Source organism: Panulirus ornatus, chromosome 71, assembly GCF_036320965.1.
Source record: "Panulirus ornatus isolate Po-2019 chromosome 71, ASM3632096v1, whole genome shotgun sequence".
Lineage (NCBI taxonomy): Eukaryota > Metazoa > Arthropoda > Malacostraca > Decapoda > Palinuridae > Panulirus > Panulirus ornatus.
In genome coordinates, this window is record NC_092294.1 from 185,031 (window position 1) to 257,119 (window position 72,089).

Genomic DNA, 72,089 nt, shown 5'->3' on the forward strand with positions numbered 1-72,089 from the left:
TCCACTCCCAGATATCTAAAACACTTTACTTCCTCCAGTTTTTCTCCATTCAAACTTACCTCTCAATTGACTTGACCCTCAACCCTACTGTACCTAATAACCTTGCTCTTATTCACATTTACTCTTAACTTTCTTCTTTCACACACTTTACCAAACTCAGTCACCAGCTTCTGCAGTTTCTCACATGAATCAGCCACCAGCGCTGTATCATCAGCGAACAACAACTGACTCACTTCCCAAGCTCTCTCATCCACAACAGACTTCATACTTGCCCCTCTTTCCAAAACTCTTGCATTCACCTCCTTAACAACCCCATCCATAAACAAATTAAACAACCATGGAGACATTACACACCCCTGCCGCAAACCTACATTCACTGAGAACCAATCACTTTCCTCTCTTCCTACACGTACACATGCCTTCCATCCTCGATAAAAACTTTTCACTGCTTCTAACAACTTGCCTCCCACACCATATATTCTTAATACCTTCCACAGAGCATCTCCATCAACTCTATCATATGCCTTCTCCAGATCCATAAATGCTACATACAAATCCATTGGCTTTTCTTAGTATTTCTCACATACATTCTTCAAAGCAAACACCTGATCCACACATCCTCTACCACTTCTGAAACCACACTGCTCTTCCCCAATCTGATGCTCTGTACATGCCTTCACCCTTTCAATCAATACCCTCGCATATGATATATATATATATATACATATATATATATATATATATATATATATATATATATATATATATACATATATATATATATATATATATATATATATATATATATATATATATATATATATATATATATATATATATATATATATATATATATATATATATATATATATATATATATATATATATATATATATATATATAGGGTGAGGTGAAAAAGAGGGCAAATGAGAGTTGGGGTGAGAGAGTATCATTAAATTTTAGGTAGAATAAAATGATGTTATGGAAGGAGGCAAATGATGTGCGTAAGACAAGGGAGCAAATGGGAACTTCAGTGAAGGGCGCAAATGGGGAGGTGATAACAAGTAGTGGTGATGTGAGGAGATGGAGTGAGTATTTTGAAGGTTTGTCGAATGTGTTTGATGATAGAGTGGCAGATATAGGGTGTTTTGGTCGAGGTGGTGTGCAAAGTGAGAGGGTTAGGGAAAATGATTTGGTAAACTGAGAAGAGGTAGTAAAAGCTTTGCGGAAGATGAAAGCCGGCAAGGCAGCCGGTTTGGATGGTATTGCAGTGGAATTTATTTAAAAAGGGTGTGACTGTATTGTTGACTGGTTGGTAAGGTTATTTAATGTATGTATGACTCATGGTGAGGTGCCTGAGGATTGGCGGAATGCGTGCATAGTGCCATTGTATAAAGGCAAAGGGGATAAGAGTGAGTGCTCAAATTACAGAGGAATAAGTTTGTTGAGTATTCCTGGTAAATTGTATGGGAGGGTATTGATTGAGAGGGTGAAGGCATGTACAGAGCATCAGATTGGGGAAGAGCAGTGTGGTTTCAGAAGTGGTAGAGGATGTGTGGATCAGGTGTTTGCTTTGAAGAATGTATGTGAGAAATACTTAGAAAAGTAAATGGATTTGTATGTAGCATTTATGGATCTGGAGAAGGCATATGACAGAGCTGATAGAGATGCTCTGTGGAAGGCATTAAGAATATATGGTGTGGGAGGCAAGTTGTTAGAAGCGGTGAAAAGTTTTTATCGAGGATGTAAGGCATGTGTACGTGTAGGAAGAGAGGAAAGTGATTGGTTCTCAGTGAATGTAGGTTTGCGGCAGGGGTGTGTGATGTCTCCATGGTTGTTTAATTTGTTTATGGATGGGGTTGTCAGGGAGGTGAATTCAAGAGTTTTGGAAAGAGGGGCAACTATGAAGTCTGTTGTGGATGAGAGAACTTGGGAAGTGAGTCAGTTGTTGTTCGCTGATGACACAGCGCTGGTGGCTGATTCATGTGAGAAACTGCAGAAGCTGGTGACTGAGTTTGGTAAAGTGTGTGAAAGAAGAAAGTTAAGAGTAAATGTGAATAAGAGCAAGGTTATTAGGTACAGTAGGGTTGAGGGTCAAGTCAATTGGGAGGTAAGTTTGAAGAGAGAAAAACTGGAGGAAGTAAAGTGTTTTAGATATCTGGGAGTGGATCTGGCAGCGGATGGAACCATGGAAGCGGAAGTGAATCATAGGGTGGGGGAGGTGGCGAAAATCCTGGGAGCCTTGAAGAATGTGTGGAAGTCGAGAACATTATCTCGGAAAGCAAAAATGGGTATGTTTGAAGGAATAGTAGTTCCAACAATGTTGTATGGTTGCGAGGCGTGGGCTATGGATAGAGTTGTGCGCAGAAGCGTGGATGTGCTGGAAATGAGATGTTTGAGGACAATATGTGGTGTGAGGTGGTTTGATCGAGTAAGTAATGTAAGGGTAAGAGAGATGTGTGGAAATAAAAAGAACATGGTTGAGAGAGCAGAAGAGGGTGTTTTGAAATGGTTTGGGCACATGGAGAGAATGAGTGAGGAAAGATTGACCAAGAGGATATATGTGTCGGAGGTGGAGGTATGAGTCCACGGGGAAAATGAAACACGATAAGTTCTCAAGTGCACTTTAGTGTAATAATCACATCATCATGGGAGACACAAGAGAGAAATATAAGTCAGTTGATATACATCGAAGAGACGAAGCTTGGACGCCTTTTGGTAAACATATGATTGTCCAAAACATTGAACGAGCGTTCATAATCTTATAATTTTTCAAATTTTATCAACAATAAAGTTATCTAATTTTTAAAGACCATCACTAATATTAAGATTATAATTATTTGTGTACTTAATACTGGAAGATTCAAAGATATCTCTCTTGGTAATAGATTTAGAGTTAATAACTGAGATGGCATTACACCAGTCAATACAATGATCATAGTTTTTAACGTGATTAAACAAGGCATTTGATTCTTGTTCCGTTCTTTTACTATATTTATATTGCTTAAGTCTAACAGAAAGATCCTTTACAGTCTGACCAACATAGAATTTATCACAATTTCCACAAGGCACTTTATAGATGCATCCAAGTTTTCTGGTGAATTCCTGATTAAGATATTCTTTATAGTATTATTGTTGTTAAAGGCAACATTTACATTAAAGGAATTAAGCAACATGGGAAGTAAAGTAAAATTATTATTGAAAGAGAGAACTAAAAGATTCTTGGCGTCAATGGGAGGTTTGGGCTCAAAACTATAAAATGATTTCTTTGCTAACATAAGGGATTTATCAATGAAAGATCTAGGATACTTTAACTTAGATCCAATAGAAGTCGTCTTTTCAAACTCATCATCAATAAGCTCTGGAATGCAAATACGTAATGCCCTAAGGAACATAGATTGAAATGATGATAATTAAATTCTGTTATGTTGAGATGAGTAATAATGGATATATGAGCATACATTGGTGGGTTTTCTGAATATGCTAAACTTAAACTTGTTTCCTTGCATATGGATCATGCAATCTAAAAATGGTAATACACCATTATTTTCATTTTCTACAGTAAATTTGATGGAAGGTACTAAATTGTTAAGTAAGGGGAGAAAAATTTGTAGTTTTTCATTTGTTGGCCAAACACAAAGAACATCATCTGCATACCTAAACCAAATTGCATTAGAAGGTAAGATATCCTCTAGTATTTTTGTTTCAAAAAATTCCATATAACGATTACTTAATACAGGTGAAAGAGGGTTACCCATTGCCATACCAAATTTTCGAGCATAATAATCTCCATCAAAGCTAACTAGTTTGAAATCAAAATCAACATTGATATTGTTTAGCATGTTGACTAAATCTACATTGTTCATGACATTAGAATTTGATACCTTACCCACAAAAGGACTTAATAAAGAAACTAATCATTTTGACAATTTGTATGTGATGGAGCCTACTGAACTCACTATAGGTCTTATCATCATTTCAATCTATGTTCCTTCGGGCATTACGTATTTGCAGTCCAGAGTTTATTGATGATGAGTTTGAAAAGATATATTCTATTGGATCTAAGTTAAAGTACCCTAGATCTTTCATTGATAAATCCCTTAAGTTAGCAAAGAAATCATTTTATTTAGCTAATCCGAAACCTAGCATTGACACCAAGAATCTTTTAGTTCTCCCGTTTAATAATGATTTTACTTTACTTCCCATGTTGCTTAAATCCTTTAACGTAAAGTTTCCTTTAGCAACAATAATACTATAAAGAATATCTTAATCAGGAATTCATCAGAAAATTCTCTTGGATGCATCTATAAAGTACCTTGTGGAAATTGTGATAAATTTTATGTTGGTCAGACTGGTGAAGATCTTTCAGTTAGACTTAAGCAACATGAATATAGTATAAGAACGGGACAAGAATCAAATGCCTTGTTTAATCACGTTAAAAACTATGATCATTGTATTGACTGGAGTAATGCCATCTCAGTTATTGACTCTAACTCTATTACCATGAGAAATATCATTGAATCATCTATGTTCAAATACACAAAGAATTATTTTCTTAATATTAGTGATGGTTTATACAAATTAGATAACTTTATTGTTGATAAGATTTGTAAAATGATAAGTTTATGAACGCTCGTTGTATGTTTTGGATAATCACATGTTTACCAAATGGCGTCCTAGCTTCGTCTCTTCGATGTATATCAACTGACATATTTCTCTCTTGTGTCTCCCCTGATGATGTGAATATTACACGAAAGTGCACTTGGGAACTTATTGTTTTTCATTTTCCCCGTGGACTCATAGGAATATCTTGATCACGCACAAAATTGTGATCCTTTCCAACATGGACTCCACACGGCTCTTCTATTGCTTCTCTACAAGCTGTCCTGGACTTTCTCCTTTCGTTACTGCTTTCTCCAAATCGCTAATCAGGGCCCACCAACTGAAGTTACGATTTGGATTCCTTAGATAATGCCTTGATGAGCAAGTGATGCCCAGATCTGTCCTACCTCAACGATTGTTGCACCTGTCTGTTCGAGCATTTGACCAATTCCAAAATATTATTCTAAAGAAAAAGATTGAGTTAAAGAAAATTGAAATGGAGGAGGCTTTTCGCATTTCAAGAGAGAAGAAACGTGCCTTTCAAACGGCAATACCGACGCACTGGAAGAACCGGATGTTGGACTATTGCTATGATAGATTAAGGAAAGAACGAAATATGCTACAAATGTCACTAAATTGTGAGTTGGACCATCTTATTAAAAACAGCGACTGGACCAAGAACACAAGCCCATCTTTTGTGGTAAACCTGTCTAGTAAACAACTAGATAAGGATTTCTTGTGCGCATTAGGCTATGGTTTAAGTTTTGTGTGCTCTAACAGGGAAGCCATCTGTGTTGATGTCACAAAGTCTTTTTGTAATTTAGAAAAATACAATAATGTAAGTAATGATGAAATTAATATCTGTAAGGGTTTTGTGTATGCCAGTTTGTCAAAACCAGTGGAACTTAATTGCCCTAAAAGATTTATAAGAGCTATTACCACCTTAAAAAAGACAAGGATATACATATTACTAAAGTAGATAAGGCTAACACTGTTGTGATTTTAGACAAAAGTAACTATTCATCTAAAATGAATGGTCTTCTAAATGATGACACAACATATTCGAAACTTAGTAAAAATCCCTTAGAAGCAGTTAATTCTCATTTCAATAAAGAAATGAAGTTGTTGTTGAGAGGTAATAGTTCTCTTATCAAAAGTTTGTCATCTTTGTCCCCTTCATTGCCAAATATGTATGGACTTATCAACACACATAAACGGAATTTTCTAGTAGGCTCAATCACATGTAAGTTGTCAAAATGGATAGTTTCTCCATTAAGCCCTTTAGTGGGTAAGGTATCAAATTCTAATATCATGAACACTGTAGATTTAGTCAACAAGCTAAACAATATCAATGTTAATTTTGATTTCAAATTGGTTAGCTTTGATGTTTCCTCACTTTTCACTAAACTTACAGTTGATGTCCTTTTAGAATAATTATTCAATGTCTTGGATGATATTCGTTTACCTGTTTCAAAGTCTGTTTTCACTGAACTGGTAAAATTGTGTATAAAAGACTGTATTTCAATTCAATGGAGATTATGCTTAAAAATATGTTATGGTAGTGAGTAACACTCTTTCACCTGTACTAAGTAATCTTTATATGGAATTTTTTGAAACAAAACCACTAAAGGATATCTTACCTTCTAATGCAATTTGGTTTAGGTCTGTAGATAATATTCGTTGTTTTTGGCCAACAAATGGAAATCTACAAATATTTCTCCCCTTAACAATTAAGTACCTTCCATCAAATTTACTGAAGAAAGTGAAAATAATGGTATGTTAGCATTTCTAGATTGCATGATCCATAGGCAAGGAAACAAGTTTAAGTTTAGCATATACAGAAAACCCACCAATGTATGCTCATATATCCATTATTACTCATCTCAACATAACAGAGTTAAATTATCATCATTTCAATCTATGTTCCTTAGGGCATTACGTATTTACAGTCCAGAGTTTATTGATGATGAGTTTGAAAACATATATTCTATTGGATCTAAGTTAAAGTACCCTTGGTCTTTCAATGATAAATCCCTTAAGTTAGAAAAGAAATCATTTTATAGAGTTGAGCCCGAACTTCCCATTGACACCAAGAATCTTTTAGTTCTCACATTTGATAATAATTTCACTTTACTTCCCAGGTTGCGGAAATCCTTTAACATTAATGTTGCCTTTAACAACAATAATACCATAAAGAATATGTTAATCAGGAATTCACCAGAAAATTCTCTTGGATGCATCTATAAAGTGCCTTGTGGAAATTGTGATAAATTTTATGTTGGTCAGACCAATAAAGATCTTTGTTAGACTTAAGCAACATAAATATAGTATAAGAACGGGACAAGAATCAAATGCCTTGTTTAATCACGTTAAAAACTATGATCATTGTATTGACTGGAGTAATGCAATCTCAGTTATTAACTCTAACTCTATTACCAAGAGAAATATCATTGAATCATCTATTATCAAATACACAAAGAATTATAATCTTAATATTAGTGATGGTCAATACGAATTAGATAACTTTATTCTTGATAAAAATTGTAGAATGATAAGTTTATGAACCCTCGTTGTATGTTTTGGACAATCACATGTTTACCGAATGGCGTCTTAGCTTCGTCTCTTCGATGTATATCAACTGACTTATATTTCTCTCTTGTGTCTCCCCTGATGATGTAATTATTACACGAAAGTGCATTTTGGAACTTATCGTGTTTCATTTTTCCCGTGGACTCATTGGAATATCTTGATCACTCGCAAAATTGTAATCCTCTCTAATATATATATATATATATATATATATATATATATATATATATATATATATATATATATATATATATATATATATATATATATATATATATATATATATATATATAAATTTGTCTACAACAGACCAAAATGTTGAACATACATACGAAAATGAAATTTTTCATATCTTTTCCACTCGCTATAAGGGTCATGTTTTATAAAATATATTTATGCTCACATCTTTCAACTGATGGCAGTGGGTCAGTCAACACTGGGAAACACATTCATTACTATCAATGACTTTGTATTGCAACAAATTCATAATGAAAATGAATCCTGCTTTTGATTATCTAACGCATCTTTAGGTCCCTCATATTGGCTGAACATACATGGACAAAACTGAAATGATGGTCCATGATGTAATTCGGGAGGAGCATCATAATTATATCCTCCTTGGCGCTTGATATTCCCCGTTACCTGTGGTATTATAGAAGAGGTTACCCTCACTCATTAGGAGTGGTGGATCAGACATGAAAGTACTATTAAGTGTGTACCACTGGTGTAGGTAGTGTTGGTGGTAGCAAGGTGTGGTGCTGGAGATGGAAGTTGTGATAAACTACTGTCGGTGGTGATTCATATGTCTGAGTGTGGAGCAGTGTGTGTAGTTACCTTGTATTTACACCATATGCAGGAGGATTATTATGGCCGTAAATTATAACAGGTGATTTATAAACCACAATTTACGATATCATTTCTTTCTCTTTCTTGCATGTGTGGTCAAGTGTGAAACCGATGATCTTGATGTTCATGCCCATGTCATTAAAGTATTGGCAAATGATTTTAGGTTTTTGTGTCATGATTTGGTTTAGACAATTGTTAATAGCTTTAATGTCTGTTTCTTTTGTTTTAGATGATTTTTGTTAGTTTAAGTGTTTTTATCATAAAATGTTGACCAACGCTTAAAGAAATTCTTGTGCCAGTCAAAAACAATGAACATGTCCAGGTTCTTCTTTGTGAAAATTATGAACTGTAAAACTGTGGTGGCAGTTCTTGTGTGTGTGTGTTGTGAGAAGAGGATCAGTGATGGTGGTAGTTCTTGTGTGTGTGGTGTGAGAAGATCAGTGATGGTGGTACTTCTTGTGTGTGTGGTGTGATGAGAGGGTTAGTGGTGGAGGTAGTTCTTGTGTGTGTGGTGTGAGAATAGGACCAGTGATGGTGGTAGGTCTTGTGTGTGTGGTGTGAGAAGACGACCAATGATGGTGGTAGCTCTTGTGTGCGTGGTGTGATGAGAGGACCAGTGGTGGTGGTACTTATTGTGTGTGTGGTGTGATGAGAGGGTTAGTGGTGGTGGTAGCTCTTGTGTGTGTGGTGTCAGAAGAGGATCAGTGATGGTGGTAGTTCTTGTGTGTGTGTGTGGTATGAGAAGAGGACCATTGGTGTTGGTAGTTCTTGTGTGTGTGGTGTCAGAAGAGGATCAGTGATGGTGGTAGTTCTTGTGTGCGTGGTGTAACGAGAGGACCAGTGGTGTTGGTAGTTCTTGTGTGTGTGGTGTCAGAAGAGGATCAGTGATGGTGGTAGTTCTTGTGTGCGTGGTGTAACGAGAGGACCAGTGGTGGTGGTAGGTCTTGTGTGTGTGGTGTGAGAAGACGACCAGTGATGGTGGTAGGTCTTGTGTGTGTGGTGTGAGAAGAGGACCAGTGGTGGTGGTAAGTCTTGTGTGTGTGTGTGCTGTGAGAAGAGGACCAGTGGTGGTGGTAGGTCTTGTGTGTTTGGTGTGATGAGAGGACCAGTGGTGATGGTAGTTCTTGTGTGTGTGGTGTGGGGAGAGGACCAGTGATGGCGGTAGGTCTTTTGTTTGTGGTGTGGGGAGAGGACCAGTGATGGTGGTAGGTATTGTGTGTGTGGTGTTGGAAGAAGACTAGTGATGGTGGTAGGTCTTGTGTGTGTGTTGTGGGGAGAGGACCAGTGGTGGTGGTAGGTCTTGTGTGTGTGGTTTGAGGAGAGGACCAGTGGTGGTGGCAGTTCTTGTGTGTGTGGTGTGAGGAGAGGACCAATGGTGGTGGTAGGTCCTGTGTGTGTGGTGTGGAGAGAGGACCAGTGGTGGTGTTAGGTCTTGTGTCTGTGGTGTGAGGGTGGAATCACTGATGATGGTAGTTCCTGAGTGTGTACTATGAGGAAAGTACTAGTGATTGTGATAGTTTTTCTGTTTGTGGTATGAGAAGGTCGCTCATGATAGCAGTTCATGTGTGTGGTATGAGAAACGTAAGAGTGGTGGTGGTAGTTCTAGTGTGTGTTATGAGAAAGGACGAGCGGTGGTGGTAGCTCCTGAGTATGTGTTTTGAGAATAGTATCAGTGGTAGTAGTGGTATTTGCCCCTCTGTCATAAAGTATGGTAATGCGGCGAGGGGACTTTTATATTTATCAAGTTCTTATCAGTGAGGATCACATCTGTCTATCTTATGGAATATGTAAACGCTGGAAATGTTTTTCGTGCCTACGTCATAAGCGAACCACTAATGGTTGGTGTCTTTATGTCTTAAGTGCCAAAATGTGAATAAAAGATGATTATTCTTTATTTCTATATCACTGAATTTTGTAAAACTGATTGTGATGGATATGTCTGAGGCAAAAGAGTATCATTAGATTTTAGGGAGAATAAAGATGTTATGGAAGGAAATAAAAAAGTGCGTAAGAGAAGAGAACAAATGGGAACATCGGTGAAGGGGGCTAATGGGGAAGTAAAAACAAGTATTGGTGATGTGAGAAGGAGATGGAGTGAGTATTTTGAGGGTTCGTTGAATGTGTTAGATGATAGAGTGGCAGATATAGGGTGTTTTGTTCGAGGTGGTGTGCAAAGTGAAAGGGTCAGGGAGAATGGTTTGGTAAACATAAGAGGTAGTGAAGGTTTTTCGGAAGATGAAAGCCGGCAAGGCGGCGGGTTTGGATGGTTTACCAGTGGAATTTATTAAAAAAGGGGTGACTGTGTTGTTGACTGGTTGGGGAGGATATTCAATGTATCTATGGCTCATGGTGAAGTGCCTGGGGATTGGCGGTATGCATGCATAGTGTCATTGTACAAAGGCAAAGGAGATAAAGGTGAGTGTTCAAATGACAGAGGCTTTAGTTTGTTGAGTATTCCTGGGAATTTATATGGGAGGTTATTGATCGAGAGGGTCAAGGCATGTACAGAGCATCAGATTGGAAAAGAGAAGTTGGTTTCAGAAGTGGTAGAGGATATGTGGATCAGGTGTTTGACGAATGTACGTAAGAAATACTTAGATAAACAAATGGATTTGTATGTAGCATTTACGGACCTGAAAAAGGCATATGATAGAGTTGATAGAGATGCTGTGTGGAAGGTATTAAGAACAGATGGTGTGGGAGGCAAGCTGCTAGAAGCAGTGAAAATTTTTTTCAAGGAAGGAATGTATGTGTACCAGTAGGAGGAGAAGAAAGTGATTAGTTCTCAGTGAATGTCAGTTTGCGGCAGGGGTGCGTGATGTCTCCACGGTTGTTTTATTTGTTTATGGATGGGGTTGTTAGGGAGGTGAATAAAAGAGTTTTGGAGAGAGGGGCAAGTATGCAGGTTGTTATGGATGAGAGAGCTAGGGAAGTGAGTCAGTTGTAGTTCGCTGATGATACACTGCTGGTGCCTGAATCGGGTGAGAAAATGCAGAAGCTGGTTACTAAGTTTGGTAAAGTGTGTGAAAGAAGAAAGCTGAGAGTAAATGTGAATAAGAGCAAGGTTATCAGGCAGAGTAGGGCTGAGGGACAAGTCAATTGGGAGGTAAGTTTGAATGGAGAAAAACTGGAGGAAGTGAAGTGTTTTAGATATCTCGGAGTGGATTTGGCAGCGGATGGAACCATGGAGGCGGAATTGAGCTACAGGGTGAAGGCGAAAGTTCTGGGAGCTTTGAAGAATGTCTGGAAGGCGAGAACATCTTCTCGGAAAGCAAAAATGGGTATGTTTGAAGGAATGGCGGTTCCAACAATGTTATATGGTTGCGAGGCGAGGGCTATAGATAGGTTTGTGCGGAGGAGGGTGGATGTGTTGGATATGAGATGTTTGAGGACAATATATGGTGTGAGGTGGTTTGATCGAGTAAGTAATAAAAGGGGTAAGAGAGATGCGTGGTAATAAAACGAATGTGCTTGAGAGAGCAGAAGAGGGTGTATTGAAATTGGTTTGGTCACATGGAGAGAATGAGTGAGGAAAGATTAAAAGATTGGATATATGTATCTGAGGTGGAGGGAACGGAGAATTGGGAGACCAAATTGGAGGTGGAAGGATGGATTGAAAAAGATTTTGAGTGATCGGGGCCTGAACATGCAGGAGGGTGAAAGGCGTGCAATGAATAGATAGATAGAAAGATATTTAGATAGAGAGATGTTTACATAGATGGATAGATAGATAGATAGATAGATAGATAAGTTTCATCAACATTGTATCTTACGCCAACTCCTACGGCTGGACATATCCTCTACCAGCATTGGGAAAACCTCCAGCAGACCTTGATGTAAAGCACTGATAGAGATATATTTTCTTTGAACGAAAACTTCGTTTTTGCCAAGTACTGTAGAAACTAAATGACATGAACTAAAGAGTAGATTTAAGGTTATTCCCAACTTCGCCTGTGCACTCAGTGGTGTGTGGTATCTGGTTGGGACTCCGCAATGACTTGCAAATCTCTGACTAGGGAAAGCAGACGGGGGCGGTGCTGTGGGTCACTGTCAAGGGTGCGCTGGGAAAGCTGCCACAGGCGGTCTCGGACCACCTGGTCCTGAATACAAGACTCACCCAATATTGCAATGAGTTGCAAGAAGGAGTACACGTCGGTAGCAGGAGAAATTGGCTTCCTCTGCATGATTTCGGGGGCCATCCAGTAATGTATGCGTGGGTCTGCTTATACAGTTACCACCTGGCCAGCGTAATCGCTCAGACCGTAGTCGATGATGTGGAAGACTGGGCCATCGTCGGTCTGGGTGACCGTCACGTTATTGCACTTCAGGTCAACATGAATGACCCCCTTATCATGAATTTCTTTCAGTCTGTAGCCAATGGATATGAGAGACTGGAGAACCTCCAGGTCGCTGCAATCTTGCAGATAGTCCTCGTAGGCTTGCCCAGCGTAGGACATGAGGAGTCTTAGGGGATGGAAAGCGAGCCCCTTGAGCAATGGGGCCCCTCCAGCGCCGGCCAGGGTGATGTGAATGGCAGCTTCGTGCAGGAGAGTGTCCTTTTGGCCCTCATATATTATTGTTTTAAGAACCATATCCTGTGCATTGTATCGCACGAGCTGAACTGATCCATTGCCGCCCTCTCCAATACCCCGAAGTATTTCAATGTTACGCAGCTGGTCCTCACTGAGGATGTAGTCCGCGAGGTCTGCTTCCAGGTTGAGACCGGCCACGACTGGAGGGGAGGATGCAGTTGGTGGGTGGGTTTATTTGCCATCTGGTTAGGACTCCGCGATGACCTGCAAGTCTCGGACTAGGGAGAGCAGACGGGGGCGGTGCTGTGGGTCATTGTCAAGGGCGCGTTGGGCAAGCTGCCACAGGCGGTGTCGGATCCCCTCGTCCTGAAGAAAATACTCAACCAATATTGCAATGAGTCGCCCGAAGGAGTAGACGTCGGTAGCAGGAGAAATTGGCTTCTTCTGCATGATTTCGGGGGCAATCCAGTTATTTATGCGTGGGTCAGCTTATACAGTTACCACCTGGCCAGCGTAAGCGCTCAGACCGTAGTCGATGATGTGGAAGTCTGGGCCATCGCCGGTCTGGGTGACCGTCACGTTATTCCCATTGAAATCAACATGAATGACCCCCTTATCATGAATTTCTATCAATCTGTAGCCAATGGAGATGAGAGACTGGAGAACCTCCTGGACGCTGCGATCTTGCAGATAGTTCTCGTAGGCTTGCCCAGCGTAGGACATGAGGAGTCTTGGTGGATGGAAAGCCAACCCCTTGAGCAATGGGGCCCCTCCAGCGCCGGCCAGGGTGATGTGAATGGCAGCTTCGTGCAGGAGAGGGTCCTTCTTGCCCTCGTCTATCAATGTTTTAAGGACCATATCTTGTGCGTTGTATCGCACGAGCTGAACTGATCCATCGGCGCCCTCTCCAATATCCCGAAATACTTCAATGTTACGCAGCTGGACCTCACTGAGGATGTATTCCGCGAGGTATGCTTCCAAGTTGAGACCGGCCACGACTGGAGGGAGGGATGCAGTTGGTGGGTGGGTTTGTTCGGCCACGACTGGTGGGGGTGATGCATTTGGTGGGTAGGTTTGTTGAGCCACGACTGGCTGGGGGGGTGCAGTTGGCGGGTGGGTTTGTTGGGCCACGACTGCCGTTGATAAGGGGGTGGGTTGTGGAACGATGGTGGGGGAGTCTACTACTTCCCCACAGGTGACTAATATGTGTATCCCGCGAGCTCCAAGTCTCTCCCGCAGAGCGGCAGCATTGCGGGCAGCAACAATGCGGTTCACTCTCGCCTGCCGCTCGTCCACCGCAGGCTCCTGTCGAGGGCGACGACGTTCCCGACGAACGGTGTGCTGGCGACGCCACGCAATAGCCTGTTGACGCTCCCATTGACTCGCCCTTCTCCGGGTTTCGACGATTCGAGTAACTCTGTCCATACGGAAGGTATTTTGTTATTGTCCTTTTGATGAGATTTGTGTAGGCACACGAACTTTCATAGCCGTTTTGAGACAAAAATATGAAGGTATGTTTAGTAAAGATAGAAACGATTAACTTACATAGTGGTGTTATGTAGATAAATAGATACATAGTTAACATACAGTGGTTTAGAAACGTGAGGACATAATGAACAAAATGGTGTAGTAAACATATAATGAATTTGAGATGAACTTTAGTGTAGTGAACTTTCATAGCCGTGTTGAGACAAAAATATGAAGGTATGTTTAGTAGAGATAGAAACGATTAACTTACATAGTGGTGTTATGTAGATAAGATAGATACATAGTTAACATACAGTGGTTGAGAAACGTGAGGACATAATGAACAAAATGGTGTAGTAAACATATAATGAATTTGAGATGAACTTTAGTGTAGTGAACTTTCATAGCCGTGTTGACCCAAAAATATGGAGGTGTATTTAGTAAAGATAGAAACGATTAAATTACATAGTTGTGTTATATAGATAAGATAGATATATAATTAACATACAATACTTTAGAAACGTAAGGACATAATGAACACAAGGGTGAACACAAAGGTGTAGTGAACATATGATGAATTTGAGATGAACTTTAGTGTAGTGAACTTTCATAGCATTTTTGAGCCAAAAATATTGAGGTGTATTTAGTAAAGATTTCATCTAAATGTTTTACATATAATCAACCAGAGGCCATTCCTCCCTCCCTGCCTGCAGGGTTCAAGGTTTTCTAGAAGGTTCTCGAAGATTCTGGTGAGGAACTGCCATTGAGAGGACGTTGTTATACCTCATTATCATTGATTTTGTTGACTTTCCGATATAGAAAGGTAGATAGATAGATCGATAGATTGGTAAAAGTATAAATATTTAGATAGATCGATAGGTACGTAAGGCTGTATATGTTAACTTTCACAGAAATCATTGATATCTGCGTTATTCTGTAAGAAATACATGTACTTGGATGTAGTGATAATATGAGTTAGGTATAAGACCAGTCGTGTTGAGGTTGTAGTGATTGTGACCATTGACTTCAACCGCAAGGGTGTAGTGATGATAAAGTTGTAGTGAAGATAAATCTTGAAGGTCATAATGTTCTTGTGAGTACAAGGATCCATCGTATATGAGTACTTCCTACCTGAAAGTCAACAATTACAAAATGGATATAACAACGTCCTCGGACAACCAACTACAAACACCAACCATAGAGTGAACCTGACTGTCACCTAACGACGACCTCTCAAAGGTAATGATCTTACCAGAATCTTCGAGAACCTTCTAGAAAACCTTGAACCCTGCAGGCAGGGAGGGAGGAATGGCCTCTGGTTGATTATATGTAAAACATTTAGATGAAATCACATCTTTTCTTATCAGGTCCCATGATGTAAGGGTTAGCACTCTGGACTCTAAATCCAGCAATCCGAGTTCGAATCTCGTTGGGACCTCACCTTTTCAGTTTTCTTAGAAACTGATGATGGAACTGAGCCATATAGTTGACCTTCGATGGACATATATTTCTTACGGCCCACCATTTTATTTAAGTATGAAGATCTCACGGCAGAGAGGAAACGTGTGATATTCAAAATCAAAAGCCGCAATTGCCCTCATGGTAATGGTCGACATGTTTGCAGACAGATGACACAGACATGTGAGAAGTTAGACAAATATGGACGTTCCTGGTTGCTGTATAGCCTAGGTTTATTATCACTTGTAATGAAGGAGAAATGTTGCACATTATTCCACACCTTTTTATTTAGGCTAGGTTAGGCTAGGATGACTAGGGTCCATAACGTAACAGAGCTGGGAAATGCATCATATCGGATCTGTATTTGTGCAAAATGGCGCAAGTTTGTGGAAGTGATTTACGCAATGCCGGAGAGAATCCACCTTCACCAGAAATAATGTCTCAGACCATACAATATCTGCTGTTGGACGAGCCAGGGGACATTAGACCAATATATTCCTGTAGTTTACTGCTCTTCCCAAACACGCAGCAAGACATTCGTAAAAGCGTTAAACTGAACTTTTCCATCGGTTTTCATATCTTTAATTACTTACACCAGTTCCAACAGATGGAAAAAATCATTTGAAAAATCAGAAATTATTTGCCTATAAAAAGCATTTTGATCGATCGTACCAAATATTCAATTATTTCTGTACCCGACAAAATATTCAGTCACTCCTATATCCGACATTTTTCCTGCTGGCTGGTGCCGTTAAAGTCATATGGTAATTTACCGCAATTAGATTATAGATATATTCATCTATATGGAATGGCTCAGCGTGAAGAAACATATATATTTTCACTAAATCCTCCTCTTCACTACACTCCCATCTTCACTACATAGCTCTAACACAACATCTTGACTACACCATAATATGACCACATTATCATATCATTGTGTTCTTATCTTCACCACAGCCTCGGCAAAATTGATGTTTTCTTTACACATCAGGGTAGATGGCCATCTTTATGATGACAGAGAACACACATAACATATTAAACCACTTATCTTTAGTCACTTTAATCTAATTTCTGCTGATAAAAACGAATTATAATGACAATCCTTGCGTTCTGTGATGGGACATTGTACGGGTGAAGGAACTGTTGTTAGGCACATGTATTAAACTATTGAGAAATAAACTTAACTGTATTAAAGTATTGACTTCACTATATTAGACTTCTCTATATTAAGCTATGCTAGGATATGATCAGTTCCCAGGGTATATAAGGGCGGGAGCCGGGACCGAGAGCATCATTTGACCTGTGACCTCTGTCGAGTGAACATCTCTGCTCCGCCTTGCAAGCTCCCTCAACCTTTCCTCGAACACTTCAATATGATAATGTTCACCAAGGAGGTAGGACGATCCTCCTTTGTCCAGGAGATGGAATTTGAATATGTCCATGTATTTGACATGGGCTATGGCTGTGTGGACATGGAAGTGGAATACCCAGACGTGGAAGTGATGGATGGAGTGGAATTTGGCTGTGTGGATATGGAGGTGGAATACCCAGACGTTGAAGAGATGGATGGAGTGGAATTGGTGGAATACCCGGACGTGGAAGTCATGGATGGAGTGGAATTTGGCTGTGTGGATATGGAGGTGGAATACCCAGAAGTGGAATTGGAGGAAATGGAATATGGGTGAAGCTGGTATGAACGCCATATGGATTTGGTGAAGGTTGACCTCGTAATGTGTTGACGTAAAATAGGTCAACCACTGTGACCATGTGGCGGGGAGGGCCACATCCACCAACCACGAAGCGAGCCCCACCACGGAGAAGTATCCTGGCTGCATCCACGTACGAGAACCACCGCGGGATTGCCGTCATCCAGCACCCCTGCTATGCCTCCTACAAGAAGGCACTTCTTGCCGACGAGACACCACTTTCCGTCAACGGTCGCTGTGCAAAAGTGAAACCTCACCGTCCCACTGATGCTGACAAAGTGACCTCGCCCACTCAAGTGGCACTGCAGCCCACACGCCCTACCAGACCCACCATCCTTGAGGAAATGCAGCCCACCCCACTTGTCAGGCCCACCTTCAGGGAGACATGGCAGGTCTCAAGACCTGTCAGGCCCACTATTCAAGACCGACTTGGTCCCCCAACACATGTCAGGCCCAGCGTTCTAGACCGACTGGGACCAATAACACATGACATGTCCTACGTTACAGATCGACTGCACTCCGCACCACGTACGGGCGTTAAAAGGCGTGTCGAGATGACACACGTTCCCCGTGCCATAAGATTCAGTTTGTGAGGAACCTGAGTTCTTTCTTCCTGCTGGTGCTGCAGGAGAACACGGCCCTAGAGTGGACACTGGAGGTGTGTTTGTGTTTGTGTTTGGGTTATCACTGAGGAACCAACACCAAGACAACTTTAGTTTCGCCCCGCCAAGGATTACGTTAATCTAGCGGAAGTCTGGCTTTCTCCCAGTAGTGGATGGCACATAATATCTACGTAGGGACGTTGAAAAACAAAGAAAGAAGAAAAATGGGAACATTATCCCGCCCCAAAAAAATACATAAATTCACGGGGATATTTTCCTTCGTCTTCAAAGAAAAAATGAAACTCTTCCGACGCTACCGTGCCTTCCATAAAGCAACCCTCAAAGAAATCACTTTCTACACAATGCGCAAGGATTCGGTTAGCCAATCTTCATATGGCTGGGGCTATTCTTCCCTCTGATTGATTCATTTTTCAAGATTAAGGAAAGTTATAATAAAAATATTGTATTGAGTTTCTCCGTTGGCGTCAGGGTAAACACCCATCCCCCCCGAAGCTTGGTTACCTTTCCGTGGTGGGGGGGACTTCATGGATTGGGCAGTAGCAACCATCGTTGGTTGCTTCTGTTCAATCCATGAACGAAAAACCAAGCATCTTGAACGTAATTGTCGTATAAATTCACTTGGTGTCAAAACTGACGCGAAAGCGGTTGTCTCAATTTTGTCAGAAATGTTTGTGCGTTTCGGCCTGATGGCGGGAGTCGGTTTGGCGCTGTGGTCATGAGGGAATACGAGGAAGATTGGCAACCGTCCCAGAAGTAGCTACAGTGAGGCCCAGCAGCTGTCCCTAATACTGTGGAAGGCACTCATGTAAGGTGTGCAGTGAGGAGCAGCAGTAACAAGGGAAACGGACAACCAAAACAGCAATCTTGATCATCAGGAGGCTATCCAATGCTCAGAGTAGATAAGGACGATTATTGTATAGCTTCGCTCAGAGGATGAAAATCTTAGCCGTGAAAATCAACAAGTCAAATAACTAGTAGTTAGTGGTAGTGAAGTGGAATTACCGCATTTCTGTGGTCTTAATAGTAAAACGAAACTTTTCGTTTTCTCCATCAATCTAGAGGTGTTGTAGACCACCATCTTTAAGGTTCTAAGGTAATGGTAACTACAAGGTTATGACCTCAGCAAATTTGTAATGGAAAGTGCAGGAAATGTGGTAATGTATATAATATAAATTGTATAGTTGTATAATAAATGTGTAAAAAAAATTTTTCTCTGTTCCCGTTCATTAATTCAAATACAGGTAAGTTTTCTCTCTAACGAGGTGGGATAAGCTACGTGCACTCGGCTTATGAATGTGGTGACTTTCCCTTCATTACCACAATGGTGTGCTGAACTGAAGATGTAGAATTCCGTAGACGAAACTAAGATAGGAAATCAATCTACATCAAAAATTGAAGACGCCGCTCTGTGTGTGTGTGTGTGTGTGTGTGTGTGTGTGTGTGTGTGTGTGTGTGTGTGTGTACTACTTTAATCATTATCACGTGAGTCTTTTGAGAAAGGATTTGTACACTCGTGTTGCCCCGTCTTTTAACCTTGTAAGTGTAAAATATGTTTTCACTCCTGTGTGCATTCACACACACACACACACACACACACACACACACACACACACACACATAACCTATAATATTATCTAGTATTTACTTCAGACGGATATCTTACACCTTAATTATAAAAGCCAAAGAAAAATTTATAAAAACATATACATATATTTACACACGTGTAGATATATGTTATGTATTGAAATGTGGCGGAAAAATTCCTTATATATTAAGAAACGTGATTGAGGACGTAAAGATTCTGGTACAAACATAATGGTTATTGTGATAAATGATTTATTTATGGTAAATATGTATTGTGTTGCATTATAATGGTTGTTCAGACCTAAGGTCTTTAAACCCGAATCAGTGAAATACTATCAGAAATAGAAAACCTGTTAAACATGAACATTTATGTTGATTAACCACAGAATATATTTTCCTCTGGGTATGTAAAATAAAATACAGTACAGGGAGCTAGTTTGAGGAAGAGTATTTCATATTTCAACAAAATATTTACCTCTAATAGCGTCCCTTATCTTTCGTCATCATTTCCTATGTTTCCTATCAAGGAATGTCTTTTATGTAACATAAAAATTCTGTCTAGGTATTTGATTAATGTTGTCCAAGGATGAGCTACATGGCACACGTGGTCAGGTCACAGTGGTGGTGGTCAGGTCAGTGGGCGGTGTGTGTGTGTGTGTGTGTAGCCCCTGGGTTCATGATGGCCACACCCACCGGCCGGTGGTCAGGTCAGTGGGCGGTGTGTGTGGCCCCTGGGTTCATGTTGGCCACAGCCACCCACCAGCCGGTGGTCAGGTCAGTGGGCGGTGTGTGTGGCCCCTGGGTTCATGTTGGCCACAGCCACCCACCGGCCGGTGGTCAGGTCAGTGGGCGGTGTGTAGCCCCTGGGTTCATGTTGGCCACAGCCACCCACCGGCCGGTGGTCAGGTCAGTGGGCGGTGTGTAGCCCCTGGGTTCATGTTGGCCACAGCCACCCACCAGCCAGCCGGGCGGTAGTTTATAACTAAGACTGGTAGTTTCACATGCCACTTGGAGTGTCCCTCACTACAGAACTTGAGCAGCTCTTATCCTGAGGTGGAGCAGTTGATCCTCTCCACCAGGCTGGTACACTTGGTCTGCACCAGGTGGCTCCCTCCTGGTCATCCTGAGTGGTTGGTTGCTGTGTGGGATTTAATGACCATTGACTTGTGAAGGTCATTAGACCAACCATCATTTTATCATCTGATAAAACATGAAGCAACGCCAAATATTACATGATCCACCTAAACTATTGAGAATGATGAATTCTGATATTGTTTCGTTACGTCATCCAGTCTTGCCACTCACCTGTTACGGTAATCACGACTACATACATTGTGTTGTTACGACTGATATTACTGTATGTACTGTAGTAAAGTACTGTGGTTATGTGGACACCAGACGAGACCATCATTATGATGTGTCACCAACATATATCTATAATACTTCTATAACCAGCATGATCAAGAAGGTTATAACAGTATTATCCTTGTGTCACCATCATGTATCTATAATGCTTCTATAACCAGCATGATCAAGAAGGTTATAACAACATTATCCTTGTGTCATCAACATGTATCTATAATACTTCTATAACCAGCATGATCAAGAAGGTTATAACAGTATTATCCTTGTGTCACCAACATGTATCTATAATACTTCTATAACCAGCATGATCAAGAAGGTTATAACAACATTATCCTTGTGTCATCAACATGTATCTATAATACTTCTATAACCAGCATGATCAAGAAGGTTATAACAGTATTATCCTTGTGTCACCAACATGTATCTATAATACTTCTATAACCAGCATGATCAAGAAGGTTATAACAACATTATCCTTGTGTCACCAACATGTATCTATAATACTTCTATAACCAGCATGATCAAGAAGGTTATAACAACATTATCCTTGTGTCACCAACATGTATCTATAATACTTCTATAACCAGCATGATCAAGAAGGTTATAACAACATTATCCTTGTGTCACCAACATGTATCTATAATACTTCTATAACCAGCATGATCAAGAAGGTTATAACAACATTATCCTTGTGTCACCAACATGTATCTATAATACTTCTATAACCAGCATGATCGAGAAGGTTATAACAACATTATCCTTGTAGTTGTTGGATCAGTGTAGAGCAGAGCAATACCTGGTGAACATTACTTCCTGGTGGCCGCCATAAATACCACCAGTGTTTATAAGCTCACACATCACCAGGGGTTAAGATATGGTGTTAGCCCTCACTGCTCTATATAGCACCAGCCACGGTGGCTGGGCCTCCGGGTTATACCTCACTCCTACTCTTCTGTATCCCTAACTTCCTTGTGATCATCTCACTTTGAATAACTAGATCTTCACATAACAGTTGTTTGTTTGTTTGTTGTTGTTGTTGTTGTTGTTGTTGTTGTTGTTGTTACATGATGTAGGTTTATGTTCTGCCACTGGACGACTCGTTCTCTGATCTTACCCAACAGATAAATGTTTGTGTCGAGACTCGTCAAGTGCTTATCATACGGAGTCTGTAACACGTAAGTCTGTCTATCGTTCACTATACTGGATAGTAACTGGTAAAGATTATTAAAGATATCTACAACAGAATCTGTGCCACACAACAAAACATACAAATCACAACATGATGACATGTTTGACCATCAGCAGGTAAGGTCATCAAGCCGCACCATACATACGTCAGACAGTAACATCAGTTGTATAACAGGATGTATATATGTTGTTGGATTTAAGGGCTATCAGCTTGTGGTCATGAAGCCAGAATGTGAACCATAAGTTCAACATAAAATAATCGTCCAGGTCCAGCAGGTAGCTGCATATGAAGCTATGAATGTCTGTCTTCATTACTGACGACGTAGAGGGAAGGGTTTGGGAGGAAGTGGAGTGTGGTGGAGTTTGCTGGAGGGTTCTCGGGAGTGTTGTGAAGAAGAGATAGAAAAACAGACTGACAGGAGGAAGGTAACAAGTCCTTGGGCTAAACCCAGGTGCTACATTGTTAGTCAAGCAAAACATCTAAAATAATCGCCAGGTTGGTTGGTTATTTGGGCTTGTGGCTCATCAACTGCCAGGTTAAGGTCATACACATGCTCACTAAATATTTGGCCCATATAAGTAAGGTTTTCACCCCTGTTGATTGCAAGGGTCATACCTGCAGTTAGTGTCATGTTATAACCATCAATCGAATCATCTTGAACAGTTTTCCCAGAGGTTCAAGATGATTCTGAGACCGTACACGCTCTCACCCTGTTCGTAAGACGAATGGTGCATTCAAACGGACAGCGACCTATGGAAGGTCATTAGGTCACTAATCATTTATATGTTCCACTTTAAAGTCAGCTAACAATCCTTTCAACGAATTATTGCCTAAATGGTTGGGACAGTGAAATATAGGAAGGTGTACGTTCAAGGAAGACATATACAATGACAGAGTTACGTACAGCGACGACAAGTAGGACAGACAAACCTGAGAAATGGTTGTTGGTGATGGTGTGAACAGTATTATTATTATTACCACACATCACCAGCACACCTTTGATGGCGCTCCTACACCTTCGTGGATAATGCACTCTACACAGGAGCAGGGGAAGGTAGGCATCTTTAAGCAAGAACATTTCCGACGAGACTGTACTATTTCTCTCCGTCCTTTGTGGATGACACAGCCTTGCTAAGGATGACTTGTCACTGGTGGTGACACAGCTGACGGATGGAGTCCTGTTACACCTTGTGAATAATATCTCATGACCAAAACAGTAGACTGGCCAGGTTGACAAGCGTATTGTGCACTTCAACTGACTAATGATATGATAAAGAAAATCACAAATTTATTGTAAGGATCAAATCCATGATGAAACAAATATAGTTAGAATGATTAATGAAACCGAGTGTGGGAACTGACACAACTTTGTAATGCTTGGTCACTTACAAATGATTAATACGAAAGCGTTAGGTATCGACCCGCAGGAGAACGTGTTTACAGATCTTTATAGAAGACATATCTATGTTAGATAAACGCCATATCAAGGTAATATCTTAACCTGGGACGTGTAACATCTGTGTGGATAGACACAGCTTTGTAATATATGATCTACTCCACCGGTGAACTTTGACAACAGAGTTATACAACGCGTCGCTGGACAATATTCACCAAATACCTATAACGAATTTTCATATGATATACAAGACATTTGTTGGAAGTAAACATAAGAAATGATGACAGGAGATAAGGAGAGGGAAAGTACATAGTTTATTAAATGCTGAATGAATCCTGTTTTAACCTAGTTATATTCCGTTTGATTCTATTTTACATATCCAGAGGATAATATATTCTGGGTTTATAATCATAATGTGGCAGTTGAGGGAATAATTGGTATGCATGGGGTGTTCAGTGTTGTAAATGGAAATGGTGAAGAGCTTGTAGATTTATGTGCTGAAAAAGGACTGATGATCGGGAATACCTGGTTTAAAAAGCGAGATATACATAAGTATACTTATGTAAGTAGGAGAGATGGCCAGAGAGCGTTATTGGATTACGTGTTAATGGACAGGCGTGCGAAAGAGAGACTTTTGGATGTCAATGTGCTGAGAGGTGCAACTGGAGGGATGTCTGATCATTATCTTGTGGAGGCTAAGGTGAAGATTAGTATGGGTTTTCAGAAAAGAAGAGTGAATGTTGGGGTGAAGAAGGTGGTGAGAGTAAGTGAGCTTGGGAAGGAGACCTGTGTGAAGAAGTATCAGGAGAGACTGTGTACAGAATGGAAAAAGGTGAGAACAATGGAAGTAAGGGGAGTGGGGGAGGAATGGGATGTATTTAGGGAATCAGTGATGGATTGCGCAGAAGATGCTTGTGGCATGAGAAAAGTGGGAGGTGGGCTGTTTAGAAAGGGTAGTGAGTGGTGGGATGAAGAAGTAAGAGTATTAGTGAAAGAGAAGAGAGAGGCATTTGGACGATTTTTGCAGGGAAAAAATGCAATTGAGTGGGAGAAGTATAAAAGAAAGAGACAGGAGGTCAAGAGAAAGGTGCAAGAGGTGAAAAAAAGGGCAAATGAGAGTTGGGGTGAGAGACTATCAGTAAATTTTAGGGAAAATAAAAAGATGTTCTGGAAGGAGGTAAATAGGGTGCGTAAGACAAGGGAGCAAATGGGAACTTCAGTGAAGGGCGTAAATGGGGAGGTGATAACAAGTAGTGGTGATGTGAGAAGGAGATGGAATGAGTATTTTGAAGGTTTGTTGAATGTGTCTGATGACAGAGTGGCAGATATAGGGTGTTTGGGTCGAGGTGGTGTGCAAAGTGAGAGGGTTAGGGAAAATGATTTGGTAAACAGAGAAGAGGTAGTAAAAGCTTTGCGGAAGATGAAAGCCGGCAAGGCAGCAGGTTTGGATGGTATTGCAGTGGAATTTATTAAAAAAGGGGGTGACTGTATTGTTGACTGGTTGGTAAGGTTATTTAATGTATGTATGACTCATGGTGAGGTGCCTGAGGATTGGCGGAATGCTTGCATAGTGCCATTGTACAAAGGCAAAGGGGATAAGAGTGAGTGCTCAAATTACAGAGGTATAAGTTTGTTGAGTATTCCTGGTAAATTATATGGGAGGGTATTGATTGAGAGGGTGAAGGCATGTACAGAGCATCAGATTGGGGAAGAGCAGTGTGGTTTCAGAAGTGGTAGAGGATGTGTGGATCAGGTGTTTGCTTTGAAGAATGTATGTGAGAAATACTTAGAAAAGCAAATGGATTTGTATGTAGCATTTATGGATCTGGAGAAGGCATATGATAGAGTTGATAGAGATGCTCAGTGGAAGGTATTAAGAATATATGGTGTGGGAGGCAAGTTGTTAGAAGCAGTGAAAAGTTTTTATCGAGGATGTAAGGCATGTGTACGTGTAGGAAGAGAGGAAAGTGATTGGTTCTCAGTGAATGTAGGTTTGCGGCAGGGGTGTGTGATGTCTCCATGGTTGTTTAATTTGTTTATGGATGGGGTTGTTAGGGAGGTAAATGCAAGAGTTTTGGAAAGAGGGGCAAGTATGAAGTCTGTTGGGGATGAGAGAGCTTGGGAAGTGAGTCAGTTATTGTTCGCTGATGATACAGCGCTGGTGGCGGATTCATGTGAGAAACTGCAGAAGCTGGTGACGGAGTTTGGTAAAGTGTGTGGAAGAAGAAAGTTAAGAGTAAATGTCAATAAGAGCAAGGTTATTAGGTACAGTAGGGTTGAGGGTCAAGTCAATTGGGAGGTGAGTTTGAATGGTGAGAGGCTGGAGGAAGTGAAGTGTTTTAGATATCTGGGAGTGGATCTGTCAGCGGATGGAACCATGGAAGCGGAAGTGGATCATAGGGTGGGGGAGGGGGCGAAAATTTTGGGAGCCTTGAAAAATGTGTGGAAGTCGAGAACATTATCCCGGAAAGCAAAAATGGGTATGTTTGAAGGAATAGTAGTTCCAACAATGTTGTATGGTTGCGAGGCGTGGGCTATGGATAGAGTTGTGCGTAGGAGGATGGATGTGCTGGAAATGAGATGTTTGAGGACAATGTGTGGTGTGAGGTGGTTTGATCGAGTAAGTAACGTAAGGGTAAGAGAGATGTGTGGAAATAAAAAGAGCGTGGTTGACAGAGCAGAAGAGGGTGTTTTGAAATGGTTTGGGCACATGGAGAGAATGAGTGAGGAAAGATTGACCAAGAGGATATATGTGTCGGAGGTGGAGGGAACGAGGAGAAGAGGGAGACCAAATTGGAGGTGGAAAGATGGAGTGAAAAGGATTTTGTGTGATCGGGGCCTGAACATGCAGGAGGGTGAAAGGAGGGCAAGGAATAGAGTGAATTGGAGCGATGTGGTATACAGGGGTTGACGTGCTGTCAGTGGATTGAATCAGGGCATGTGAAGCGTCTGGGGTAAACCATGGAAAGCTGTGTAGGTATGTATATCTGCGTGTGTGGACGTGTGTATGTACATGTGTATGGGGGGGGTTGGGCCATTTCTTTCGTCTGTTTCCTTGCGCTACCTCGCAAACGCGGGAGACAGCGACAAAGTATAAAAAAAAAAAAAAAAATAATCATAATGCTTTTAACACCTTTTTTCAATTTCTTATCATCTTTACTGGCTAAAAGGCCTTGGTTCTTAAGAACCACTTAAACGCAACACTCTACATGTTTATTATAAATTACTTATCACATCAACCATACTGTTTTGTACCTTATTCTTTAAGTTGTCAGTCACATTCTTAAGTATATAACACATTCGTCTGACTCAAGTAGATACATATATCTCCATGTTTATATATATACATATGGTTCTTGATTTATTATCTTTTTGTTCCAAAGTTTAAGTGATCCTTCTAAAGAAAATACTAATCATTACCTTGGATGACGTACCTGAGTCTTTATAACAGAAATAATGAACAAATCCTGATTGTTGAGGTTGTGTATACAGGTTGAAGACCATTAGTTCATCAATGTTGTACTGGTAATGATAAAAGTCAACATGTATATAACTTTAATGTTGGACATATACTATGGATTCAGGCTTTATGACTGTTCATATGTTTTCAAATATACCAACATTACATTGACCATATACGAAATACTACCATTAAATTGTTTGGTCATAAAGGAGATATTCTGATCACTTCAATAATACACATGCATGTTTACCTGGTACAAAGAGATCCGTCATATTGTAAAGCCCTGTGCCAGCCAGGCTGCCAGCCTCCCTAACAACAAACTACCTGTTAGTCAAGATCAGATAAAGAGCCGGGTTGAGGTGAGTGCCCGTACCAAGCATAGACCTAGCATAGACCTGTCATGGTACAGACCACTCATATGGAGACCTGGTGAATACAACAATTAGAAACATTCCATATTTGAGGAGACTTGGCAGGTCTAACTATGAACCAATTCCATCATGATCGTATGATAAGACCCCGTACCAATACAGGGACAAATTGTAATACTGAATTGTATATATGAGTTGCCTTAATTATGAGGAAACATGTCTACATTCACACTCACCAACCCTACCCAGACAACACGAGTCGTATTGATCATTTCTAAATTCATCGGACACGCCCGGGAAGATACTTTTTTACCGTGTGTACTTTACTTTAGAATTAAGTTCATAGGAAATAGAGCGAAACTAACTGTCTCTATAACCAACAAAAATTACTATGCGGTATAGATTTCTATCTACTAATGACGTCACGTCTGATGTCACTCGTAGTAATGAACACAAACTGGTGGGCAAACGTTTGACCTCAGATGAGGTGAAGTACTTTATCTTCAATATGATTGTTAACATGAAATAACTTACCAGTTAGAGTGGTTGGAAGCAGCATTATAGATACGTTTCACAATAAACTTGATAAATATTTTCCTTCAAGTTCAAGATTAACATTATTTGCGTCTCATCATTAGTCACACTGACAATATACAGGTTTATCTTTAGATTATCTGTATGTCTTCCACTACAGTAATGTGTGAGTTTCTGATATCTTCCACTACACTAATGTGTGAGTTCCTGATATCTTCCACTATCACCATCAACCTCGAAGTGACCCAGTGGTCCACTGCTGTATGAATACCTTTACATTCCTTTGTATAATGGAATGTTTGTAACAACACAGTAATTAATCACATATCGGAGATATGGCACTGTATTAGCTCTACGTCTTATTGATGGGCCATCAAAGAGCTATATGTGTGTGGTCATGTTTGTCTGGATGTGGATGACCGGGGCTTCCTCTCTTATGTGAATGGCTTCTAATCTGTGTAGTCTCCTGCGATCACTACAACTAGTAATGATTTTGATGTTATTCATTATAATCTCCCTCGTTAGTCTCGTTCCATGCTTTTGTTCATGATGATGTTTGATTCCACCTTCTTGTAAGTGGAGCGAGAGTCGGTGGCTCAGGGTGCAGCTGTATTGATCACCATCTTGAACTTAAATATGAAGTTTATATAGATGCAAACTGGCAGGCAAGTCAAAAATCTAAATTCTAGACACTGGCACCTTACAAAGGAGAAACATTTCTTCAAGGGAAGAGAAAGATGAGTAATTACATACTAATATCTTAATCATGGTACCACGTCAGTCTCTCGTTCCCTTACACAAGTCAAGTCCAGTCTCTCCTTTGCCACTCCAAACCTCCAGCCTGACCCAACAACACTGTGGTCTGCATGATGGAAGCACACATGAAATATTCACAAGAATTTCCTTCTCTACACTTGCCTCCACAACTTTCTTTTATGCTGGTAGGTCCAAATGTTTACGCCAGGCCTTAGCACAGACACCATTGAGATCACCAGCTGGTCAAATGTATACTGTAAACACATAATGACAAAGGAAAACATACTTACGCTTACGTACATACATGCACGTATAACCTTAATGGTCAGGTCAAAGGTCAGGCCATCATAATACCTGAAGGTCGCGCCGTCGTGTTCAGCCACACAGATCTTTCAGAGCTTCATGCCTGAGTACGATACCACATTACCAGCTTCCAATATTATACTACCTTTCCCGCCACACCACACAACAGCCTCACCTTAATGTCATGCAACATCAACATTTATATTTGGTCTCTGACGACAACCCCGCCACCACCAGCAGACCCATGCAGGCCCCCATGTCACTTACGTCACTACAGTTTCCAGGCACCACGTGGCATTTTAGTGGCTGTTAATTACCACTCCTCTGACTCAGGCAGCTTTCTTACCTTCCTGTCTCACCCAGACGTTGTCTGCTGGCTCTCACTCCACAAACATACAACCTCTCCTTCCCAGACATAACACATCACAACACCTTACTCCCACCACTTTGATCTTTTTCTTCGTGACAATATATCTTTCTGCGGAGAGCGTTACGCGCTTGCCCTGCCTTTTGGCAAAATCTCGTTAGATGAACTCTTAAGCCAGAACTCCTCTCTCTCTCTCTCTCTCTCTCTCTCTCTCTCTCTCTCTCTCTCTCTCTCTCTCTCTCTCTCTCTCTCTCTCTCCCCAGCCAGCCACTATGAATGTAGATTGCGTGACTGAGTGAGAGCGATGAAGTTCTTGCCATATGACGGCGAGCCACTCTGCACCCCACCCACCCACCCACCCACCCACCCACCCAGCACATATCAACTTGCCTCTTGGCTGAGAGAGAGAGAGAGAGAGAGAGAGAGAGAGAGAGAGAGAGAGAGAGAGAGAGAGAGAGAGAGAGAGAGAGAGAGAGAGAGAGAGAGAGAGAGAGAGAGAACCTACCTACGATTATTTACGATCACAAAAAAAATACTGAAAACAAAGGCCCCGCCGGGAATCGAACCCGGACGAACTGTTTATGAGGCAGATGTGCTAACCACTACACCACGGAGCCATTTGTCAGTGGCGGAAAAATCTCTTATATATTAACAAACGTGACTGAGGACTTAAAGAATCTGGTACAAACATAATGGTTATTGTGATAACTGATTTGTTTATGATGAATATGTATTGTGTTGCATTATAATGGTTGTTCAGTACCAAGATCTTTAAGCCTGAATCCTTAAGATTATATAAGAAATGATAAAAAACGTGTTAGAAACATAAAAATTTGTGACTATAAAGAACAGAACGCATTATCATGTGGGTATCTAAGAAATAAATCCAAAACAAGACGTTAGTTTAAGGCAGGAGTATTTCATATTTTACCAAAAGATTTACCTCTACGTACTTTATCTTTCATCATCATTTCTTATGTTTACTATCAACAATGTCTTTTACTATCATAAATGATATGTATAGGTATTTGATTAATGTTTTCCAACAACGCGTTGTATAACTCTTCGTTAGTGAAGTTCATTTCGTGTAATGGATCATGCATTACAAAATGTGTCTATCCACACAAGTGTTACACGTCCCAGGTAAAGATATATTCTAGAGATAGTGTATATCTAACATATATATGTGTTTTATAAATATTTATAAAAAGTTTTCCTGAGGGACAATACCTAAGACTTTCGTATTAAAGTTGATCAGTTGTAAGTGATCAAGCATTACAAAGGTGTGTCCATTGCCACAGGTGCTACTGATCCCGGGTCAAGGTATTTCACCATCTTTGTATCTTTAACCTTTCTAGTTATACATGTTTCATCCCTGATTCCATCCTCACAATCGATGACCAATCAACTGCCGCGGAGGTGTAGCAAAGAAACCATTGGGCCGCAGAGGACCAATCATAAATCGCAAGCAGCAGCGGTCCACCAATAGGGAGTCGACACACAGTAGTGCTGGCCAAGTGGCTACCGGGGACACAATATGGAGGAGTGGCCACGCCCGGACACTGGCTCATCTGGGTCTATTCCTTGCTCTTCATAATCCTAAACACAATATCTTTTCATCGTAGGGAATTTATTACCTCATTAACGGAGTTACGATCTGCCTTTATTTCCGATCGTTTGAAGATAGTAAGAAGGTCGAGAGTGTGATGAGTAGGGACACAAAAATAGTCCTTCTCAGGAGGAGGGTAACAGGTCCTGAGTCTCAGCCCAGGTGATGGTGTGAACAGTATTATTATTATTACCACACATCACCAGCACACCTTTGATGGCGCTCCTACACCTTCGTATTATTATTACCACACATCACCAGCACACCTTTGATGACACTCCTACACCTTCGTATTATTATTACCACACATCACCAGCACACCTTTGATGACACTCCTACACCTTCGTATTATTATTACCACACATCACCAGCACACCTTTGATGGCGCTCCTACACCTTCGTATTATTATTACCACACATCACCAGCACACCTTTGATGGCGCTCCTACACCTTCGTATTATTATTACCACACATCACCAGCACACCTTTGATGGCGCTCCTACACCTTCGTATTATTATTACCACACATCACCAGCACACCTTTGATGGCGCTCCTACACCTTGGTGGCTGCTGCACTCCACACAGGAGCAGGGGATGATGGCACATATCTATGAAGCAAAAAGGTTTTCGATGAGACTGTGCTATTTCTTCCCTTCCCTGGTCGATGATACAGCCTTTCCCCAAGGTTACTTGTCATTCCTGGTGTAACGACGTACGGGTTGAGCCCGGTAACACCTTCTGAATGTGACAGAGTGGTGTGACCAGGAAGAAAAGCGTGTTCTGCACCTCAACTGACTGATTATATGATAAGAATAAAGAGAATTACACACATAAATGTCACTTGCAAGGATCAAGCCAGAGATGAAGCATTGATAACTAGAAGGGTTAAGGAAACAAAAATTGTAAAATACCTTTACCTGGGATCAGTAGCACCTGTGGCAATGGACACACCTTTGTAATGCTTGATCACTTACAACTGATCAACTTTAATACGAAAGTCTTAGGTATTGTCCCTCACGAAAACTTTTTATAAATATCTATAAAACACATATATATGTTAGATATACACTATCTCTGGAATATATCTTTACCTGGGACGTGTAACACTTGTGTGGATAGACACAACTTTGTAATGTATGATCCATTACACTAAATTATATCTTCACTATACCCTCTTCTTCACTACACAGTTACTTCTACCATACCATCACCATTGTACTCTCTAATGTTCACTAAAAATGATTTTTATCTTCACTACATAATCATTTCATATATGCTTTACTCTTTTACAACCCTTATCTCTACTACATTCGTATATTCACTACATTCTTTCCTTCAGTACAAGCTATCTTGACAATATCCTTATCATCACTATACTCTTCCTCACTACACTCTCATCTTAACATCATCTTTCTGTTTACCGAACTTGGTTCAAATTCTGACTTGAACGTAGCTTTGTAAAGTTTGTGTTCCTCATTGTGTTACTCCCTTATTATCATTGTAAAGGCAATTGTCACTACTCCCTAACTAAACCCTCATCTTCACTACACTCTCATCATTATCATTACTTCTTGATGTTCAATACAAAATTTTAACATATACATTTATCTTCACTACAGAATAATTTTCATTGCACCTTAATCTTCATTACTCCTTGTTTCAGCTACATCCGTATCTTCCATTCATTCTTATATCTTATATTAGTTACATTTTTACAATATCTTTATGTCTTCTCTTTTCCGTCTTTTGAAAAATTGAAAATGAGAGTAAAGGATTTCCGGCCTTCTGCTCCCTACCCTTTTAGTCGCCTTGTACGCCACGCAGGGAATACGTGGCAAGTATACTTTCTTCCCTATCCCCAGGGATAACAGCATCTGGTGTTCCCAGACGGTCACCCATCCAAGTACTGACCAGACCCAACGTTGCTTAACTTGACTGATCGAACGATATATATATATATATATATATATATATATATATATATATATATATATATATATATATATATACATATATATATATATATATATATATATATATATATATATATATATATATATATATATATATATATATATATATATATATATACACACAAGACTGAAAACAATGAATTTCCCAAATAAAAAATGGAGGCGCCGGGGTTTGAACCCGGGACCTCTCGCATGCCAAGCGAGTGCTCTACCACTGAGCTACGCCCCCAAGAACATAATTTGTGACATAGTATTATATGAAGTACTGAGATTACCACGGCAAAATACTGTTTGACCGACCGTTGCCGACTTGCCGGCAAAATAACCACAGGGTAAATCTCCATGTTGCTGTCGTGTTTTCCTCTCAATTTTCCACAAAGAAATGAGTTTTACTTTTTTATTTTCGTTGCAATAGACTGGAACTAAGCAATAGACTGGAACTAAGCAATAGACTGGAACTAAGCAATAGACTGGAACTAAGCAATAGACTGCAACTAAACAATAGACTGGAACTAAGCCATAGACTGGAACTAAGCAATAGACTGGAACTAAGCAATAGACTGGAACTAAGCAATAGACTGGAACTAAACAATAGACTGGAACTAAGCAATAGACTGGAACTAAGCAATAGACTGGAACTAAGCAATAGACTGGAACTAAGCAATAGACTGGAACTAAGCAATAGACTGGAACTAAGCAATAGACTGGAACTAAGCAATAGACTGGAACTAAGCAATAGACTGGAACTAAGCAATAGACTGGAACTAAGCTGACCTGGTATGAGGTCAGAGCCCTCATTATCATCCCTGCTAACTACCGGAAGCAGATTAAGTCGTTCCACAACCGATGTCCGGCCCATGTTAACTCTGATGTGCCCAGCAGTTGGAGGAGGATCGCCAGAAGCTTCTGGAAGATTTCAAGGACGTCTTGGTGGACCTGACCCTTTCAGATAAGGTCGAAAACCTCAATTTATTGTGAAGACCTTCACTATAACGTTGGACGAACATACTGAATGTTGCACACATGTGATGCGGACAAAATGAAAAAAGATAAAGACAAAAAATATGTCTTGTGTGGGTCTCGAACCCACGACCTTGAGTGTGTGAGACTCACGCTCTACCACTGAGCTAACCAGACAATAGAAAAATACGTCTGTTTCTTCAATTTGAATTAATGAAAATCTTTGCGAGGCAGCGTTAAGAAAAGAGAGATGTCTTTGACGAAATTTACTTGTTTGGCTCCTTCTTCTGTTCCTCATTATCGAAAGTAAACATATTGAAGGATATATATATATATATATATATATATATATATATATATATATATATATATATATATATATATATATATATATATATTTCCCTGGGGATAGGGGAGAAAGAATACTTCCTACGTATTCCCTGCGTGTCGTAGAAGGCGACTAAAAGGGAAGGGAGCGGGGGGCTGGAAATCCTCCCCTCTCGTTTTTTTTTTTTTTTTAATTTTCCAAAAGAAGGAACAGAGAAGAGGTCCAGGTGAGGATATTCCCTCAAAGGCCCAGTCCTCTGTTCTTAACGCTACCTCGCTATCGCGGGAAATAGCGAATAGTATGAAAAAAAAAAAAAAAATATATATATATATATATATATATATATATATATATATATATATATATATATATATATCCCTGGGGATAGGGGAGAAAGAATACTTCCCACGTATTCCCTGCGTGTCGTAGAAGGCGACTAAAAGGGGCGGGAGCGGGGGGCTGGAAATCCTCCCCTCACTTTTTTTTTTTAATTTTCCAAAAGAGGGAACAGAGAAGGGGCCCAGGTGAGGATATTCCCTCAAGGGCCCAGTCCTCTGTTCTCAACGCTACCTCGCTAATGCGGGAAATGGCGAATAGTATGAAAGAAAGAAATATACATATATATATATATATATATATATATATATATATATATATATATATATATATATATATATATATATATATATATATATATATATATGTTGAAAAGGATCACAATTTTGCACGTGATCAAGTATATTCTTATGAGTTCACAGGGAAAATAAACACGATAAGTTCCCAAGTGCACTTTCGTGTAAAACTCACATCATCAGGGGAGACACAAGAGAGAAATATAACAGTCAGTTGATATACAACGAAGAAACGTAGCTAGGACGCCATATGGTAAACATGTGATTGTCCAAGACAGACAACAAGCGTATCATAAACTTATTATGTGGACAAGAAGGTGAATTGTTTACAAATTTTATCACCATTAAAGTTATCCAATTTGTATAGACCATCACTAATATTAAGATTATAATTCTTTGTGTATTCAGTAATAGAAGATTCAATTATATTTTTCGTGGTACTTGAGTTAGAGTTAAAAACTGAGATGGCATTATTAACTCTAATTCCAATATCACGAGAAATATCATTGAATCTTCTATCATTAAATACACAAAGAATTATGAACCTTAAAGCAACATGGCGGTCAAAAATAAGCTTTAGGAATGAAGTTTATGAATGGAATATCAGTGAGACGATCCAAATGACGAATGAATGAGAGCGTAGTCAACATACAATATAAAAGGACATATTATGAATGGCAGGAGCCAGGCAAGTAACGGCCCAACTGAATGGAAGGATTTAAAAGTTCGCGTTATATGACGAATTTTGATAGATTATTTAAATTTCCATTCCAGTTATGAAACGTAATGGTTGTGTTCAGTTCTAGAGACAAAGTTTACAGATTTGTGTTTCAAAGATGAACCACAAAGGATATCGTTAAATTAACTGACATTAAAATTTGTCAATTAAGTAAATCATTTTGTACAATAGCTGTAATTTGACAGAGTTAAAAGTTCGCAATTTCATTACAATTCTAATTCAAAAGTTTGAGATTCAATGATGGTTTGCACAAGCTTAACGTACATTCAAATTTTGTGTTTATATGACGTATCTTAAAGGACTCTGGTAAAATACCGTAGCTGGAAGGTTTACGTTCAAATGAAGGGTGTTTAAATGTTTATTGATGAATGGTAGATTTAAATGGATAGATTTTAAGTTCGCGTTTCATGAGCGACCTTAAACCTTGTGGTTGAATGTCACAGTTTAAAGGCTGGTATGTACAATGTTGAGCAGATGGCGGTAGTGTGTAGACACAGCCATACCAGGTCGTATTTATCATCATTAAAGTCACCTTCCTTACTTACTTATGGCGGCGATGAAATTCACTGGTTCTTGATTCTGCACCAATTAACCTATCAGATAATGGTACAATGTTTGCCTGGTGTTGCATATATCACGTCTGTTGTTGAAACACAAGAATGCCAGGTGACTTTGGGAGTGGATGATAATATAAAGATCAATATAAATGTGGGAAATCTTGAACCGCCATCACCAGACACAACACATGTTTGGATCTGGCGGGGGGAGGGACTTGCCTGTGACGTCACGATGCCCCGCCTCCAGCCTGGCGCTGCTCTGTGTGTGTGTGTGTGTGTGTGTGTGTGTGTGTGTGTGTGTGTGTGTGTACTACTTTAATCATTATCACGTGAGTCTTTTGAGGAAGGATTTGTACACTCGTGTTGCCTCGTCTCTTAACCTTGTAAGTGTAAAATATGTTTTCACTCCTGTGTGCGCTCACACACACACACACACACACACACACACACACACATAACATATAATATCATCTAGTATTTACTTCAGACGGATATCTTACACCTTGATTATAAATGCCAAAGAAAAATTTATAAAAACATATACATATATTTACACACGTGTAGATATATGTTATGTATTGAAATGTGGCGGTAAAATTCCTTATATATTAACAAACGTGATTGAAGACTTAAAGAATCTGGTCCAAACATAATGGTTATTGTGATAAATGATTTATTTATGGTAAATATGTATTGTGTTGCATTATAATGGTTGTTCAGAACCAAGGTTCTTAAACCTGAATCAGTGAAATACTATCAGAAATAGAAAACCTGTTAAACATGAACCTTTATAGTGATTAACCATACAATATATTTTCCTCTGGGTATGTAAAATAAAATACAGTACAGGGAGCTAGTTTGAGGAAGAGTATTTCATATTTTAATAAAATATTTACCTCTAATAGCGTCCCTTATCTTTCGTCATCATTTCTTATGTTTACTATCAAGAAATGTCTTTTATGTAACATAAAAATTCTGTCTAGGTATTTGATTAATGTTGTCCAAGGATGAGCTACATGCCACACGTGGTCAGGTCACAGTGGTGGTGGTCAGGTCAGTGGGCGGTGTGTGTGTGTGTGTGTGTGTGTTTGTGTAGCCCCTGGGTTCATGTTGGCCACAGCCACCCACCGGCCGGTGGTCAGGTCAGTGGGCGGTGTGTGTGTGTGTGTGTGTGTGTGTGTAGCCCCTGGGTTCATGTTGGCCACAGCCACCCACCGGCCGGTGGTCAGGTCAGTGGGCGGTGTGTGTGTGTGTGTGTGTGTGTGTGTGTGTAGTCCCTGGGTTCATGTTGGCCACAGCCACCCACCGGCCGGGTGGGCTGGCGGTAGTTTATAACTAAGACTGGTAGTTTCACATGCCACTTGGAGTGTCCCTCACTACAGAACTTGAGCAGCTCTTATCCTGAGGTGGAGCAGTTGACCCTCTCCACCAGGCTGGTACACTTGGTCTGCACCAGGTGGCTCCCTCCTGGTCATCCTGAGTGGTTGGTTGCTGTGTGGGATTTAATGACCACTGACTTGTGAAGGTCATTAGACCAGCCATCATTTTATCATCTGATAAAACATGAAGCAACGTCAAATATTACATGATCCACCTGAACTATTGAGAATGATGAAGTCTGATATTGTTACGTTACGTCATCCAATCTTGCCACTCACATGTTACGGTAATCACGACTACATACATAGTGTTGTTACGACTGATATTATGTATGTAGTTGATAACTTGTTGACTCCAGAGGAAACCATCATTATGATGTCTTGTGTCACCATCATGTATCTATAATACTTCTATAACCAGCATGATCAAGAAGGTTATAACAACATTATCCTTGTGTCACCAACATGTATCTATAATACTTCTATAACCAGCATGATCAAGAAGGTTATAACAACATTATCCTTGTGTCACCATCATGTATCTATAATACTTCTATAACCAGCATGATCAAGAAGGTTATAACAACATTATCCTTGTGTCACCAACATGTATCTATAATACTTCTATAACCAGCATGATCAAGAAGGTTATAACAACATTATCCTTGTAGTTGTTGGATCAGTGTAGAGCAGAGCAATACCTGGTGAACATTACTTCCTGGTGGCCGCCATAAATACCACCAGTGTTTATAAGCTCACACATCACCAGGGGTTAAGATATGGTGTTAGCCCTCACTGCTCTATATAGCACCAGCCACGGTGGCTGGGCCTCCAGGTTATACTTCACTCCTACTCTTCTATATCCCTAACTTCCTTGTGATCATCTCACTTTGAATAACTAGATCTTCACATAACAGTTGTTTGTTGCTGTTGTTGTTGTTGTTGTTGTTGTTGTTGTTGTTGTTGTTGTTACATGTTGTAGGTTTATGTTCTACCACTGGACGACTCGTTCTCTGATCTTACCCAACAAATAATTTGTTGTTTCGAGATTCGTCAGGTCTTTATCATACGGAGTCTGTAACGCGTAATTCTGTCTATCGTTCACTATACTGGATAGTAACCGGCAAAGGTTATTAAAGATATCTACACCAGAAACTGTGCCACACAACAAAACATACAAATCACGATATTTGCAACATGATAACATTTTTGACTTAATGACCATCAGCAGGTAAGGTCATCAAGCCGCACCATACATACGTCAGACAGTAACATCAGTTGTATAACAGGATGTATATATGTTGTTGGATTTAAGGGCTATCAGCTTGTGATCATGAAGCCAGAATGTGAACCATAAGTTCAACATAAAATGATCGTCCAGGTCCAGCAGGTAGCTGCATATGAAGCTATGAATGTCTGACTTGATTACTGACGACGTAGAGGGAAGGGTTTGGGAGGAAGGGTAGTGTGGTGGAGTTTGCTGCAGGGTTCTCGGGAGTGTTGTGAAGAAGAGATAGAAAAACAGACTGAAAGGAGGAGGGTAACAAGTTCTTGGGCTCAACCTAGGTGCTACGTTGTCACTCAAGCAAGACATCTAAAATAATCGCCAGGTTGGTTGGTTATTTGGGCTTGTGGCTCATCCACTGCCAGGGTTAATAAAGTCAACAAGTTAGTCATGATCCTCAACCAAAAATACTTGAACACCTTCACGTGTTGAGGATATTTGTAAGGTCATACACATGCTCACTAAATACTTGGCCCATATAAGTAAGGTTTTCACCCCTGTTGATTGCAAGGGTCATACCTGCAGTTAGTGTCATGTTATAACCATCAATCGAATCATCTTGAACAGTTTTCCCAGAGGTTCAAGATGATTCTGAGACCGTACACGCTCTCACCCTGTTCGTAAGACGAATGGTGCATTCTAACGGAGAGCGACCTATAGAAGGTCATTAGGTCACTAATCCTTTATATGCTTCACTTTAAAGTCACCTAACAATCCTTTCAACATATTATTGTCTAAATAGTTGGGACAGTGAGATATAGGAAGATGTACGTTCAAGGAAGACATATGTAATGACAGAGTTACGTGCAGCGACGACAAGTAGGACAGACAAACCTGAGAAATGGTTGTTGTTGATGGTGTGAACAGTATTTTCATTATTACCACACATCACCAGCACACCTTTGATGGCGCTCCTACTCCTTCGTGGCTGCTGCACTCTACACAGGAGCAGGGGAAGGTAAACATCTTTAAGCAAGAACATTTCCGACGAGACTGTACTATTTCTCTCCGTCCTTTGAGGATGACACAGCCTTGCTAAGGACGACTTGTCACTGGTGGTGACACAGCTGACGGATGGAGTCCTGTTACACCTTGTGAATAATATCTCATGACCAAAACAGTAGACTGGCCAGGTTGACAAGCGTATTGTGCACTTCAACTGACTAATGATATGATAAAGAAAATTACAAATATAAATATCTATTGTAAGGATCAAATCAATGATGAAACAAATATAGTTAGAATGATTAATGAAACCGAGTGTGGGAAGTGACACAGCTTTGTAATGCTTGGTCACTTACAAATGATTAATACGAAAGCGTTAGGTATCGACCCGCAGGAGAACGTGTTTACAGATCTTTATAGAAGACATATCTATGTTAGATAAACGCCATATCAAGGTAATATCTTAACCTGGGACGTGTAACATCTGTGTGGAGAGACACAGCTTTGTAATATATGATCTACTCCATGGATGAACTTTGACAACAGAGTTATACAACGCGTCGCTGGACAATATTCACCTAATACCTATAACGAATTTTTATATGATATACGAGACATTTGTTGGAAGTAAACATAAGAAATAATGATAGGAGATAAGGAGAGGGAAAGTACATATTTTCTTAAATGCTGAGTGAATACTGTCTTAACCTAGTTATTTTGCGTTGGATTTTATTTTAGATATCCAGAGGATAATATATTTTGGGGCTTATGATTATTATGCTTTCAACACCTTTTTCAATTTCTTATCATTTTTACTGGCTAAAAGGCCTTGATTCTTAACAAACAATTAAATGCAACACTGTACATATTTATTATAAATCATTTATCACATTAACCATAATGTTTGTACCTTATTCTATAAGTTGTCAGTCACATTCTTAAGTATATAACGCATTCGTCTGACTCAAGTAGATACATATATCTTCATGTTTATATATATACATATGGTTTTTAGTTTATCATCTTTTTAACTCCAAGTTTAAGTGATCCTTTTAAAGAAAATACTAATCATTACCTTGGATGACGTACCTAAGTCTTTATAACAGAAATAATGAACAAATCCAGATGGTTCATCTTGTGTATACCGGTTGAAGACCATTAGTTCATCAATGTTGTACTGGTAATGATAAAAGTCAACATGTATATAACTTTAATGTTGGACATATACTATGGATTCAGGCTTTATGACTGTTCATATGTTTTCAAATATACCAACATTACATTGACGATATACGAAATACTACCATTAAATTGTTTGGTCATAAAGGAGATATTCTGATCACTCCAATAATACACATGCATGTTTACCTGTTACAAAGAGATCCGTCATATTGTAAAGCCCTGTGCCAGCCAGGCAGCCAGCCTCCCTAACAACAAACTACCTGTTAGTCAAGATCAGATAAAGAGCCGGGTTGAGGTGAGGGCCCGTACCAAGCATAGACCTAGCGACCTGTCATGGTACAGACCAGTCATATGGAGACCTGGTGAATCCAACAACTAGAAACATTCCATATTTGAGGAGACTTGGCAGGTCTAACTATGAACCAATTTCATAATGATCGTATGATAAGACCCCGTGCCAATGCTGGGACAAATTGTAATATTGAATTGTATATCAAGCAAGGGGAGTGGGGGAGGAATGGGATGTATTTAGGGAATCAGTGATGGATTGCGCAAAAGATGCTTGTGGCATGAGAAGAGTGGGAGGTGGGTTGATTAGAAAGGGTAGTGAGTGGTGGGATGAAGAAGTAAGAGTATTAGTGAAAGAGAAGAGAGAGGCATTTGGACGATTTTTGCAGGGAAAAAAATGCAATTGAGTGGGAGATGTATAAAAGAAAGAGACAGGAGGTCAAGAGAAAGGTGCAAGAGGTGAAAAAAAGGGCAAATGAGAGTTGGGGTGAGAGAGTATCATTAAATTTTAGGGAGAATAAAAAGATGTTCTGGAAGGAGGTAAATAAAGTGCGTAAGACAAGGGAGCAAATGGGAACTTCAGTGAAGGGCGCAAATGGGGAGGTGATAACAAGTAGTGGTGATGTGAGAAGGAGATGGAGTGAGTATTTTGAAGGTTTGTTGAATGTGTTTGATGATAGAGTGGCAGATATAGGGTGTTTTGGTCGAGGTGGTGTGCAAAGTGAGAGGGTTAGGGAAAATGATTTGGTAAACAGAGAAGAGGTAGTGAAAGCTTTGCGGAAGATGAAAGCCGGCAAGGCAGCAGGTTTGGATGGTATTGCAGTGGAATTTATTAAAAAAAGGGGGTGACTGTATTGTTGACTGGTTGGTAAGGTTATTTAATGTATGTATGACTCATGGTGAGGTGCCTGAGGATTGGCGGAATGCGTGCATAGTACCATTGTACAAAGGCAAAGGGGATAAGAGTGAGTGCTCAAATTACAGAGGTATAAGTTTGTTGAGTATTCCTGGTAAATTATATGGGAGGGTATTGATTGATAGGGTGAAGGCATGTACAGAGCATCAGATTGGGGAAGAGCAGTGTGGTTTCAGAAGTGGTAGAGGATGTGTGGATCAGGTGTTTGCTTTGAAGAATGTATGTGAGAAATACTTAGAAAAGCAAATGGATTTGTATGTAGCATTTATGGATCTGGAGAAGGCATATGATAGAGTTGATAGAGATGCTCTGTGGAAGGTATTAAGAATATATGGTGTGGGAGGCAAGTTGTTAGAAGCAGTGAAAAGTTTTTATCGAGGATGTAAGGCATGTGTACGTGTAGGAAGAGAGGAAAGTGATTGGTTCTCAGTGAATGTAGGTTTGCGGCAGGGGTGTGTGATGTCTCCATGGTTGTTTAATTTGTTTATGGATGGGGTTGTTAGGGAGGTAAATGCAAGAGTTTTGGAAAGAGGGGCAAGTATGAAGTCTGTTGGGGATGAGAGAGCTTGGGAAGTGAGTCAGTTGTTGTTCGCTGATGATACAGCGCTGGTGGCTGATTCATGTGAGAAACTGCAGAAGCTGGTGACTGAGTTTGGTAAAGTGTGTGGAAGAAGAAAGTTAAGAGTAAATGTGAATAAGAGCAAGGTTATTAGGTACAGTAGGGTTGAGGGTCAAGTCAATTGGGAGGTGAGTTTGAATGGAGAAAAACTGGAGGAAGTGAAGTGTTTTAGATATCTGGGAGTGGATCTGGCAGCGGATGGAACCATGGAAGCGGAAGTGGATCATAGGGTGGGGGAGGGGGCGAAAATTTTGGGGGCCTTGAAGAATGTGTGGAAGTCGAGAACATTATCTCGGAAAGCAAAAATGGGTATGTTTGAAGGAATAGTGGTTCCAACAATGTTGTATGGTTGCGAGGCGTGGGCTATGGATAGAGATGTGCGCAGGAGGATGGATGTGCTGGAAATGAGATGTTTGAGGACAATGTGTGGTGTGAGGTGGTTCGATCGAGTGATTAACGTAAGGGTAAGCGAGATGTGTGTAAATAAAAAGAGCGTGGTTGAGAGAGCAGAAGAGGGTGTTTTGAAGTGGTTTGGGCACATGGAGAGGATGAGTGAGGAAAGATTGACCAAGAGGATATATGTGTCGGAGGTGGAGGGAGCAAGGAGAAGAGGGTAACCAAATTGGAGGTGGAAAGATTGAGTGAAAAAGATTTTGTGTGATCGGGGCCTGAACATGCAGGAGGGTGAAAGGAGGGCAAGGAATAGAGTGAATTGGAGCGATGTGGTATACCGGGGTTGACGTGCTGTCAGTGGTTTGAATCAAGGCATGTAAAGCGTCTGGGGTAAACTATGGAAAGCTGTGTAGGTATGTATATTTGCGTGTGTGGACGTATGTATATACATGTGTATGGGGGGGGGGGGGTTGGGCCATTTCTTTCGTCTGTTTCCTTGCGCTACCTCGCAAACGCGGGAGACAGCGACAAAGTATAAAAAAAAAAAAAATATCAATTTCATATTTCGATGGAATTAACAACAAAGATGAGTTGCCATAATTATGAGGAAACGTGTCCACATTCACACTCACCAACCCTACCCAGACAACACGAGTCGTATTGATCATTTCTAAATTCATTGGACACATCCGGGAAGATACTTTTTACCGTAATTACTTTACTTTAAAGTTACGTTCATAGGAAATAGAGTGAAACTAACTGTCTGTATTACCAACAAAAATCACTATGAGTTATACATATGTATCTACTAATGACGTCACGTCTAATGTCACTCGTAGTAATGAACACAACTGGTGGGCAAACGTTTGACCTCAGATGAGGTGAAGTTCTTTATCTTCAATATGATTGTTAACATGGAATAATGTATCAGCTAGAGTGGTTGGAAGCAGCATTATAGATTCGTTTCACAATAAACTTGATTAATATTTTCCTTCAAGTTCAAGACTAACATTATTTGCGACTCATCATTAGTCACACTGACAATATACAGGATTATCTTTAGATTATCTGTATGTCTTCCACTACACTAATGTGTGAGTTTCTGATATCTTCCACTACACTAATGTGTGAGTTCCTGATATCTTCTACTACACTAATGTGTGAGTTCCTGATATCTTCCACTACACTAATGTGTGAGTTCCTGATATCTTCCACTACACTAATGTGTGAGTTCCTGATATCTTCCACTACACTAATGTGTGAGTTCCTGATATCTTCCACTATCACCATCAGCCTCGAAGTGACCCAGTGGTCCACTGCTGTATGGATACCTTTACATTCCTTTGTATAATGGAATGTTTGTAACAACACAGTAATTAATCACATCTGAGCAATCGGAAATTTGACAAGGCATTATCAGCTCTACGTCCTATTGGTGGGCCATCAAAGAGCTATATGGCTGTGGTCATGTTTGTCTGTATGTTGATGACAGGGGCTTCCTCTCTTATGTGAATGGCTTCTAATCTGTGTAGTCTCCTGCGATCACTACAACTAGTAATGATTTTGATGTTATTCATTATAATCTCCCTCGTTAGTCTCGTTCCATGCTTTTGTTCATGATGATGTTTGATTCCACCTTCTTGTAAGTGGAGCGAGAGTCGGTGGCTCAGGGTGCAGGTGTACTGATCATGTTGAGATGAGTAATAATGGATATATGAGCATACATTGGTGGGTTTCCTGTATATGCCAAACTTAAACTTGTTTCCTTGTCTATGGATCATGGAATCTAGAAATGGTAACATACCATTATTTTCATTTTTCTACAGTAAATTTGATGGAAGGTACTAAATTGTTAAGTAAGGGGAGAAATATTTGTAAATTTTCATTTGTTCGTCAAACACAAAGAACATCATCTACATACCTAAACCAAATTGCATTAGAAGGTAAGATATCCTTTAGTAATTTTGTTTCAGAAAATCCATGTAAAGATTGCTTAGTACAGGTGAAAGAGGGTTACCCATTGCCATACCAAATTTTTGAGCATAATAATCTCCATTAAATTGAAATTCACAGTCTTTTATACAAAATTTTATCAGTTCAATGAAATTAGACTTTGAAGCAGGTAAATGAATATCATCCAAGACATCAAATAAATATTCTAAAAGGTCATCAACTGGAACTTTAGTGAAAAGTGAGGAAACATCAAAGCTAACTAGCTTAAAATCAAAATTAACATTGATATTGTTTAGCTTGTTGACTAAATCTACATTGTTCATGATATTAGAATTTGATACCTTACCCAATAAAGGGCTTAATAAAGAAACTAACCATTTTGACAATTCATATGTGATGGAGCCTACTGAACTTACTATAGATCTTGCTGGAAAATTCTGCTTATGTGTTTTGATAAGTCCATACATATATGGCAATGAATGGGACAAAGATGACAAACGTTTGATGAGAGAAATGTTACCTTTCAACAAGAACTTCATTTCTTTATTGAAATGAGAATTAACTGCTTTTAAGGGATCATTTAAAAGATCATTCATTTTAGATAAATAGTTACTTTTGTCTAAAATCACAACAGAGTTAGACTTATCTGCCTTGTTTAATCACGTTAAAAACTATGATCATTGTATTGACTGGAGTAACGCCATCTCAGTTATTAACTCTAACTCTATTACCAAGAGGAATATCATTGAATCTTCTATTATTAAGTACACAAAGAATTATAATCTTAATATTAGTGATGGTCTATACAAATTAGATAACTTTATTGTTGATAAAATTTGTAAAATGATAAGTTTACGAACGCTCGTTTTATGTTTTGGACAATCACATGTTTATCAAATGGCTCTTAGCTTCGTCTCTTCGATGTATATCAACTGACATATTTCTCTCTTGTGTCTCCCCTGATGATGTGATTAATACACGAAAGTGCACTTGGGAGCTTATCGTGTTTCATTTTCCCCGTGGACTCATAGGAATATCTTGATGACGCGCAAAATTGTGATCCTTTCCAACATGGATTCCACACGGCTCTTCTATTTCTTCTCTACAAGCTGTCATGGACTTTCTCCTTTCGTTACTGCTTTCTCCAAATCGCTAATCAAGGCTCACCAACTGAAGTTACGATTTGGATTCCTTAGGAAATGCCTTGATGAACAAATGATGCCAAGATCTGTCCTACCTCAACGTTTGTTTCAGCTGTCTGGTCGACGATATGACCAATTCCAAAATATTATTTTAAAGAAAAACTTTGAATTAAAGAAACTTGAAATGGAGGAGGCTTTTCGCATTTCAAGAGAGAAGAAACGTGCCTTTCAAATGGCAATACCGACACACTGGAAGAACCGGATGTTGGACTATTGCTATGATAAATTAAGGAAAGAATGCAATAGGCTACAAGTGTCACTAAATTGTAAGTTGGACCATCTTATTGAAAACAGCGACTGGACCAAGAACACAAACCCATCTTTTGTGGTAAACCTATCTAATAAACTAGATAAAGATTCCTTGTGTGCATTAGGCTATGGTTTGTTTTGTGTGCTCTGACAGGGAAGCCAGCTGTGTTGATGTCACAAAGTCTTTTTGTAATTTAGAAAAATACAGTAATTTAAGTAATGATGAAATTAATATCTGTAAGGATTTAGTGTATGCCAGTTTGTCAAAACCAGTGGAAGCTAATTGCCCTAAAAGATTCATAAGAGCTATTAACACCTTAAAGAAAGACAAGGATATACATATTACTAAAGCAGATAAGTCTAACTCTGTTGTGATTTTAGACAAGAGTAACTATTCATCTAAAATGAATGATCTTCTAAATGATGACACAACATATTCTAAACTTAGTAAAACTCCCTTAGAATCAGTTAATTCTCATTTCAATAAAGAAATGAAGTTGTTGAAAGGTAACATCTCTCTTATCAAAAGTTTGTCATCTTTGTCCCCTTCATTGCCATATATGTATGGACTTATCAAAACACATAAACAGAATTTTCCAGCAAGACCTATAGTGAGTTCTGTAGGCTCCATCACATATGAATTGTCAAAATGGTTAGTTTCTTTATTAAGCCCTTTAGTGGGTAAGGTATCAAATTCTAATATCATGAGCAATGTAGATTTAGTAAACAAGCTAAACAACATCAATGTTAATTTTGATTTTAAGCTAGTTAGCTTTGATGTTTCCTCACTTTCCACTAAAGTTCCAGTTGATGACCTTTTAGAATATTTATTAGATCTCTTGGATGATATTCATTTACCTGCTTCAAAGTCAAATTTCATTGAACTGATAAAACTGTGTATAAAAGACTGTGTATTTCAATTCAATGGAGATTATTATGCTCAAAAATTTGGTATGGCAATGAGTATCCCTCTTTGACCTGTACAAAGTAATCTTTATATGGAATTTTCTGAAACAAAATTACTAAAGGATATCTTACCTTCTAATGCAATTTGGTTTTGGTATGTAGATGATGTTCTTTGTGTTTGACGAACAAATGAAAATTTACAAATATTTCTCCCCTTACTTAACAATTTAGTACCTTCCATCAAATTTACTGTAGAGCTTACAAAAATCCTATACATGAATATTATTTTTATTCACCTTTGCACATTGTTCAGTTAGCCTTTGTACTGTTATTCAACTTTGCTACCTCATTGGTTTTTGAGAGCTACACCTGGTTGGATTGTGATTATTATGTGCTCTAAGATCACACTTATTGCAAGTTGCCTTATAGAATTTTTGTAAGCTCTACTTTAAGATTTATATTGTATTCCTGATAAAATCTCTGTTTTAACTCTTCTGAAGACCAGCTCTTTCATGCCTGTCATGCTATAGTATAACTCATTTTCTCTTATCTTTGACCACTGTCATTCCATTTCCCTACACCTTGTTTACAGTTTCTGTGAGAAATGTTAGATCAGAGTTTCATTTTTCCACTTGACAGGAAATTATTTGGTACTGTTGGGTGGTGAGCACACCACTAGATAGCCAGCTGCGCCCTGCTAGCGATTCCCGTATGTGTGCAAGTAAATCATAGTATTTAAAGCCTCCATATTGCTCTCTCAATATGACAATGTTATGATAGTTCAGCATAAAACAGGCGTGGCATGATGCCAGCAGTAGCAGACAAGTCTTTTTTGTCAAAGAAGCCGAACAAAAAGGGCTCCTTCACTACTTTAAGAACCACTTACTCCTTTGAACATGAAAAAAGATTCCTCATATGAAACCCCTACAACATGTATGACATTTTAAAGTAGCCTTTACCACGAACATATACAACATAGCTCTGAAAGTTCTACATTGCTGCTGGAATTTTCACATTACAGAGAAAAGTTTCATTTATGTTTGACCTTGGAATAGTTGGGTTGTTGGTCTGAACAATATGGCTGAGACTGCAGGGTCTGCTGACTTTTCTGAGGAGGGATTGCCAGTTTCTAGAAATTATGATGCTTCCTAGTCAAGCCTCTGTATGCTTAAGTGCGTGTAAGCCTTCTCCATTATTTGCTGCAACATCTTAATGCGCTTCATTTTGAATTAAGCAAGCAAGGGCTCAGGGCAGGATTCATCAAACTGATTTCTGAAAAATAAACCGATTATACTTTCCACTGTCAGGAAAATAGCTACATAGTTGCACAACAAACTGTATATCATATCAATTCTCTTAAATACAAACTTAAACAATGATTCTTGACCTTCTCTACTTACAGGTCATTTGCCTTGAGGACAGCAGCATCTGTTGTTCTGCAAGACCTAATAGATCCATCAATGTGGAGGCAGACTTGCCTTCAAATATGCCTCAGAAAGTCACCAAACAGAATATTAAGCAACAAAAATGCATTTTAAAGGTGCAAGTTTAAGGGCTACATAGAACTGAAAGGATGTTAAAATATAACCTCTATCAAAGGTACAGTTTCTAGATATCAGAGCAGCGAGGACATCTAATATATAAGACACTAATGGAGGTTTTTAAATCCTTAGCTGAACGTTTGATTGTGAAACATTCATCCCTAACACAATGTTTACATATTTCCTGTTGAGGTCAGATTGTTATCCTTACTACCCATTTTTTTTAATGTGCTCACATACGCTAAATAGACTCACAAAATTTAGGCTAAATAGACTCAGGAAATTTAAAATTTTAACATAATCAATGACTACGAAAAACCTTAATTATCTATTTTCATTACTTATGTAAAGTCTGTGGGACTTCTGTCCAGGTACACTGTTTTAGGTGGTGGAAGACTGGTTGTGTGACTGCTGCATTTGGGCCAGTTCAAGAGCATGTTGGTGAGAGGCTTCCAAACCCATTAGCAAATGGACCGTAGTGTTTCATGTGAAAGTCTGTTACATTATTAAGGTCTGTAGGAGGAAAGTTCCCTAATATTTTAAAAGCACTGTTTGTATTAGTGGGAGTGAAGGGTACGTGGGCGATTGTCTCTGAATGGATTTTGGGTAGATTTTTGCACAACTTTCCTTTTTAAAGGCGAGATTGGTTTGTGGGTGATTTTTGAGAAGTATCTCATGAGTATGTTTGTAAGTTCTTTGGGACAATGAATTTTACTGTGATGAGTCAGGTGTGCTTCATGAGTGAGGACTGGTGAGACGAGTGGTGATGTGGGTCTTTCGGTTCACTGTTGATGAAAGAGTGCCAGTTATCTGTTTGCCTCTATATGATTAGGTTAATGATAGATTTATTTAAGAATATTGATTTGATCTCTGATTTCTATCAATGGTGAGTGGTTATGTGTAAGGTGGTTTCTTTACTTTACGATGTGTGTAATTTATGGGAGTAGGTAGTAGTTTGTAGGAAGCTAACAACCAGGGAGGTATATTACCAGTACTAACCGCCTGGGTATCTGGAGGGTTAGTGACGCCTGTTTAGTGATCCAGCACTCAGGTGGTCGTCACGTTGCACTCCTCTGACCCAGGTAGCTGTCTTTTGTATTGACTGGGTGAGCTGGATGGAGTGTGCTCAGGATGGGTAAGTGGTCAGAGGATGGTTGCCGTAGCATCCTTCCATGTAATGCTGGTGTGAGCAGAATGCTGTTTCACAAAGTTAGCTGCAGGAGGTGGTGGACTGGGAGTCTGGTTGGTTGGTTGGTTGCATAGGTTAAGTATACTGAGAAGTTACAGTTGAAGAAATTCACCTCAGAGATCATAAGCGTGAATGCTGAACAAAGTGGACATTCAAATCTTTAATAATGGGAGCATCTTACCGAGGTTCTGCTGTTGGGTAGTGTATCTTATGGGGTATGTAGAGTGAGGAGGTATGCAGATATTGATTATCTTGCGCCTAGTACTGTGTTTATAGGATATTGTTGTTGTCTGTGAGCTGTTGTATGGTGTCAGTTGTGGAGAAAATTATGGTTTGGTGAATAAGTGTTATGAGTACCTACTCCTTGTCTGTTATTTCTTACAGCTGTGAGATCTGGATATGAGACTAGCTTCTTAGATGAGTTCTACAAGGATACTGCATTCTCTTAATTAGCTGATAATTTCTATGTATTTGTTCTTATCATTACTAGCAACGAATTGCAAAACCTTTAATTTGTCATTGCAGTTCTGTGGCGTAGAATGATCTATTTGTGAAGACTGAAAATGCGCATCCTGTAATGCTGTTTATTGGAAATTTGTGCTCGAGGTAAAGGTGTTTGTGACGGAGTGTTGTAAGTTATTTTGTGAATGGTTGCTGTACGTCCAGTGTTCTGAGTAGTCTCCAGTGGATGACAGTGATGTACAGTGGAGGTGATACCACTGACTGCAGTTAAAGCATAAATTGTAGTAGTTCTATTTGATATAATTGGCACTATGAACACATGTCATAAGGTGGAATTAGTAGTTAGATGACCTGGCCATTACCTCCCTGTAGTTAACACATATGTGTGAATTCTTCAGATGCCTGAGTATAACCTTAAATAACACACTGCACAAAAACTAACTTTACACCAGTGAAAGAGAGGTCTCAAATTGATCACCTGTTAGCTTTAAAGAGGTTGGTATGTTATCAGAGCTTTTAGTCGTTATGTCATTACATTACATTGAAAGTGAAAATACCATTTTTATACTAGTTTTCTGAAGAGACGTAGTAAGAGCAGTGGTAAAGGGAAAAAAATATTGTCAATCACACCAATGGGAAAAAGATATTGCTAAGGTCATTAAAGGAAAAATAATATTGTTAAGCTTACTAAAGGAAAAAAATATTGTTGTTAAGGTTATGGCAGTATAGATTTCCCATAAAATATCCTTCATGTCGAAATATACAAGGAGTAGAAATATGGGATTAAATCAATATCCCAACGATGGTCTAATTCAAGAAACAAAACTGATAACTAAAACACACACCACTACAGTGGCAGTCGGTAAGGGAGCTGGGAACATGGTTTAATACAAACATAATGTTATGATCGTAGGAAGACTCTCCATATATAATATATCACATAAGAAACAAAAATAGCCTCTAACATAGAAGCTAAAGATAACATATGGAACACACAACACTAAAATGTCCAGGACTAGAAATATAATAACCTTAAACACAAAACTGACTCCAAACATGTACATAAACTAATTTACTGGTAAACAATAACACTGAGAGAAATACATATGAAAATTATTGGTTTGATGCAAGGTACAAAAAAAAGGCAACTGAAGGTGTACAGTACATAGCAAAGATAAACAATGAAACAGTTTACATGGATTAGTAATATTACAGCCAATTTTGTTGTCGCTAGACTGGTGAAGCCATAATGCAAGAATAAACTGGAGTCCAAATATAAGAATCAAAAGTACATAATGTGTTGTGAAAACTGGTACCAGAATGAAACAATGAAACACAAGAAGATAGATATCAGCATAAAGCATGGAAAATCCATGAGATAAAATTATCAATGGAATAATCATAGTTACACACATATGAATATTTCATGCAGTTTCAAGGAAAAATAAACTAGCTCAACTAGATACTTTGATGTGGCAACATGAGGAAAAGAGAAAAGCTTTGGAAATGATTTACATCTTGTACGACATTTTTACTTCACAATAAAAGTATTCTCTTAAACAGGGTCGTCTTGGGGCTCAGCGAGGCCATTCCTTTCCAATCATATTCTGCGTACACCATCTAAATATATTAGTGCGAATGGAAAATTTAGGTAGGCTAAACATTAATTGAAAACATCAGGGGAGACCCATTATGAAGAAGAGCAAAGTAACTTGTCAGCTTTACCTTTTACTGCAGATAATATCTGAAGAATTAATTTCAATGAGTCCTTAACTTTACAGAGATGCAGAAGTGTCTTGTTCCTCTGAAAAATATAAAGAACAAAATGGTAATCAGCAGCGTAGTTACAAGAGGATGGAGGGTAGGCCCCAGGAACCACCGACTGTTTAGGGTTTTTATGATATCCAATTCTGCCTAGCTCCTAGGTTGTCATCCAGTCAATTTGGCCGTGATAATCTTGGCATATCTATCCCCAAGGGTCCCAAATATCTAAACGCCAGTGGTAAATAACACCTCGACTTAACTCAAAATATCACATATTGTTTACTTGACACTTATAGAGCCTAGCTTTATTGTGGTAATCATTAAGATTTGAAAATGAACTTTGTCTAAATACAACACAAACACTTTAAACAGCTAATGTTAGAAATGAAAAGAAAAGTACTAATTAATAATAACAAATATAAACAAACCGTAACTTTTATTCTGTCCCTTACCACCATGCATGTCTGTTCAAACAAAACAAACTGACCAAAAATAATTCTTTATGAACGTCTCGATTAACTAGAATTTCCCAAGAAACAATAACATATAAGAGAAGTTTTGGTGTGCAAATAAAACAAATACTTAAAACAGCTAACACAAAAGTAAAAAATAGATATCATAAATGATCATAAATTAAAGCCAGTAACTATCAATAGCTGTCGCTTACACTCACGACTGGCTGACCCGTACCATATTTTGGTCTTCCGCTTCACGTACAAATCTTGACCTATAACAATTCTAAATTATAATTACTATAATTTTCTTTAATCATTATATTACAATTTTCTTATGTTACTAATTAGTATAACAAACACAAACAAAAACTGTAGAACTATCAGAAGACAAATTTCAGGCAGCAACTATGAACTAGCGGGAAGGTTTGATCATTTCTCTCCTGATCCTGCCTCTCTCTCCATCTCCCATATGGCCTTCCCATACACCAAGATGATATATATATATATATATATATATATATATATATATATATATATATATATATATATATATATATATATATATATATATATATATATATATATCTGGCCAATTCCCTGATCAACTTTGTTAAAGTAGGTTTCATAAGATATACAAAATCACTAACCTCATTACAGGTTACTATATTATAAGAAATAATTTCATAGATTTTTGTTTATACTCCATAGATTTGAGACACTTTAAAAGCCTAGCTTGTATACTAAGATTTTAATCCTCTGAGCGAAGCCATACAATAATCGTCCTTATCTACTCTGAGCATTGGATAGCCTCCTGATGATCAAGATTGCTGTTTTGGTTGTCCGTTTCCCTTGTTACTGCTGCGCCTCACTGCACACCTTACATGAGTGCCTTCCACAGTATTAGGGACAGCTGCTGGGCCTCAATGTAGCTACTTCTGGGACGGTTGCCAATCTTCCTCGTATTCCCTCATGACCACAGCGCCAAACCGACTCCCGCCATCAGGCCGAAACGCACAAACATTTCTGACAAAATTGAGACAACCGCTTTCGCGTCAGTTTTGACACCAAGTGAATTTATACGACAATTACGTTCAAGATGCTTGGTTTTTCGTTCATGGATTGAACAGAAGCAACCAACGATGGTTGCTACTGCCCAATCCATGAAGTCCCCCCCACCACGGAAAGGTAACCAAGCTTCGGGGGGGATGGGTGTTTACCCTGACGCCAACGGAGAAACTCAATACAATATTTTTATTATAACTTTCCTTAATCTTGAAAAATGAATCAATCAGAGGGAACAATAGCCCCAGTCATATGAAGATTGGCTAACCGAGTCCTTGTGCATTGTGTAGAAAGTGATTTCTTTGAGGGTTGCTTTATGGAAGGCACGGTAGCCTCGGAAGAGTTTCATTTTTTCTTTGATGACGAAGGAAAATATCCCCGTGAATTTATGTATTTTTTTTGGGCGGAATAATGTTCCCATTTTTCTTCTTTCTTTGTTTTTCAACGTCCCTACGTAGATATTATGTGTCATCGACTACTGGGAGAAAGCCAGACTTCCGCCAGATTAACGTAATCCTTGGCGAGGCGAAACTAAAGTTGTCTTGGTGTTGGTTCCTCAGTGATAACCCAAACACAAACACAAACACACCTCCAGTGTCCACTCTAGGGCCGTGTTCTCTTGCAGCACCAGCAGGAAGAAAGAACTCAGGTTCCTCACCAACTGAATCTTTTGGCACGGGGAGCGTGTGTCATCTCGACACGCCTTTTAACGCCCATACGAGGTGCGGAGTGCAGTCGGTCTGTAACGTAGGACATGTCATGTGTTATTGGTCCCAGTCGGTCTAGAACGCTGGGCCTGACATGTGTTGGGGGACCAAGTCGGTCTTGAATGGTGGGCCTGACGTGTGTTGGGGGACCAAGTCGGTCTTGAATGGTGGGCCTGACAGGTCTTGAGACCTGCCATGTCTCCCTGAAGGTGGGCCTGATAAGTGGGGTGGGCTGCATTTCCTCATGGATGGTGGGTCTGGTAGGGCGTGTGAGCTGCAGTTCCACTTGAGTGGGCGAGGTCACTTGGTCAGCATCAGTGGGACGGTGAGGTTTCACTTTTGCACAGCGACCGTTGACGGAAAGTGGTGTCATGTTGGCAAGAAGTGCCTTCTTGTAGGAGGCATAGCAGGGGTGCTGGATGACGGCAATCCCGCGGTGGTTCTCGTACGTGGATGCATCCAGGATACTTCTCCGTGGTGGGGCTCGCTTCGTGGTTGGTGGATGTGGCCCTCCCCGCCACATGGTCACAGTGGTTGACCTATATTACGTCAACACATTACGAGGTCAACCTTCACCAAATCCATATGGCCTTCATACCAGCTTCACCCATATTCCATTTCCTCCAATTCCACTTCTGGATATTCCACCTCCATATCCACACAGCCAAATTCCACTCCATCCATGACTTCCACGTCCGGGTATTCCATCAATTCCACTCCATCCATCTCTTCAACGTCTGGGTATTCCACCTCCATATCCACACAGCCAAATTCCACTCCATCCATCACTTCCACGTCTGGGTATTCCACTTCCATGTCCACACAGCCATAGCCCATGTCAAATACATGGACATATTCAAATTCCATCTCCTGGACAAAGGAGGATCGTCCTACCTCCTTGGTGAACATTATTATATTGAAGTGTTCGAGGAAAGGTTGAGGGAGCTTGCAAGGCGGAGCAGAGATGTTCACTCGACAGAGGTCACAGCTCAAATGATGCTCTCGGTCCCGGCTCCCGCCCTTATATAACCTGGGAACTGATCATATCCTAGCATAGCTTAATATAGAGAAGTCTAATATAGTGAAGTCAATACTTTAATACAGTTAAGTTTATTTCTCAATAGTTTAATACATGTGCCTAACAACAGTTCCTTCACCCGTACAATGTCCCATCACAGAACACAAGGATTGTCATTATAATTCGTTTTTATAAGCAGAAATTAGATTAAAGTGACTAAAGATAAGTGGTTTAATATGTTATGTGTATTCTCTGTCATCATAAAGATGGCCATCTACCCTGATGTGTAAAGAAAACATCAATTTTGTCGAGGCTGTGGTGAAGATACGAACACAATATGATAATGTGGTCATACAATGGTGTAGTCAAGATGTTGTGTTAGAACTATGTAGTGAAGATGGGAGTGTAGTGAAGAGGAGGATTTAGTGAAAATATATATGTTTCTTCACGCTGAGCCATTCCATATAGATGAATATATCTATAATCTAATTGCGGTAAATTACCATATGACTTTAACGGCACCAGCCAGCAGGAAAATTGTCGGATATAGGAGTGACTGAATATTTTGTCGGGTACAGAAATAATTGAATATTTGGTACGATCGATCAAAATGCTTTTTATAGGCAAATAATTTCTGATTTTTCAAATGATTTTTTCCATCTGTTGGAACTGGTGTAAGTAATTAAAGATTTGAAAACCAATGGAAAAGTTTAGTTTAACGCTTTTACGAATGTCTTGCTGCGTGTTTGGGAACAGCAGTATACTACAGGAATATATTGGTCTAATGTCCCCTGGTCGTCCAACAACATATATTGTATGGTCTGAGACATTATTTCTGGTGAAGGTGGATTCTCTCCGGCATTGGGTAAATCACTTCCACAAACATGCGCCATTTTGCACAAATACAGATCCGATATGATGTATTTCCCAGCTCTGTTACGTTATGGACCCTAGTCATCTTAGCCTAGCCTAGCCTAAGTAAAAAGGTGTGGAATAATGTGCAACATTTCTCCTTCATTACAAGTGATAATAAACCTAGGCTATACAGCAACCAGGAATCTCCATATTTGTCTAACTTCTCACATGTCTGTGTCATCTGTCTGCAAACATGCCGACCATTACCATGAGGTCAATTGCGGCTTTTGATTTTGAATATCACACGTTTCCTCTCTGCCGTGAGATCTTCATATTTAAATAAAATTGTGGGCCGTAAGAAATATATGTCCATCGCAGGTCAACTATATGGCTCAGTTCCATCATCAGTTTCTAAGAAAACTGAAAAGGTGAGGTCCCACCGAGATTCGAACTCGGATTGCTGGATTTAGAGTCCAGAGTGCTAATCCTTACACCATGGGACCTGATAAGAAAAGATGTGATTTCATCTAAATGTTTTACATATAATCAACCAGAGGCCATTCCTCCCTCCCTGCCTGCAGGGTTCAAGGTTTTCTAGAAGGTTCTCGAAAATTCTGGGTAGGAACTGCCATTGAGAGGACGTAGTTATACGTATCATTAATGATATTGTTGTTGACTTTCTGATTTATAAAGATATATAGATAGATAGATCGATAGATAGATAGTTAAAAAACAGATATTAGACAGATCGATAGATACGTAAGGCTGTATATGTCAACTTTCACAGAAATCATTGATATCTGCGTTATTCTGCAAGAAATACATGTACATGGATGTAGTGATAATATGGGTTAGGTATAAGACCAGTTGTGTTGAGATTGTAGTGAATGTGACCATTGACTTCAACCTTAATAGTGTAGTGAAGATAAAGTTGTAGTGAAGATAAATCTTGAAGTGACTCATAAGGTTGTTGTGAGTACAAGGATGCATCGTAAATGAGTACTTCCTACCTGAAAGTCAACAATTACAAAATTGATCAAATATAACAACATCCTCGGACAACCAACTACAAACACCAACCATAGAGTGAACCTGACTGTCACCTAACGACGACCTCTCAAAGGTAATGATCTTACCAGAATCTTCGAGAACCTTCTAGAAAACCTTGAACCCTGCAGGCAGGGAGGGAGGAATGGCCTCTGGTTGATTATATGTAAAACATTTAGATGAAATCACATCTTTTCTTATCAGGTCCCATGGTGTAAGGGTTAGCACTCTGGACTCTGGATCCAGCAATCCGAGTTCGAATCTCGGTGGGACCTCATCTTTTCAGTTTTCTTCGATACTGATGATGGCCGCATTATTCTGTACGTTATATATACATTCATATATATACATAAAAATGTATATGTAAACATATTTCTTCTTTTTCTTTCAAACTATTCGCCATTTCCCGCATTAGCGAGGTAGCGTTAAGAACAGAGGACTGGGCCTTTGAGGGAATACCCTCACCTGGCCCAATTCTCTGTTCCTTCTTTTGAAAAAAAAAAAAAAAAAAAAAAAAAAGAAAAATGGTTTTATCAATAGCCAGAGACCATTCTTCCCTCCTTACCTGCAGAGTTCATAGTTTTCTGGAAGGTTCTAGAAGATTCTGGTGAGATAATTGCCATTGAGAGGACATTGTTATACTTCATATATCAATGATTTCATTATTGTTGACTTTCAGATAAAGATAGATAGATAGATACATAGTTAGATTGATAGACTGATAGAGCGATATTTATATAGGTATATAGATAGATAAGTTTCATCAATACTGTATATTACGCTTGTAGCTCCTTCCATGCAGTCTTCATTGTATTACCATCTTCACTATATCCTTATCTTGACAAAACATTCACCTTCACTAACCACTATCTTCACTATATCCTTATCTTCACTAAACATTCATCACCAACCACTATCTTCACTATCTCCTTATCTTCACTATACATTCACCTTCACTAACCACTATCTTCACTATATCCTTATCTTCAATAAACATTTCACCTTCACTAACCACTATCTTCACTATATCCTTATCTACACTAAACATTCATCACTAACCGCTGTCTTCACTATCTCCTTATCTTCACTAAACCTTCACCTTCACTAACCACTATCTTCACTATATCCTTATCTTCAATAAACATTCATCACTAACCACTATCTTCAATATATCCTTATCTTCACTACACCCAAAGCTACAAAATATCATTTTCAATGAGATTGGATTGTTTTGTGTTCACTATATTCTTCACTGCACCATCATGCTGACAATACCATTGCCCTTATTCTACCTGGAAAGGCCATCATCAACTATACCCTAACAAGACCTTCATCATCGTAATTAAGGCCCTCATCACTTCACCCTCAGTTACACTGACCTTTGGCCTTATCATTAGGGGTGAGGTTCATAGATCTCTTTCCACAGACACAAACACACACACACACACACACACGCACACACACACACACACACAACACAGAACACACACACACACACACACACACACACACACACACACACACACACACACACACACACACATACAGCGTTATCAATACAGTAACAATCATCTCTACTGGTCAAATTTTACACTTACACTGTAGCGGGTTATCAGTGATACAAGCTCGTTATACCTTTACTTCAGATTGAAATCAATGATACTACTCAATCTTTATATTCACTACAAGTGGAAACCATCAAGGATACTGTTCAATCTTCACTTTAATTGCCATCTAGTATAACATTCTGCAGCTGTATAACATCGTGCAAGAGTAATTCAAAAGATAATCAATGGACCCTCAACAAAGAGTTAGACGATTAGTTGAGGTGCGTGAAAGAGCAAAAAGGGAAGAACGAGAAAACGCAAGAGTGTGGCGATAGATGCGACGTGAGCGCGGGAGGGGTAGGAGAGCTCCTAGTGTGGTGGTACCTGTGCACCAACAAGAAGTGAGAAGAGAAAATCGCGTGGCATAGGTACGCAAGGCGGCAGCTGAAAGAGAAAGAGTTGATGCCAACCAGTGGGCTGCAACCCGCTTTGCTGCAAGGAGGGCAGCAAGACAGAGAAGAAACCAAGGAAATGAGAGCAGAATGCTTGTCCCTTACCATTATTGGGATAGAGTCAATCTTCCTCCGGAGGATGAATCACACAATAACAATGGTCCTTCTACGGTATTCAGGGAACTACTCGACGATCACTCCTACCCAGGAGTAAGCACTATAGAATACAGTAGCTCCTACCCAACATTAAGCACTTTAGACGACAGGACCTCCTACCCAACATTAGGCACCTTAGATAGTAGCTCCTACCCAACATTAAGCAGCTTAGATAGTAGCTCCTACCCAACATTAAGCAGCTTAGATAGTAGCTCCTACCCAACATTAAGCAGCTTAGATAGTAGCTCCGACCCAACATTAAGCAGCTTAGATAGTAGCTCCTACCCAACATTAAGCAGCTTAGATAGTAGCTCCTACCCAACATTAAGCAGCTTAGATAGTAGCTCCTACCCAACATTAAGCAGCTTAGATAGTAGCTCCTACCCAACATTAAGCAGCTTAGATAGTAGCTCCTACCCAACATTAAGCAGCTTAGATAGTAGCTCCTACCCAACATTAAGCAGCTTAGATAGTAGCTCCTACCCAACATTAAGCAGCTTAGATAGTAGCTCCTACCCAACATTAAGCAGCTTAGATAGTAGCTCCGACCCAACATTAAGCAGCGTAGATAGTAGCTCCGACCCAACATTAAGCAACTGTGATGACTCTATCTCCTACCCAACACTATGCAAAATGACAAGCCATTCAGAATTCATCGAGGGTCAGGCCGTGCACGAACAGGGGCAGGTGTGCTCCACTCTGTACACCAACCCCAGTCATCATAGCAGTCAAGATAACGGCTGCTCCTGCTGTTCGGACCCAGTGCAATATATATTTACACACTGCCTCGTGGAGGAGGAGCGCGCCCTCATCATACAACCCGGGAAAGACTCCATCCAACGCATCAGGATACTGGGCAAGGGCGCCAACGGGCTGGTGGGAGAGGTCATCTTCAATGGAGAACAGATGGTCATGAAGACCTTCTGCTTGGAAAACATCTGCGACCTGGTCCACGAGATGCGGGTCCAGCGGGAGCTCGCCGGAGCCGGAGGTGCCCCCGAAGTGCGCGGGCTGAGCCTCGACAGGGCCCAGTTGGTGATGACCTTCACTGGCAGCACGTACCACCAATATATCCGCACCTGCACCGACCTCCAGCTCGTCCAGACCCTCTCCATTATCGCCCAGAAACTCCAAGAAATCCATGATAAGGGCATCCTCCACAACGACCTCAAGGTCGATAACATAACGACGGGGATCGCTCCAGAAGCCGACATCCACATCATCGACTTCGGCCTGAGTAGGAGAGTGGGCCAAGTGCTGAGGATTGGCAGCGGCGACCACAAAGAGACTTGGTATTCCCCTGAGATGCAGGCCTGGCAGCCCCTCACCCCGGCCAGCGACGTCTACTCCCTGGGCTTTCTCATCGGAATGGTCCTGACCACAGCCGCTAAAGATGTCGACCTCCAGGATCATCTGCTGGACCTTCAGATCCAGGCAATGCAGCACGACCCTCTGGCCCGCCCATCACTCCAGGATATCATCAACGAACTGGACTTCATCGCACAACTGTATATTAACAGTGGGAGAGACAGACCTTCCCCACCTCATTTGAGAGCCACTCCTACCCAAGAGTGAGCACCTCCCAAACAGTAAACATTGTAAATATCATAGCCTTAATTATCATTTTCTTGTACTAAAGGATTATAAATATCATAAAATACAAAGAATAATATAAAATATACTATCTTGAGTACCTCATTATCTCTTGCATTACTCATGATTTCCCTCAATATCATAATATAAGACTTCCCTCACACTTCCCACTGTACCCAAGACTTGTACTAAAGGATTATAAATATCATAAAATATAAAAAATACTATCTTGAGTACCTAATTAGCTCTTGCATTACTCATGATTTCCCTCAATATCATAATATAAGACTTCCCTCACACTTCCCCCTGTACCCAAGACTTCACTCACACTTCCCACCGTACCCAAGACTTCCCTCACACTTACCACTGTACCCCAGACTTACCTCACACTTGCCACTGTACCGACAAGTTCTACCAAGTGTAGTTGTTGACTGCATTTATGTATGATAAACCTTGCTGAATAACGAAATGCATCAGAGTAAACATATCTATTTATTTTATACCTACACGTTTCATGGATGAAACAATGTAAAAGATAGAATTACCCAGCACTACTATTTCAGATATCTTTTACCATCCTACGTGGGAAATCCAAAGGGGTTATCATGTCTCGGATGAATACACATAAATAGCTTGTAGCTCCTTCCATGCAGTCTTCATTGTATTACAATCTTCACTATATCCTTATCTTGACAAAACATTCACCTTCACTAACCACTATCTTCACTATATCCTTATCTTCACTAAATATTCATCACCAACCACTAACACGGGAAATGGGAAATAGTATGAAAGAATATATATATATATATATATATATATATATATATATATATATATATATATATATATATATATATATATATATATATATATATATATATATGTATTGGAAAGGAAATGCCTTGATGAATAAGTGATGCCAAGATGTGTCCTACCTCAACGATTGTTGCAGCTGTCTGGTCGACCATTTCACCAATTCCAAAACGTCATTTTAAAGAAACACATTGAAGTAAAGAAACTTGCAATGGAGGCGACTTTTCGCATTACATGAGAGAAGAAACTTGCCTTTCAAATGGCAATACCGACATATTGGAAGAACCGGATGTTGGATTATTGCTATGATAGATTAAGGAATGAAAGCAATAGGCTACAAAATGACACTAAATTGTAAGTTGGACCATCTTATTAATAACAGCGACTGGAGTAAGAACACAAACCCTTCTTTTGTGATAAACCTGTCTGATAAACAACTAGACAAAGATTCCTTGTGTGAATTAGGCTCTGGATTAAGTTTTGCGTGCTCTAACAGGGAAGCCATCTGTGTAGATGTCACATAGTCTCTTTGTAATTCAGAGAAATACAGTAATTCAAATATTGATGAAATTGATATCTGTAAGATTTAGTGTATGCCAGTTTGTCAAAACCAGTGGAATCTAGTTGCCCTAAAAGATTTATAAGAGCTATTAACACCTTAAAAGAAGACAAGGATATAAATATTACTAAAGTAGATAAGGCTAACACTGTTGTGAATTTAGGCAAAGTAACTTTTTATCTAAATTGAATTTTCTTTTAAATGATGACACAACATATTCTAAACTCAGTAAAAATCCCTTAGAAGCAGTTAATTCCCATTTCAATAAAGAAATGAAGGTGCTGTTGAAAGTTAATGGTTTTCTTATCAAAATTTGTCATCTTTGTCCCCTTCATGCCCATAGATGTATGGACTTATCAAAACACATAAACAGAATTTTCCAGCAAGACCTTTAGTGAGTTCAGTAGGCTCCATCACATATAGATTATCAAAATGGTTAGTTTCTTTATCAAACCATTTAGTAGGTAAGGTGTCAAATTCTAATATCATGAACAATATACATTTAGTCAACAAGCTAAACAATATCAATGCTAATTTTGATTTCAAACTAGTTAGCTTCGATGTTTCCACTACACTCTCCACTTCAATAATATCTCACTAAACTCTTAAAATTACTGATCTTTGACCGAACTCTTTCAGATAATGTCAAAATCCTAATTCATCGTCAAGATCTTCACTATAACGTTGGATGAACACACTGAATGTTGGAGATTCGAACCCATGACCTTGATCTTTGAGACTCAGGCTCGGTGATAATGTGTACCACACCTGCCAGTGAATTCCAATACTTAGTCACCTAAATCTTAAGACCACACATGTACATACTGAACTATACACAAAAATATGGTCAACGAAAGATATTTCATATATCTGGTTTTAAAACTGATAAGATCAGGAAATAAGATTTAATCATTATCATTATCGGACGATTATAATGCCCAACAACACACGTTAGGTACATAATATATTTTCTACTAACCTACACGTGAAGTGACAATCCATACCATATCTAACTTCCCACTTGATAACCACCATATTGTATCCTTCAGTAGCAGATATATTATACTTAATGATAATAATAATCATAATGATTACAATAATGATAATATTGATACTAATGATAATAATATTAATAATAATAATGATAATGATGATGATGATAATAATGATACATAATAATAATGACGATGCTAATAATGATGATAATGATAATAATGATAATGATAATAATAATGATAACAATGATGATAATAATAATAATAATAATAATAATGATAGTAATGATAATAATAAAGTAATAATGATAATAACAGTAGCAATAATAATAATAATAATAATAATAATAATAATAATAATAATAATAATAATAATAATAATAATAACAATAATAATAATAATAATAATAATAATGATAATAACAGAAATAATAATAATAATGACAATGATAATGATAAAATGATAATAATGATAATAGTAATAATGATAATAATAATAATAATAATAATAATAATAATAATAATAATAATAATGATAATAATAATAATAATAATAATAATGATAATAATAATAATAATTATCATTATTATATATATATATATAAATATATATATATATATATATATTTTTTTTTTTTTTTTTTTATACTTTGTCGCTGTCTCCCGCGTTTGCGAGGTAGCGCAAGGAAACAGACGAAAGAAATGGCCCAACCCCCCCCCCCCCATACACATGTACATACACACGTCCACACACGCAAATATACATACCTACACAGCTTTCCATGGTTTACCCCAGACGCTTCACATGCCTTGATTCAATCCACTGACAGCACGTCAACCCCTGTATACCACATCGCTCCAATTCACTCTATTCCTTGCCCTCCTTTCACCCTCCTGCATGTTCAGGCCCCGATCACACAAAATCTTTTTCACTCCATCTTTCCACCTCCAATTTGGTCTCCCTCTTCTCCTCGTTCCCTCCACCTCCGACACATATATCCTCTTGGTCAATCTTTCCTCACTCATTCTCTCCATGTGCCCAAACCATTTCAAAACACCCTCTTCTCCTCTCTCAACCACGCTCTTTTTATTTCCACACATCTCTCTTACCCTTACGTTACTTACTCGATCAAACCACCTCACACCACACATTTTCCTCAAACATCTCATTTCCAGCACATCCATCCTCCTGCGCACAACTCTATCCATAGCCCACGCCTCGCAACCATACAACATTGTTGGAACCACTATTCCTTCAAACATACCCATTTTTGCTTTCCGAGATAATGTTCTCGACTTCCACACATTTTTCAAGGCTCCCAAAATTTTCGCCCCCTCCCCCACCCTATGATCCACTTCCGCTTCCATGGTTCCATCCGCTGACAGATCCACTCCCAGATATCTAAAACACTTCACTTCCTCCAGTTTTTCTCCATTCAAACTCACCTCCCAATTGACTTGACCCTCAACCCTACTGTACCTAATAACCTTGCTCTTATTCACATTTACTCTTAACTTTCTTCTTCCACACACTTTACCAAACTCAGTCACCAGCTTCTGCAGTTTCTCACATGAATCAGCCACCAGCGCTGTATCATCAGCGAACAACAACTGACTCACTTCCCAAGCTCTCTCATCCCCAACAGACTTCATACTTGCCCCTCTTTCCAGGACTCTTGCATTTACCTCCCTAACAACCCCATCCATAAACAAATTAAACAACCATGGAGACATCACACACCCCTGCCGCAAACCTACATTCACTGAGAACCAATCACTTTCCTCTCTTCCTACACGTACACATGCCTTACATCCTCGATAAAAACTTTTCACTGCTTCTAACAACTTGCCTCCCACACCATATATTCTTAATACCTTCCACAGAGCATCTCTATCAACTCTATCATATGCCTTCTCCAGATCCATAAATGCTACATACAAATCCATTTGCTTTTCTAAGTATTTCTCACATGCATTCTTCAAAGCAAACACCTGATCCACACATCCTCTACCACTTCTGAAACCGCACTGCTCTTCCCCAATCTGATGCTCTGTACATGCCTTCACCCTCTCAATCAATACCCTCCCATATAATTTACCAGGAATACTCAACAAACTTATACCTCTGTAGTTTGAGCACTCACTCTTATCCCCTTTGCCTTTGTACAATGGCACTATGCACGCATTCCGCCAATCCTCAGGCACCTCACCATGAGTCATACATACATTAAATAACCTTACCAACCAGTCAACAATACAGTCACCCTCTTTTTTAATAAATTCCACTGCAATACCATCCAAACCTGCTGCCTTGCCGGCTTTCATCTTCCGCAAAGCTTTTACTACCTCTTCTCTGTTTACCAAATCATTTTCCCTAACCCTCTCACTTTGCACACCACCTCGACCAAAACACCCTATATCTGCCACTCTGTCATCAGACACATTCAACAAACCTTCAAAATACTCATTCCATCTCCTTCTCACATCACCACTACTTGTTATCACCTCCCCATTTACGCCCTTCACTGAAGTTCCCATTTGCTCCCTTGTCTTACGCACCCTATTTACCTCCTTCCAGAACATCTTTTTATTCTCCCTAAAATTTACTGATAGTCTCTCACCCCAACTCTCATTTGCCCTTTTTTCACCTCTTGCACCTTTCTCTTGACCTCCTGTCTCTTTCTTTTATACTTCTCCCACTCAATTGCATTTTTTCCCTGCAACAATCGTCCAAATGCCTCTCTCTTCTCTTTCACTAATACTCTTACTTCTTCATCCCACCACTCACTACCCTTTCTAAACAGCCCACCTCCCACTCTTCTCATGCCACAAGCATCTTTTGCGCAATCCATCACTGATTCCCTAAATACATCCCATTCCTCCCCCACTCCCCTTACTTCCATTGTTCTCACCTTTTTCCATTCTGTACACAGTCTCTCCTGGTACTTCCCCACACAGGTCTCCTTCCCAAGCTCACTTACTCTCACCCCCTTCTTCTCCCCAACATTCACTCCTCTTTTCTGAAAACCCATACTAATCTTCACCTTAGCCTCCACAAGATAATGATCAGACATCCCTCCAGTTGCACCTCTCAGCACATTAACATCCAAAAGTCTCTCTTTCGCACGCCTGTCAATTAACACGTAATCCAATAACGCTCTCTGGCCATCTCTCCTACTTAAATAAGTATACTTATGTATATCTCGCTTTTTAAACCAGGTATTCCCAATCATCAGTCCTTTTTCAGCACATAAATCTACAAGCTCTTCACCATTTCCATTTACAACACTGAACACCCCATGCATACCAATTATTCCCTCAACTGCCACATTACTCACCTTTGCATTCAAATCACCCATCACTATAACCCGGTCTCGTGCATCAAAACCGCTAACACACTCATTCAGCTGCTCCCAAAACACTTACCTCTCATGATCTTTCTTCTCATGCCCAGGTGCATACGCACCAATAATCACCCACCTCTCTCCATCAACTTTCAATTTTACCCATATATATATATATATATATATATATATATATATATATATATATATATATATATATATATATATATATATATATATATATATATATTCTTTTCTTTTCTTTCATACTATTCGCCATTTCCCGCATTAGCGAGGTAGCTTTAAGAACAGAGGACTGGGCCTTTGAGGGAATATCCTCACCTGGCCCCCCTTCTCTGTTCCTTCTTTTGGAAAATTGAAAAAAAAACGAGAGGGGAGGATTTCCAGCCACCCGCTCCCTCCCCTTTTAGTCGCCTTCTACGACACGCAGGGAATACGTGGGAAGTATTCTTTCTCCCCTATCCCCAGGGATAATATATATATATATATATATATATATATATATATATATATATATATATATATATATATATATATATATCAATGTGTTCAGATGTATAGGTATGTATATTTGCGTGTGTGTACGAGTATGTATATACATGTGTATGTGGGTGGGTTGGCCCATTCTTTCGTCTGTTTTCTTGCGTTACCTCGCTAACGAGGGAGACAACGACAAAGCAATATATATATATATATATATATATATATATATATATATATATATATATATATATATATATATATATATATATATATATATATATATCCTTCAGTATGTTTACTTTCGATACTGAGGAACAAAAGAAGGAGCCAAACAAGTAAATTTCGTCAAAGACTTTCAAAGATTTTCATTAATTCAAATTGAAGAAACAGACGTATTATCTATTGTCTGGTTAGCTCAGTGGTAGAGCGTGAGTCTCACACACTCAAGGTCGTGGGTTCGAGACCCACACCAGAAATATTTTTTGTCTTTATCTTTTTTCATTTTGTCCGCATCACATGTGTGCAACATTCAGTATGTTCGTCCAACGTTATAGTGAAGGTCTTCACAATGAATTGAGGTTTTCGACCTTATCTGAAAGGGTCAGGTCCACCAAGACGTCCTTGAAATCTTCCAGAAGCTTCTGGCGATCCTCCTCCAACTGCTGGGCACATCAGAGTTAACATGGGCCGGACATCGGTTGTGGAACGACTTAATCTGCTTCCGGTAGTTAGCAGGGATGATAATGAGGGCTCTGACCTCATACCAGGTCAGCTTAGTTCCAGTCTGTTACGTAGTTCCAGTCTATTGCTTAGTTCCAGTCTATTACTTAGTTCCAGTCTATTGCCTAGTTCCAGTCTATTGTCTAGATCCAGTCTGTTGCTCAGTTCCAGTCTATTGCTTAGTTTCAGTCTATTGTTTGGTTCCAGTCTATTGCTTAGTTTCAGTCTATTGTTTAGTGCCAGTCTATTGCTTAGTTCCAGTCTATTGCAACGAAAATAAAAAAGTAAAACATTTCTTCGTGAAAACTTGAGAGGAAAACACGACAGCAACATGGAGATTTACCCTGTGTTTATTATGCCGGCTAATCGGCAACGGTCGGTCAAACAGTATTTTGCCGTGGTAATCTCAGTGCTTTATATAATACTAAGTCCCATAAAATGTTCTTAGGGGGCGTAGCTCAGTGGTAGAGCACTCGCTTGGCATGCGAGAGGACCCGGGTTCAAACCCCGGCGCCTCCATTTTCTATTTGGGAAATTCATTGCTTTCAGTCTTGTATATATATATATATATATATATATATATATATATATATATATATATATATATATATATATATATATATCGTCCGATCAGGGAAGTTAAGCAACGTTGAGTCGGGTTAGTACTTGGATGGGTGACCGTCTGGGAACACCAGATGCTGTTATCCCTGGGGATAGGGAAGAAAGAATACTTCCCACGTATTCCCTGCGTGGCGTACAAGGCGACTAAAAGGGGAGGGAACGGGAGGCTGGAAGATAAAGATATTGTGAAGATGTAGCGAATATAAGGCTGCACTGATGATACGGATATCGCCGAAGCAAGTAGTAATGAAGATTAAGGTGCGCTGAAAATTATTTTGTAGTGAAGATAAATATATAGGCTGAAATTATTCTTTAGTGAAGATATATGTATATGCTGAAATTCTGTATTGAACACCATGGAGTAATGATAATGATGAGAGTGTACTGACGATGAGGGTTTAGTTAAAGTAGTGACAATTGCCTTTGCAATGATAATAAGGGGGTAACACAATGAGGAACACAAACTTTCCAAAGCTACGTTCAAGTCAGACTTTGAACCAAGTTCGGTAAACAGAAGGGTGATGTTAAGATGAGAGTGTAGTGAGGAAGAGTATAGTGATGATAAGGATATTGTCAAGATAGGTTGTAGTGAAGAAAAGAATGTAGTGAAGATACGAATGTAGTAGAGATAAGGGTTATTAAAGATTAAAGTTTATTCAAAATAATTATGTAGTGAAGATAAGAACTATTTTTAGTTAACATCAGGGAGTACAATGGTGATGGTATGGTAGAAATAACGGTGTAGTGAAGAAGAGGGTATAGTGAAGATATAATTTATTGAAAACACGCTTGTAGTGAAGATGATGTTGTAGTTTGTGAATATGATGTAGTGAACTTAACCTTATTGACCTGATCCCCCAAATCCTCCAAGCTACGTTCAAGGGCGGATCCAAAGCCGACCGAAAAGGCTATTTCTCTGTGTATTGTTAGTGGTGGTGGTGTGTGTAGGTGTGGGTAATGATCTATTTGCACTGTATTAGGAGGGAGTTTTACACTCGTGGGGCCTCATGTAAAGACGTTGTTTGTGTGAGCGGGTAAAATCTAAAGCCTTCCTTGAAACCAGCTTAGTCAAGATAAGGTCATATGAAGATGAGGTTGTAGTGAAGATTATAATGAGCCTTGCATAGTGAAGATAAAGGGATTAAGGAGAGGAGATGTAGTAAAGAAGATTATAGTGAACACAAAAGGATTCAAGCTAGGTGCAGGGTCGACCTATGGGCTTGAACTTACATTTTAGGTCAAAGGCATCACCAGTACACCCTGGCCAGCATTAAAGTTTATCCGTACACACACACACACACACACACACACACACACACACACACACACACACATTTGGTGAAATCTTGTTTCCTCACATTAAATGTTATCCCAGATGTCCAAAATTCTTCTGTCTACTCTTTCATTTTCTATGTTTTCCATTTGACTTTCTTCAGTCAAAGTGATTTCCCGTTCATGTTTTAGATTAAACTATATTTTTCAATTGACCAATTCCCTCTCCCATCTCATCATGACGCTTCTTATTGTTCTTTGATTTGAATCCTCAGTTTTCACCTCTCCTTCAACATGATAACCTCTGAATCTGTGAGTGTGTCATTACCTATTTTTACTCTGTGAGGAGAGAGTTCTACACTCGCCAGGCCAAATCTCTAGAACATTCCGTACTATTATACAACTTGTAAGATTTATGTATGGTGTCTGCCTTAACCATGACCTCATTCTTCTTATTCCATTCATCAACCACTCTTATATAAACTTTAAAATTACTTCTCTGAATATATTTGAACAATATTGCCCTAATTTCATGCTATGTTCTCTAGGTTTGTTTGTTTGTTTGTGTGTGTGTGTGTGTGTGTGTGTGTGTGTGTGTGTCCTCAGAAAGTAACTGTATACTATTCAACAATGATTTCCCAAAAGCCATTTACCTCATATCCTTTTATTTCGATGCTTGAAAATGGCTAAATTTTCGTCAAAGTGTTTTTTGTCTTATTAGTATTCATAATGATTTATTGATTCAAAAAGTATTGGTATTTCGAAACTATCTAGATCCTTCAACATCTCTAGCCATCTTCACTACACTCTCAACACCATTGGCCATCTTGACTATTTCTTCGACACCTTTAGATTTCATCAAATAATTATCGCAGCAAAACTAAATAAATCCGTCTACATATCCGGATTTGTATGGGATTTAATCTGGATAGATCTGGTTATGTGACGTCACATAACCCAGGGGTATATAAGGCCGGCGGCGAGAGAAGTGTAATCATTTGAGGATGGGACTCCGTACCGACAACATCTCCTCTCACAATCTCCGGCAAGAAGAAAATTTGGTAAGTGCACCTCAGGCCGGAATCAAAATGAGTGTTCCAGTTGTAAAGTTGACCCAGAAGGATGTAAATGACCTGGTGGTCATGAGAGAGGTGGGTCGGGGAGGCAACGCCAAGATTGAAACGGTGTTGTTCCGTGGATCGTGTTGCGTCATCAAAACCCTTCTGGACGGAGTGAGTTCGAAAAGTCTTATGGATGAAGCCGACATTCACAGGAGACTGGCTGGGGCAGGAGGAGCCCCTCTCCTTCGAGCAGTGTGCCGCAACCCCCCACTGATCATCTTAAGCCACACTGGCCAGCCTTATGATAAGTACATGAGAACATGTCGGTCGGACGAGGAACTGGTCGAGTCCGCCATCATGGTCGCTCGTCGGCTGATGGAAATCCATAAGAAAAACATTGTCCATAATGACGTCAAGGTCGAGAATGTGACCGTGACGATGGGTGACAAGCCAGAGTTTCACATCATCGACTTTGGCTTGAGCGTTAAGAAGGGAAGCTGCGTTGAGTACAATGTTCCTGACCTGTGGTTGGCCCCTGAGGTCAGGGAGCGCAAGCCGGTCTCCCCAGCCAGTGACGTCTTCTCTTTTGGGCATCTAATGAGGCACGTGTCCATCCTGGTCAGGAAGCAGGGTGTGCGGGAAAGCCTCCAGGATCTTTACCAAACAGCGACCCACCGCGACCCCTCAGAGAGACCAGCTCTGCCACTTATTATTGGTGAGCTGAAGAAGGTGATGAGGTCAGTCCGCCGGAGGCGTACCAGAGGAGGGGGCCAACGGAACCAGAGGAAGGGCAGGAAATGAGGTGCCCTTCCTCAACTATCTACCTCACAATAAGAACTTTGTTTTAGAGGAAATTTTACTTTTAATATAATGGCAAAGAACTTTGTTTTAGAGGAAATTATTATTTTTACATAGCTTAAAACGGAATAGACTTTTATTTTAGAGGAAATTAAAATATTTATTTAAAAGGGGAAAAAATTATGGAACTCGACATGCAACCACCTCCTCGTGGTGAGTTCTGGGTGATAAGAGATCAAACATCTCTTATCAGCTAAGAGTTGCATACAAACGTATTTCTTGA

At 39.5% G+C, this 72,089-nt stretch overlaps 3 non-coding genes across 3 annotated transcripts; 2 read left to right on the forward strand and 1 right to left on the reverse strand.

The window, feature by feature from the left end:
- Positions 1–32,892: 32,892 nt before the first annotated feature.
- Positions 32,893–32,964, reverse strand: TRNAA-GGC (transfer RNA alanine (anticodon GGC)). The gene has a single exon. It is a non-coding gene; the product is annotated as a tRNA-Ala (tRNA).
- A 24,607-nt stretch (positions 32,965–57,571) lies between these two features.
- TRNAQ-CUG (transfer RNA glutamine (anticodon CUG)) lies at positions 57,572–57,643 on the forward strand. Its single transcript has one exon. It is a non-coding gene; the product is annotated as a tRNA-Gln (tRNA).
- A 10,858-nt stretch (positions 57,644–68,501) lies between these two features.
- On the forward strand, positions 68,502–68,573 carry TRNAA-GGC (transfer RNA alanine (anticodon GGC)). Its single transcript has one exon. It is a non-coding gene; the product is annotated as a tRNA-Ala (tRNA).
- The last annotated feature ends 3,516 nt before the right edge of the window (positions 68,574–72,089 follow it).